Here is a 72,089-nt window from a genome sequence, read left to right as displayed (position 1 = left end):
ATATTACCAAGTGCCATTGTATAAAGAACTGTAGTGGTGTCCAGTGTTCAAGACAGCAACTGGATGATCAAACGGAACGTAAGCTTTGTCCCTGCAGTCCAGCAGTCCGGCTCATTTGCTTTACACGGGCAAGTAAGCATTAAACAAAACCAAATGTTTTTGGGATGTGGCCCAAACTCCATTGAGGAGTCCACTGAGGGGTTTCGGGCCACGTCCCAAAAACATTTGGTTTCGTTTAACACTGTTGCCCAATCCTTACATAGCAACACTATTAATCGCTGAAAAACATGAACTCTGGGGAGGAGAGCTCGCCAACACACACACACACACACACACACACACACAGGCTTTGTGCGTACATGTATCTCTTATTAGCATTGAGTTCAGTTACCTTGTTCAAGCAGAGCACTCAAACGCACACCTGCCATCGCTATAGCAACACACACCTTTTATGACTCCTGCACCTGCCAGATTCACCTGTACAAACACTTTCATTCCCAGCAAAACACTGAGTGAACCTCGAGTCGTGACTTGTGAATCATGACTCTTGACTCATGAATCATTTAAGTGATTCCCATAATAAGAATCCTAAAAAACATATGTTTGGCAATGATGTCATGATGTAGCCAAAAAAAAAAAAGCTAATAAACTCCAATTTAGCACGAGTCAAGCTGCAGGCCTAAAATCAACATGAATCTTGGGAGTCATTCAGACTTATCTGTTTAAAAAAAAAGGAGCTGCAAAATGGAGTCGTACAGCCATGCTGAAGTTCGACACAACGAGCCAAATACAAATACATCACTTCACCTTTGTGTCAAAGTCAAAGAAGTGTGTGATTATTTAGGGGTGCTCCATCTCCCTCACTCGTTCACTTTAAACCTTAAACCTCCCCCAACTTGTCCCACTTCATCTTTTTTTTTCTCTATTCTTTCATCCTTGCCCCCTCCCCTCTTTTTCTGCTCCTTCTCTCTCTCTCTATCTCTCTCGTTCTTATTCATCGCCCACCCAGAGGGCCAAGAACACGAACAAAAAGACCAAAGTCACAGCTGCTGAATACAGAGCCAGGAAACAAGCTTGTCAGTACAAACTGATACAGGATCAGTGTAAGGCTACAAACTTGAACTGGCTGCATCAGAGTTAAACACAAAAACTGATCTGAAGTCAGTGCGTTCAATAAGACTTGCCTTGATTTTAAAATGCCCCTCCCTCTGGAGGCTTCACGTAGGTCTCTACAGGTTGGAATCTCCTGCTTTGTGTGTGTGAGTACACACCACAGAACCTCAGAGAGTTCAGGCTTCGGGTAACCTTTACACACCACATAAATATCCCTCTTTCAATGCACTCCACATTTTTCTTTTCTCCCTCTCCCCCCTCCCCCCCTTCTCATGTTCACATGCTGGGCTTTTATCCAGCTCGATTGTTCAAACTGCCACCCAAAAGCTCATAAAAGACTTTTACACTAAGTTTCAACTCAGTGTTGAAACAGCGTACCGGCCGCAAGTGAAGCAGAAAGGACACGATGTTGTCCGACACCAACATAGGAACTCATCAACTGGACGCCAAGTTCGAAGTTTACACGACATTAAAAAGTGCATGCATGTCTTTGGACCGGGGGAGGAAACCGGAGTACCCGGAGGAAACCCTCGAGGCACGGGGAGAACATGCAAACTCCACACACAAAAACCGGCGGCGATTTCTGACTGATCAAAATCAGGGACCTATAATACAATTCATCTGATTAAATACAAAAATCTGTAGAAAAATATAATACATCTACAGCTCGGAGCCAGCGTGTCGTTCTTGACCCTCGTCTACGATTGAGGGTTTCTGATCCAATAAAACAGACTTTGTTTAACCTTTGTAATGACAGCTAGTTGATTTTAGTGCATTAGCGTTGTTACGTTTCAAGTCGTCTTGGGGAAAATTGGGTTTACGAGCAGGGAAAAGCGAGTCGGAGAAAGAAGGAGGTTCTTTTAATTAAATGCAAAAAAAAATAAAAAAATACAGCAGACACTCGCCACCGACTGGGAAAACCTGCACTTAAAGAAAATCCTAATTACGTTTCTTTGCTGGCGTTCATGTCTGCAAATGAGGAGACTAGCCATCAATGTGTCCTTAAGTTCTCATGCCAGCTTATGGCGTTGCTCCAGACGAACATAAAAACCTGCCTGTGGTGAAATGCAGGTTAGGAGGCGGGACCTTGAGAAGTCTTGCAGTTCTCTGGCGCTCTATGGAAGACATCATCTTGTGACACAAGCTTCAGCTCTAAGGAGTCCCTGAACTCTGCACGAACATGTTTAATAACACGGAACAAAACCTCAGCACTGCAGTCTCGTCCACTGATGCCTTTATAATTGGCGGGTGTTGAAGTGAACACTGCTGACCCATATAGAAAGAAAGAAAGAAAAAAAAAAAAACATCAAACCACGAATGCAAAATACAATACAGACAAGGCCTTTTTTCTTTTTCAGAATCTTAACCCAGAGAGATCTGTAGGGAAGTTTTGTAGTCGTCCGAGTCGATCGATATTTAATTAATCGTTCGTGATGGAGTTTACTCGAGCTCTTTTAACTTCTGCCGTCGTCGGCTGTTTTAGCCGACAGCAGAGCTCCAGAAACTGATTAAGGTGTGTGGTGTTGGAATAAATGCCCATGCCATGCGGTACCACAACCTACCAGTTCAATTCAATGTGTGCCAGTTTAACAAAATGATACAAGACTCCTTCTGAATCTCACATCGGTACACCGATACATCATTCCAGCTGTAATCCCTCTCCTTTTATCTCTGCACAGAAACTCAGCTAATCAAGTCTGGAACAGTTTAAACCGGCGCTAAAAGATAAGTTCCTGAATTATCTGAGCTCAAGCCAATCACGTCTGTCTGTAGTGCAGTTCCTGGGCTGAGCGACTGATCCGTCAAACACATACACACTCTCAGAGTTTCCTAAACCACACCACATACCTGCCAGAAATAGCTACAGTTCACCCGCAGTCTAAAAGCGGCACCGTCTATTTTATTTTAGTGAGTTCTCCAGTTTTAAAAAGGGATGTTTTGAACATTTCTGCCATAAACCTGAAAGCCAGAAAAAAGTTCCCATACAAGCTAAAAATCGCACACACACACAAAATATTAAATTAAAGCAAAGCTAATGCTTCAATATATGAAATGACGCCCAGTGATTCGTTTGCTGAATCATGTGATTCCTCCCAAAATGACTCCGAGAACTCCGTGAATCCTTTTGCAAGTTATCATCAGGACGCTAATTTGGATTCTGGCAAAGATGATTTACATAAAAACAGTTCACCTCGTAGCGAGAACTCAACGTCTCATTTGTGAGTTATGTGCATCCGAGAAGGATTCACAAAATAACAATTCACACAAAATGATTCAGGTGAAAATGCTTGACTTGGTAATGACTCACACAAAAATTTTTCACAACAAGGAGCGGGAAATTGTGCACATATTCACAGATTGGAGTTTCCCGAGTCAATAACTCCTGAGCTAAACGCTGTTACTACACAAAACGCGGTTGTAGCTGCCTCTCTACATTACTACGATAGAAAAGAGGTGTTATTTGTGTAGTAACAGCGTTTAGCTCAGGAGTTATTGAATCAGGAAACTCCAACCTGTGAATATGTGGCCAACTTCCTGCTCCTTCAGTTCTCTCCAGCGCTGGAAAGCTGATCCTATATTAACACGTCCTACTTCTTGCCTTATCGTAAGTCTTTCTTCTCTTTCTTTCTTTGTTTTTATCCTCCATGTCGATGTTAAAACCGCTTTCTGCTAACGTCACACATGCGCACTGAACATTCTCTCCGCCGCATATTGACAAGCCCCGCCCTTTTCTGCTCATTGGCTACACGTTTGTTTTTGATTGTTTTGTTTGGTGGCCCAAATCAGTTATCAGAAGCATTTCTCAAATATCGTAGACCCCTCCTTTAACTTAGCATCACTCTCAGGCTACAGCGACCTAAACTATCTGCTAATTCACTGATTAGCTAGCTACTAAATCGTCTACCCCACAGATATTTCCAAAGAAATAAAAGCAGGAGTTGTGAGAAAAATATCAGCTCTCTTTGTGTTTGAATGTAGCTTTGGTGCTACGAGGCTACAAGGTAAAAAATACAGCTAATCTCGCTAAGCTAGGACATTTGGTTCTTAAATGTTATTAGCAGAACTCGGAGATTCACAATAGCACGCTGTAGTAGGACACGTGATTTAGCCATATTGTGGTATGTGCGTGTTAAACTTTCCAATAACAACACCGGAGACACTTTATGAATGATGCTTATGAGAAAGCAAAAAAAAGTGCCTTTACGGAATTGAGAATTCATCAGTGTGTGTTTTAGTGATTAATCGCACCCCGACTAATAAAATCCACAATGTTAAACACACACCGTTATCACGCAAGGTATAAATCTCTTCTGAAAGCTAGTATACGGCAAATAGCGATGTGGTGATAAGAGCGCTGAAGCTAGCAAACTCTCCTGGCACAGTGAGTACCAAAGCCTCCCTAGGAATTCTGGGTAAAATGCTGGCGTGGGTAATGAGACAAGCTCAGAGTGAATTTAGCAGTCTTCCATCACAGCTGCATTCCACCACACACTCACAACACTCACACACACACACTTTGAACTATAAAAAGTCAAAGGTCATCTCCATCTACAGCAGGGTCTCCAGAGTCTGAGATAGAGAATTCAGTTTCACATGCCGAGATAAACCCCACCACCACCACCCACACACACACACCGCTTTATTAAACATAAAACAGCAGCAGGTTGTTTCTTTAGAGGCACAAATAGAGGGTCAGGGTACAGCTTTGAAAACTGTGTGTATCACACACACACACACACAGAGACACACACACACAGACACACACACACACACACACACAGACACACACACACACAGACACACACACACACACACACACACAGACACACACAGACACACACACACACACACACAGAGAGACACACACACAGAGAGACACACACACAGAGAGACACACACACAGAGAGACACACACACAGACACGAGACACACACTGTTTTGGTGCATTCTGTAAGAGTGAGGTCAGTCATGCAGGCTTTATTAAATTAGACAGGAAAAGTCAGAGAGAGAGAGAGAGAGAGAGAGAGAGAGAGAGAGAGAGAGAGAGAGAGAGAGAGAGAGAGAGAGATGCAACCCTTTATTTTTCCTTGCTTTCCAGTTTAACACACACTTTTCTTCTATATAAAAAAACTGTACTTCGCTCCTCCCTTTAAATACATTTTTCTGAGAATTGTTCATCAAATGCCTGAAATCCAGCTGTTAAGACGTTTTAAAAGAACTTCATCTTCTACGTTTTAAAAACAAATGCTGTAGATCTCCTGCCAGTCCACAAACCCTACAGTCCTGGCTCACTGCTGGAACTATCGGTCTGTAACTATTTCCCCTCGAATAAGCCTCCACTGAACTGCTCGCTTTTCGACAGGAGGTTAAGACAGGGTTCTCCACCTGTCCTTCACCAGGAAGTCTGTCTCCAACAATCCTGGACACCTAGACGGTTTTTTGCCTTAAGAGCGAGTCCGGATGAGTCACTCTGACAGTCATGTATGTTGCTTTCTTGGTTGCAGGTTCTGCGTAACCAAGCTGAGGTTAGGGCAGGACTGAACCTGCAACTTCATCTTCTTGACTCTTTATTTATAAAAGGAGAAACTCTGATTCTTGGGAACTCTATCTTTTTATGTCCGGCAGCTGTCCCTTTTTGGATGTATTTGCTGTAGACACTAGGTAGTACAGTAATCCCTCACCACTTCGCGGTTCAAGTTTTGCGGCCTTAGTGCATCGCTGATTTTTCAAAATTATTCATCGAAAAATTTCCCAGGATGCCAGACAAAGAGAGCAACTCTCTCAGAGGCTTTGTACATACCCACGGCCACTCAGACAAAGGACTGCATCTCGCGTATTGTGTTCGAAATTAACTTATCGTTAAGCCCTTACGATGCCTCCTAAGCGCCGTGCCCCTGCGAAAGATTCCTCTAGTGAGCCCGAGAGGAAGAGGAAGATGATGACCATCAGTGAAAAGGTCAAACTTAGGGCCAATCCTACAGTACTTCGCTGATTTTCACCTATCGCGAGGGGTTCCAGTCCCCATTAACCGCGATAAACGAGGGATCACTGTAAGCTGATGTCATGATGTTAAGACATGATGTCTTCAAACCTGTCAGCTCTTTAAGGGCCTCCATTGGTCTCCAACCCTCTCGTATCCAAGAGGTTTATAACACCAGTTCTCTGCAGGCATATGAGTCTGGACTTCTCTTTGCACTATAAAAACAGTGTTAGCTCAGAAAGACTAACCTTTCCAGATGTCATTAAGAGGAGATGTCTTCTCAAGCCCAAGCTGAGATCATCTGCCTTTTGTAGAATCACTCTTATGATTCGAGTCCAAGACAAGACTTTACTGATTTACTTAACTGCTGAACTATTTGTATACGAAAAGCACAAACCCAAAAGCACCTCACATCCACCAAGCCTTGTCCACCTTCCTGGACATCCAGCGCTCTCCACTGGAAAAGAAGTCCACAATTGTCCTTTGTATCCTGCAGATCAGTTCCTCAGGTGTCTCCATGACTATATTTCTATGTTAGAAGCAGCCAGGTTTCTTACCACCACAACTAACTTGCTGTAATGGATTTTTTTTTTTAGACAACCTTTTCCAGCATTCATTTTCTGCTCATTATTTGCTGAAACTCTTCCACAGTAATCCACCTGGCAGTTTTCAGGGCCCTGTTCCATCCCATTGGCCGATAATAAACCCTTCCCCCCCCCCCTTCCCCCAGTTCCCTCTTATGATTCAAGCACAGCAGAGAGAGACAGACAGATAGAGAGTGAGACGTGTATCAGTGATCTCGCCGATTGACCCAGCGTACAATGGCAGGTTAGGGTCTTTCCAAACGCATGCTTTTACGCTTTAAAAGGTTAACCTCCTCCTCACTCTCGTTTGTATGCTTAGCGCACATTTGAGTTTGGGAGCAGTGCTGCGGCCTGAACGACATCATTAAAGAAGAATTTGACTGTTTTCTGGACACGCATGACATCATAGCATGTGTGAAAGTGTAGAGCGCTGAGAACGGGATGACGGAAAAGAGAAAGAGGAAAAGAGACCAGAGGAGTGGAGGGCGGCCAGAAGAGCAGTGGGAGGGGCTTTACAAAGAGAGAGAGAGAAAGAGAGACAGAGACAGACAGATGGATGTAGAAAGAGAGACAGAAAGAACAGGCGCAGAGAAAGAGAGAGAAAGAAGAGAGATAAAGAGACAGAGAGACAGAGAGAGAAAGAAGAGAGAAAGAGACAGAGAGAGATAGAGAGAGAGAGAGAGATAGAGAGAGAAAGTCACACAAACTTAACTTTGGATTGCTTTAACAATCCTGTGTGGGTGTTTCCTCGCCTTCGTTTCTCCCATCTGCCCAAAGGTCTGTGAATCTGATTCTCTCTCTCTCTCTCTCTCTCTCTCTCTCTCTCTCCCCCCCTCCCTCCCCCCCTCCCTCCCCTACAGTACCATTACCAGACTCACATTACACTCACAACAGCAATGGAACAAATTAATCAGAGACAGAGGTGGTGGGGTCTGTTTAAGGAGGATGTCTGTTAACTTGCATAATCACTTTAAAATTCAACACAAATAAAATTCCTCATCAATCACACTCGAATTTCAGCACGGGGTCAGGATCCAGGCGTCGTGTCCAGGGACTGCGGAACGCTCGATCCTGATTGGTCAGGAGGCTTGTGCGATGTAGGAATTTCGTATGATCATAACACTGTTGGTATTTAACGCAAGTTTTTCAGCACGGTCTGAACAAGAAACCTGCTACAGTCTGCGGTCATGTTCTTTTCATTCAAAATTTACAAACAGCGATTGAGTGGATTGTAAAAAAAAATATAAATCTCAATCCTCTTTATCTGTAATCCGTCTTATAGCCATTGGGATAAATAGGGTTAGTGTAACAAACGCACAAGTCTAACACCGGTTCCAGTTATAGTTGCTATACTACACAACAGGTGCTGCTGTAGAATCACGACAAACTTTGATGTTGGCTTTGTTACGTTTGGAGGCAAGTGGACAAAAAGCTAGGGTGCCAAAACATTTGGAGGCAAGTGGAGACGAGCATGTGACGTCATCCTAATACCTGTGAGGACGTTCCCCTCATTGACGTGTGACATATCAAAACACTCAGAACAATGTTGTAAAAAGTTTTGTGATTTTGCATATTTTGGGGGTGGGGCTTCGGGACAACCGAAAGGCCAGTCGGTACACCAATTTAACACTTTGTTCAGAGTATCACCCTAAAGGAGTTATAACCTCCAAAGTTTATAATGGGAGTCTATGGGAAAAAAGGCCACTTTGAGACCTGGTACCGGAAGTACCGGTACTCTGATTACTTAGAAAAGTAACAGCAACAAACTTCAGACCAGGATCTACAACATATCCGAATTTGATCATTTATAACTCTTGATAAATTTTTGTCTAAGATTAAATAGGAAAACAGAATGTTGGCTTCTACAAAGTGACATGATAATTGATTATTACATAGGCAGCAGCTGAGTCTACTACTACACACATGGTGAGTGAGACACTGTGCAGTGGGAGGTTTTATAGGAAAACGCTGCTTTTCCAACGTCGTAAAATGCCTTGCCAACTAGACTGTTACTCATACGTGAGACGTGAGACTGAGCCTCGCTAAGACTGACAACAGAGAAGCTATACCTCCTTCATATAAAGAGTAAGACACACAGTCCACACCTCCTTCACATATAGTGTAAGACACAGAGGCCACGCCTCCCTTACCTAGTTGCTGAGTGATCGCTCCTCCTTCTGCTAGCACCAGTTGTCTCACCTGCAACACACAAATTACACGCATAAAACACAAAGTGAAAATGCTTCCATTTTTATATATATATATATATATCAATGCTTCTATACTGTCATATATCAATGCTTCTCTTCCTGTGGCAGTCAAAATACAGTCATAGCGCTAAAAGCTAGATATCAGCTTAGCTGTGAGAAACAGGATTTTGCCAAGTCACGATTACTCCTGGTTTGACTCAGTCTGGTGGTCAGGTGACTACACTGCGATCCTTTCATTTGACTCGACAGACTGTTTTTTTTTAATAACTTTCAATACAAGACTGAGTGACAAATATGATCGTGCACACACACACACACACACACCATGAGAAATATTACACACAGTCCTATAGTACGAGTTTGGAGGAAAATAGAAGGATGGATAGTTGGATAAGGACAAGGATGGATGAATGGACAGTTGGAAAGGGGGAAAAGTGGATAAATAAACGGATAGAGGAAAAAAGGATAAACGGATGGGTGGATAAATGGATGGACGGATGGATAACTAGACAGATGTCTAGTTATCCATCCATATGTGAATAAATAGACACATGTTGCAAAAGACAAACAGATGGAAAGACGGCTGGATAAGGGAGGACAGACAGCGGCTACACAGACATAAATGAGCAGGAAACTAGCACAGCTTGGAGGAAAACTATCCACTCATCACCTAAAAACTCTTTACTCTACACACTAGTCTTTGATTACATCTGTGTAAATACATACACAGACACCACAAAGCAAGAGGTCTGCATGGTATATAGTGCAAGTGACACAGGGTCTATAACTAACTAAACCCTGGGGGGTGTAATCTTAACCTGCGCCCATACAGTACCTGCCCTTTCCGGGTTACATTCCAACCAAGTAGAATCCACACCTGCTAGACTTTCTACTGAAAACCAAGATCAACTGATTAAATGAGTGGAATCAAGTGTGGCACGTTTTATCGGAATGAAAACCAGCGCACACGCTGGCCCTGTCCAGGTTAGATTGGACATCTACTTGAACTAAACAAGCTGGAACTCTGTGAAATCACTTAGGGTTTTTTTTTTTTATACCTGGTCACTTCGTGCGTTTTCTGTGATCCGATAGCTATCTAAATACCAGGTCTAAATACCCTCCGAAACGGTTTATAAATCCGACCGTTAGAACCCCTTCAGGAGGTGGTCTGGGACACATTTCAGATGAAACCGGACAGGTGTAAATGAATGTGGTTGTTCAAGCCACATACGTCATCGCTATACTCATCCCAAACGGAAGTACATCACCCGCAGGTGATCTTTCACCCAGGTTTTTTCGTCTTCTTTTTGATTGCGTTCTGAAAACCGCATACACCAAAGCGTGTTCCATTTCAATTACGCCAGAAATGAGGTAAAATATATTTGCATTTCGGGCGGGAGTAGAAAGATCGGTTCGATATCCGATTCGCCGAGACGCGTTTATGTGGCCTGATGTAAATGGAACAGTTTTAACAAATCAGATAGCTATCGGATCAGAGAAAACACATGAAGTGACCAGGTGTAAAAAGGCCCTTAGTTACATAAACTGACGTTCTTCTGGATCTTATTAGATTAGTACATATTGTCAGGACATACTGTAGTTGTTGACAACCATGCATTAACGTGCCTCGATTACAAAAGACCTCATCACACTGGCATACTGGATTCTGGCAACGATCCCACTTATAACTGCAAGACACGAACAAGGTAAAAAATATATAGCCATACTTTAACACAGTTCCTGAATTGTTCAAATTGCTGCATCAGCGATGTCCAAATGAACTACAATAGCTCTGTATAAACTTTAAAAGAAAGGATGGATGCCGTAAACAGAAAAAAAAAGTCTATTTAGCAAATTCTGAAAATGCTGTGGACAGCAGTCTGGGTTGTGTTTTGTGTGTAGATCAAGGACAACCGTGAGGCTTTGCCAGAGCTGACGCTGTGCAGCCAAACGTTAGACAAGTCCCATTACGTTAACGTACAAATTACATCGTGTTGGTGACACTGGTCAATGGTCTAATATCGTAATAGGAGGTCTAGCTGCTATTATTTTAATGCAATACAATTAAAATATTATTAAATTATTAAAATACAAGGGCAATCCTCCATTACCTACAGGGTGCATGCATACTGCTTGATCAGTAGCTAAATCACACACCCACAGAGGTGTGAATGACGGCCAGAGGGGATTTGAGAGTCCTGGCTCGGCTGTCTTAAAAAATAGTGTTATTTTATCAAAGTTATCAGGTTCGAGAGTCAGCACCTCTATTTATGGACCTCTCATCAGAAGGCTAGCATTTTTACTGACAAACTAGCAGTGGTTTATGGAGCTAACTGGTCTCTCTGAGTTCCTGTAGCGGCTATAAGTAATACTTTTACTGTACCTAATCAGGGTTTACAACTAAATACTGCAGACAGGTTTTTTTCTGACAGAGGCACCACTAAAACACACTCTCCCACTCAAGAACTGACGTCCAGGCACCGCATGCTAATATTATTTAGGGCATTAGCATGTAATGGGCGGCAGGCACTTATTTCCAGGGATTTCAGATATTGTGTCATCGGTTGGCGTGGCCCATTTGATCATCTAACCCTAACCATAGTTTTTAATTGCTTATTTGTTTTCTAAAATAAATCTACCTGTATGATTGTTTTGTCCTTCGTAGTATGCTGTTGTTTTTTTGAAAGAGAGCGTTTTTCCTAAGACCTCCGGAAACATGCTCACTTTACGTCATGGTAACGAAACCCCTGGAATTTAGTGGATGCCTGTAATGGGCGTTCACTACATTAACTAGATTGTAACTTCAGCAATCCATGGAATCAATGTTGTGTTGGTTTTGCAACTTCTACGGTGTTTAAAAACACATAGCATCTAAAGAAGAGTACAATGGTGGCAAAAGTCCAGAAATTACAGCAACTTGGAATCTAGCCAGGTAAAGCATGTCCTGACCTCCTGTCATCAAACAGCAGCTCATAAATGATTCAGAGATACACGAGTTGAATTGGAACCAGAGGCAAAACAGTCAAGGAAATTCGTTCAGGCAGAACAAATGAGTGGGAATATTGGCCAGGTATGTGTTCGCCAAACCACTTCAATGTGTTCCTGCTCCTCTCTCTGGAAACCCATCCGTCATCTCAAGGAAGGCAAAGCAATGGCTGTTAGGGGCAAGAATTTTAATGTGGTTGATTTGTTCTCATAAATGTGTTGTGGCCTCTCGAGCATATTCATAAAGCACTTAATAAATATACGCTTACAATACATGGTGGATAGAAGTAGAAATGCAGAGGTTGGAGATGCAAAACTCCTACATATTTGATCAGAGTAATTAAATGAGAGGTTAATACAGGCTTCCTGGACAGCAGCAGGTTTGTGCATTTATTCAATGTGGGATTTTACGAAAGCATTGGATCGGAGTTTTGTCAAATCTGCTTAAAAAGAGCCCCAGCCTGACTAAGAGGATAGTGCGACAACAGCCAGCATGCACTGATCAACCCTGTAAAGGAGTACTACACCATTCAGGGTGTCCCCTGCCCTGTAACTTGGATTCCCTGGGATTGGCTCCAGGTGTAGGATCAGTGGTTCAAAAAATGGATGGATACATGGATGGATGGATGGATGGATGGTGTCCAGTGAACATAAAGGCCAAAACAAAGCCACTACAGAGGCATGCGCCTCGACCAAATGATCAGTGATTGGAATGACCCGACCAAACATTGCACATGAACTAGAGGTCCTCCGTTGTTTCAGGTTGCTGAAATGGTAGGCAAGGGAGAAACCAGCATAAGTTGCAAAAACGAGGACCAGCTGGTATTTTGTCAGATCCTGGATCATGGACCGTATCCATGCCCACACCCTACACTTTGACTTGCTAGTTACTAAGAAGCAATCTGATTGTTAAGAAGCAGAGAAGCCAGATATAACGAAACGATTAGTAACATCAAGTTCCACTATGTTATTCTGGTTGCCATAGTAACGCTAACAACTTCTTGAATGCCTGATTAGAAAAAAATTAGGGAAACCCAAAATGGGAAGCACAGTGCAGTGGAAAGCATTGTAGAAACACTAGCTAGGTCCCATCTTGAGCTTTGGGTGCTGGTTCTTCTTTCTTGTTTATATTCTTGTTGATTTTCCTACAATTTATCCAGGTTCTTTCCACCTCTCAAAATTTCCCTGGCCACGAGGTGTGAAGGAGTACGTACTTGGTCTTGTGTCCAGGGTATATTACATTTACAGCATTGGGCAGATGCCCTTATCCAGTGCAATGGACAAAAGTGTTTAGGTCTCTATCTTTGGATACATTAACTCTGGTTTTAAATACATACATACAACAAACAGGAAGTGTTAGTTGAAGTATTTCATAAATAAGTAGGTCTTCAACCGACGTTTGAAAATCGCCAGTGACTCAGCTGTCCGGACCTCTAGGGGAAGTTCATTAGACCACCTCGGTGCCAGAACAGAAAAGATTCTTGTAGTATACTGGACTCTTTCCCTGAGAGATGGTGGAACGAGTCAAACAGTGCTGTAGATCTGAATGTGTGAGTGAGCTGCAGTGCGAGGAGTGATAAGGGCTTTGAGGTAAGAGGGAGCTGGTCCGTTTTTGGCTTTGTAGGCAAGCATCAGTGTTTTGAATCTGATGCCTGCAGCTACCGGAAGCCAGGGAAGGGATCGCGGCAACGAGGCGGTATGCGAGAACTTTTTGATTCATTTGCAGAGGACGAATTGCATTCATAGGTAGACCTTCCCGCAGTGCATTGCAGTAGTCCAGTCCAGTCTTCAGGTAAACCGATATTCCCACCTCATATCCAGTTTACCCGAAGGACAGGTCATGAATACGGATATTATACAAGCAACCACTTCAGAAACGAAATGCACCATGCAAGCAATTATTGTCAAGTTTTACAAAACATCAGAGCTGTAATGGTGGTGTTTTTCTTTAATTTGTACACATCCAGGAGCCATGTCATGTTGTGTGTCCACTACCTGAAATACAATATCATACAATTCTAGTCCCGATTGTTCATTATCAAACTACAGAATCTCACAACAATAATATAAAAGGTACACAAATTAGGGTTAGCTATATGCCTACGTTACATTTAGACATAACAAACAAACTCGACACAAATAAACAAATCAGGTTTAAATGGTCCACCCCTGAGCAGGAGGCACTGTTTCTGTTATGGAAATGGTGACTGTTTTTCTTCAACAGTTCCCAGCTGTAGTGAATCACACTCGCAGTGGGTCACGGAAAATGACAGCATGCTGTAACGAACTCCTCCGTTTAACATGCGCTGTTTTGTGTCAGAGCTGTGACAGGAGGCAAATTCTCAGAGGAAGTCCTGCAAGGTCAAGGTCTTTACTGTGAACCTCCCTGGACTTGGGTTTCTGATGAACTAGACCCGACATTTCCAAACAAACCCACATCACGTTAGCGAGAGTTTCCTTCTACCTTTTGTCTTTCGAACAATGGACTTAATAATAAAATGTGTTAAAGAGTGTTACTTGAAAGAAAGTCAAGAAATCGATAATGGAAGGATTCACACACACTTGGTTACGCTGCGCTAGTCATACGTAATTGTTAACAATGCTAATAACTTACATGTAAAATAAGGCTAAATGGGGCGGGAAGTCGATCAAGTAAACAGTCCGTGACCTTTGCAATACCCTTTTCTGCCTACTCCCTACCCCAACACACACACACACACTCTCTCACACACACAAAATTGAACCATAATGCGATATTAAACAAATCTAATTTTAACGGACCTTAAATAACAAAATTACATCTACGGTCAAAGCACTAAAACGTTAAGGTCATGGGGAACTAAAACTGAAATGAACTGACCTGAAACACATCAACTCCCCTATTCGCATACACACACACAAACGTTTGATAATGGTCCGTTATCCTCTCATAGCTCTACCCAATCGTGCTTAATTCCCCTTCCACATGATTTCTCTTCTGTTTTGTTGTTTCAAACTGGGACATGAAGTCCAAATGTCTGAATCTGAACACACAAGCAACCAGAGGAGTATTACAATATAACATAAAACATATTCCAAAAGAAGCCTTTTAAAAAACACCTAACACATGGACAACAGAGTGCAGCGGGTTTTTTTTTTGTTGCTAAACCGATCACGCTCCCTCTTTCCCAGGTCTAAAACATAGCAATGTTTAAATAAACGTACGGTACATTTATTTAATACTTTATTTAAAAATTATTATTTTAATAAGAATATCTTCACCAGCATGACTTACACACACTTCTCTTGTACAGCTGGGTGCAAAAGTTTGTACACCCCAGAGTTTTGAAAGGCAGTGGAAGAAAAAAAAAAAAAAATCTCACATCTCTTCCTGCACTTCGTGGCTCTGTGCCAAAGAAAATAAGCCTCAAAGATAAGATACATTAGAAAAAGGTATGAGATGTCTCTTTTCAGTAAGGACTTCTTTCAGAGGACTGGCGTGACGGCTCTCCAGCCTCCAACCCTTTAAGCGCACGCTTCACATCCAGGTGACGTTTCATTCCAGAGTATAACACAGCTCTGGTGTTAAAGACACTGACGCTAAGTAGACTATTTATACCTATTCTGATAGTCTACATGAAAGCCAAAAACAATACATCTCACGCTGTCTTGAGATTTCCTTTCTCTTTGTAACAGCACAAAGGTCATAATAGGATCAAGGGCTCATGCCAGATTCATCCTGAACGCATCAATCAGCCTTTACTAGGTCAACAGATTTACTGCGCCCCCCAGACCATAAGGGACGATTGTACAGCTGAGGGCTTCATTATTTAAGCTGACATTAAGACCTGAAAGAAAATAAAATGACACCACACACACACACAGAGCTCCCTTTCAAAGGCTACTGTCTTCCCTCGAAGCAAAAACAATTCCACTTCCCTTCCATCCGGACTCAGCGGAAGAGGAAACCTGTTTCCCGTTCCTACAGCAGAAGACGACAGTATCTATTGGTTAGCTCACTGATACACACTCACACACACGTTATCGCTTTCCTCAACAAGCACATCCTCAGAGCAAACGCTGATACAGTAAAGTCTGTGTGAAGATAACGATTCGGCGTCAGAACTAATCTGTTGAGCGTCTGGAAGGAAGGCACGAACAAATAGATGAGTGAAGCTGAACTAGATGGATACAGAGTTTTGGACACATTTCTACATCTCACACACAATCTTTCTTACACACACACACGAGTGAACACTGTTGTGCTAATTTGGGATTCAGATTCGATAACTAAATAGTAAACTACTGTAATGTCCTCAGGCACTAAAGCAGGTAGTTACTGCAATACAAGCTGGTGACCTCAACCCTCAACATCTGGCACCTAAAAAATGTGTGTCTAATCTGGTCCAACGCACTCAAATATCTCTCCCAAAACACTGGTACACACGAGTGTCTCATGATAAGACGCAATAGCCAATAAAATCTCACCAGAATGGCCGAGGGCAAAGTATAACGTGGCTCCCACACACCAGAGACGCACTGCTTATACAATAAAACATGACATCTGTACATATTTTCCTTTTGTTTATCAATAGTCTGCATAAATAGGTAGAAAAGAGTTTTAGTTACAATTAAATCAGAGTTGCATGTACCTTTTTTTTAAACACAACTTTTCTCTTTCACTCGCTCAAATAAACAGAGTTCCCAGTTTCTCAATTTTAAAATTTTTCTATAATTCTCTTCACTGGATTGGAGTTTAAAGAATGTCTAAAATCACGGTCTAAAAAATTGGAACCGTGTCAATTTAACATTTAACAATTTAACATTGGAAATGTCAATTTAACATTAAATCTTTCCTTAAACTTTAATATTTAACTTACAATTTTAATTCTATACTTTTATACTGTAACTTTAGCTTAAGCTTTTTTTTTTTTTTTAAATGTATTTAATCTTTATGTAAAGATTAATCTTACTGACATTTAAAATCACCGATCCTAGAGACGCTCGGCCAAGAGATCGGCATACGCACAAAGATTTAAAAAGCAAACAGAGAAACTTGACTAACTTAACTTTATCCTTTACTTTACTTGTGATCAACTTTAACCTTAACTTTAATCTTTACCTTACTTTTACCATAACTTTTTTTTTTTTAACTTTAATTATAAATCTAATTTAACTTATTTCATGTTGGCACAATGTGTAAAGTCATTTGTGTCAGATAAATAGTCAGTTCATTGTTATTAGCTTATACTAATAAATAATCAGCTTATAGCTTATGAACTAAACCTATTGGTTTTTTTTTTGTTTCCTTACCTAAAAAATCCTGACTAGTAAATAGTATTAGCTTAGCTTTAGTCAACATGATTGTTTAGAAACAGATGTTAGATCTGTCTGAAATCAAACCTTCTCTTATTTATCCCTCATTTCCTATGTAGACTCTTCGAAAGGGTTTGAAGTAGAGACCAGACGTTTCCCTGAGACAGAGTTACAAGTTCACCAACATTACCTGAAGTTGCAAAGCTAGCGCTAACTCAGACGTATCGACGCGAGAAGATCGAACAACGTTTATAAACTGACAGACGGAAACCAATAAACAAGTGTTACACGGGATTCAAGTGAATTTGTGGATGTTAAATCAAATTCTATTTCATTTCTACAGCATTTTAAAGTCTAACTTTGTAACAAGCGAGCGAGAAGCTTGATTTATTATGAAGTTTGAACTGAACAATTGAATTCATCATTGCCTGAAAAAAGTGTGTGGAAAGTTAACACACGGTTTAGTTTCCCGCCGATTTAGTGACATTAGCAAGTTGTCGTCCATTCTGATGTGCGTGTGTTGTCATAGTAACAGTTGGTCTCTGGTGACTGGTCCAGTGGTTAGTCGGTGGTTGCGGTTTTGAGCTTGTGAGAAAACCGAAGATAAGGAGATGCAAAGGGAAGGAAATGAAAACCCTAAACCAAGGGAAAGATCAGAGGGACTTCACATCGAGTCAAAACCCTGTCAGTCTAAGATTATTTACATGATGCACTTTAACCCAAACGTGCCAAACCACAGGAGGATTTATGCCGGCAGGTTTAGATACAAAATAAAGTTTACAGAGTCGTTAAAAAAAGGCTTACGGGCAAACAGAAGAAAAAAAAAAAAAGTAAAAAAGAAAGTAAAAAAAGAAAGTGACTTATCTAAACAGAGAAAGATATCTTCTCAATCTGACTGAAACACACACAAGAGAAATTGATCTTGTTCCGAGAGGTGCAAGTGTAACGAAAGTGACAGGAGATGTGTGTGTGTGTGTGTGTGTGCGCGCGCGCATGTGTTCTGCTATTTGTGTGTGTGGGTATGGGTGTGTGCATGCATGCGTGTGTTCTGTAACGCAGTAGCAGGATGGTGCAATTTGGGTTTCTCTACAGGAAAAGCTTTAGGACAGCAGAGTGCAGGCCCACATTTGCATTTTTTTATTTGCATATGCACACATACACACTCGTGCTCTCATACATGTGTAGGAAAACACACGCATGCACGCACGTGTACACACACACACAGACACACGCCACTTCTACATGCACAGCCTGAACCATAGCTCAGCTAACTACGCACTTTTTTTTTAATCAGAGGAATTAAACAGAGAGGAGATAAAGCAGGATGTAAAGATTGTAGCTTCCCCATTAAGCATGTCTCACATTAATAATGAGCTGGATGTCATACACGTCATCTTCAAAACACAAAACTCTACAGACACATGAATCAGTAGCTATGTTTACAGTCTGTTAAAGAATCTGTGAAAGGTTTCACCGGAACGGCCTTTTTTTTTTTTTTTTTTTAAATCATGAGTGGAAAGTGATACAAATTTTAACTTTTAACCTTTAATTCTGTCTTTAACATTAACTTTGATTCTTACTTTAGCATTAACTTTGAATTCAACTTTCACCTTAATTCTACCCGTAACTATAACTATAACTCTAACTTAATTCAGTTTGTAGCCATAACTTTCACTTTAACATTGTCTTCGTTTGTCTTTGTTTAGAATGTTTATACTTTAGCATTCATTTCAATTTTAACCTTATCTTTATTTCAACTTTCTTAATTCCAACTTTTCTTTAACTTTGAACTTAAGTTTTTCTTTGGCCTCAATATCAACTTTAACTTACTTTTTTAACCTTATTACAACTTTACAAGTTTCATCTTTTAACTTTGGTATTAACCTTTAAATGTTTAATTCCCACTTTATAGTCGAGAAAGAACTCAAATATACGCAATATATTCACACACGTGACTGAAAACGGGATTCAAAATGGTAAAAGAATAACGCAGGAATAAATATTACTTCATCTTAAGAAAAAAATGTTTTCCACAAATTGAAGGAGAAATGTTTCTAAATGAGCGGGCGAATCACAGACACAAAGGATTTTCTGGAATTTCAAGATTTAAAAACTTTTCAATCGTTAATAAAGTTAATAATCGTTAATTCAAACAGCATTGAATTGAGACCAAGCACCATCAAATATTTCATGTTAATTTCTCCAAGTACAATATTTGGCTCAGGTGTTCAGATTTGCTCGCTGGCTCTGGTTATCAATCAGCTAATCGACGTCAAACAGAACCAGAGTTATATTAACGTGGCAATCTTGGGTGGCCAAAACAAGTTCTAAAAAAGAAACCCTTCTGTAAACACAGAGCACACAGACCACTTGGCAGCGTATATTTGGATCCAGACCAGAGGCCTGGCATAGCTTAGCACGGTTCAGAGATCTGATTTCAGCTTACAGTAACAAACCTGATCCAGTCATTGCTTTAAAGCATGTCAGGCTCACACGCCTCCACACACACACACGCCTCCACACACACACAAATTGATCTTTCCCAAAGCTGACCTACACTTATGTATATTTGCATACGCAGGCAGACGCTAGGGAATGTCATAGCGCTCGCTGTGCCAAACGTTTACAACTGAAGCAGACTCAACAAAGAGCATTTGGAAATCAAGCTTTGTATTTATCACATGGTCAAAAGGGTCTGAAGAACTTTAGGAAATATGGCCACCAAGCAGGAGACAGCTAATCACAGAGGCTAGTCACTGATCCAGCTAGCTTACAGCCATTAGGTTTACTATATACAGAAAATGTATAGGCAAAGCGGCGTTGCAAACGCAACCAAGTAATCAAGGATATCAACATTTTCCTCAGATGTGTTGGAAAATTGCTCAGAAAAGACTTTTGTCTGATAATATTATACTTATAACCTGCAGTCAGCATCAACTGCAACTGAGAAACTCAATAATTAGTCTTTTAAGTTGAGTGTTTCTTATAATTATTGCGAACACAAACACATTTAAAGATTCGGGGTCTCGGAATGTTCGGCTCACATCCGCGAGTTTTATTCGAGCTCTAGAGAACAACTAGAATCATTAGGAAACTTCTAGAAACATCTATAAGGAAGAAAAAATTCCTATTCGGGTTTAGGACGGACCCCAGTTTTAAAGGTGTGGTTACGTTGGTTCGAATTCCATGTCACTACTAAAACAAGCAGAAAGCCACCAACAGTTTTAGTCCTTGTAGCTCGGTAATTCTTGGCATTTTCTTAAAATATACAACAAATAGGATAAAATCTACTGAAAGAAGACAATATCAGATATTTGACCTTACTGTGACCTTGACCCTGTTTGGATCTCAGTTGAACGTTCCATATCAACGTACCACTAGATGGTGGAGCGTATGTTTTAATGGGAAATATTTCTTCCCTCCAAAAAAAAAGAAGAAGAAGATATCCAAGTTGATTTAGTTGACTCAGCGTGAAAGGACAATAGCGCTAACTGAAGCCCGAAGATGGACTTAGACACACTGAAGACGAAGGTCAAGTGTAGGTCAAATCTCCACTAAGAGGTAAACAAGTGTAGTTTCATCCACATTACAGCTGTTTGTCTGGTGAAACAGGAACTAAAGCAGGGTGGGATTGCTGAGCCGTTTTATATATAGTCTGCTATTTTTAGTGTTTTCATTTTGTGCAAATCACCACGATACAGAACGTTTCCTCACAGGAGGGACACCGCACACGCGTCATTGTTACGGTCAGAAGGTCACACAGGCACACACCCTAATGCAAATTTACAGAGCCGCGTATGGAAACAGACATCGAGCAATAAAATGGCTGATAAACTTTTAAATGCTCTCACACACAAACCTGGTACTTTCTGTAACGTCAAAGAAACCTTCTGAGAAACCTTGTGTGTTACTGTCAAAGAAGAAGGAAAAACACCCGGCAGAATACACACAAACACACACACACAAACAGACACACACCCTTAGGGAGTCGTACACGGGGAGAAACAAGATCTCCAGGTTTGTTTAAGATGAAATGAAATCATCACAGGTCTGGAATATCAAACTGTGAAAACGTTCCAAGAGCCCGATGCACGGAATTGGAAAATGGAAAGCCATTGAGGCCAGAAATCACTCAAATTTGACAACAGTCCAAAGTGAGGCTGATGGTGAATCCCTGAAACTTTCCAACTGAAGAAAAAAAAAATTGGTGTACACCAAAGAGCATAAATGTGTCAGGGTTTTTTTTGGTCTCTTTTTAAAATCACAATATGGACACGATTTGCATTACATCAGTACTGTGACTGGATGATGGCTAGCGTTCTAACATTAAGGACATTGTCCAACATGCCTAGCAATATATTAACAGAACATTGACAAAAAAAATAATCTAGAGACAGTCTGATTGGTCAGAAATGTGATACACACTATACAGTTCTGCCGTCTTCACACAAGTGACTCTCCAATTTGCAACATGTAGCTAGATGGAGCTGTATTTTATGTCATAAAGTGATGGAGATCGATTATATCAACAGGATCTGTTATATCTTCCCCCTGTGGCGTCTCCCTGCTACTACACCAGACGATATTAAATGCTGGTCTAATAAGCTACAATGTGAAATGGCTAGAAAAAGCAAGTTCCTCGTTTAAATGTAAATGTAAATCATAAACGTCTCAAAGACATCCGGACAACATTCAGTCAAGGTTTTAGGTCCTCCCTAAGAGCTAGGTTTCCATCAATGTTCATCAGCCATCTTTGAATGTTTCTCTTTACACCTCTCTAACTGCTGCAACTAATTAATCCACTAATTTACTCTTGAACTCTTCCAAAAACGTGTCTTTATAATCATATATGTTGTGGGTCTAAAGACCTCTGAAACTGACCAAATCACGAACGTCTCGCCAGACAGTGGTGACTTCTGGCAATGTCGTGCTAGAAGGGACTTTTATTAAAGCTAGCATGGCGTCTGTTTTGTAAAGGATGTTTGTGAGCAATAAGGTGTTTAATATCATGTCGGTTCAAATATGATTAGAGAGCCGAGCAGAAAACAGAACGCAGGAAGTATAAATTAAACCCAGATGGAGCCGTGAGGAAGAGAGAAAGCTGAAATAATAAAAACACAACACACACACACATATAAAAGAAAACTTTCCATTCCAGGGCTCCATGTGTGTGTGTGTGTGTGTGTGCGCGCGCGCGCGCGTGTAATTCCGATAAGCCCAACACACCCGGGGATGGAGTCATGCTGTCCTCTTGGACAGGTTCAGATAAAGAGTTGATGCTTTCCTAATGGCTTCATACTTTTCTTTTTTTTTTTTTCCTCTACTAAAAACACAAACACACACACACACACACACTCCTGGTGTGGTAAAGAGCTATTAAGCAGTCACTGTGTGTGTGTGTGTGTGTGTGCGTGTGTGCGCATGTGTGTGTGACTCTTACATCATGCAAAGCACCAAATATCTCAGTCAGTAGTGCAGGAAAGATGTTCGAATGACCAAATCCCACTCTTGGAACATTTTTAAGCAGAGAGTAACTGGAGCATTTCCTGCACTTACATATGTTTGTACTTCTAATGAAAATAATTGGCTAAAAATAAAAACATATATATAAAGAAATTACTAATGTAATCCACAGAAATCATGACCAAGAGAAAAGAAGGCTAAAAAAGGAGCAAATGCTACTTCTGCTAGAAAGAGAATACAAACAGTCTGGATTTTTTGTTATGTCCCGTGGGATCACAGTCCAGATGCATGGAGCTCCATGTAATGACCATGTGCAAGACAGAAAGAAACACATAAGAAAAAGATTGCAATGAAAAACAGGGAGAGACTCCAGAAAAGAGGGAGAGGGGGGTGGAGGGAGAGAGTCCAAGACGGGGAAAAAGAGAGATTTGACAGACTAAAGAAGAGACTCAGAGAGAAAGTGACTCCAGAGGGACTGAGATAGTGAGAGAGAGATTGAGAGAGAGACTGAGAGATAGAGAGACTGAGATATTGAGTGTGAGAGAGAGAGAGAGAGAGAGAGAGAGAGAGAGACTGAGAGAGAAACAGATAGTGAGAGAGAGACTGAGAGACAGAGAGAGACTGAGAGACAGAGAGAGACTGAGCTAGTGAGAGAGAGAGAGAGAGAGAGAGAGAGAGAGAGAGAGAGAGAGACTGAGCTAGTGAGAGAGACTGAGCTAGTGAGAGAGACTGAGCTAGTGAGAGAGACTGAGCTAGTGAGAGAGAGAGAGAGAGAGACTGAGCTAGTGAGAGAGAGAGAGAGACTGAGCTAGTGAGAGAGAGAGAGAGACTGAGCTAGTGAGAGAGAGAGAGACTGAGCTAGTGAGAGAGAGAGAGACTGAGCTAGTGAGAGAGAGAGAGAGAGACTGAGCTAGTGAGAGAGAGAGACAGAGAGACTGAGATAGTGAGAGAGAGAGACAGAGAGACTGAGATAGTGAGAGAGAGAGACAGAGTGAGAGAGAGACAGAGTGAGAGAGACTGAGATAGTGAGAGAGAGAGAGAGAGAGAGAGAGAGAGAGAGAGAGAGAGAGAGAGAGACTGAGATAGTGAGAGAGAGAGGGGGGGGGAGAGAGACTGAGATAGTGTGAGAGAGAGAGACTGAGATAGTGTGAGAGAGAGAGAGAGACTGAGATAGTGTGTGAGAGAGAGAGACTGAGATAGTGTGAGAGAGAGAGAGAGACTGAGATAGTGAGAGAGAGAGAGACTGAGATAGTGAGAGAGAGAGAGACTGAGATAGTGAGAGAGAGAGAGAGAGAGAGAGAGAGAGAGAGACCGAGATAGTGAGCACTCTCAGGAGTAGAGATTCGGGGAAGGAATATGAGTGAAAATACGAGAGAGAGACTCAGATCCAGAAAGTGACTCAGGTTGACTTTAAAGCAGTGTTTCACTTTCAAGCAAAATTATTCTCTCACTGTGGCTCTTGTCCAACTATGATTCATGGTTTATTCTGCAGAAAGTCATGAGAACGAGAGAACATGACCAGAAGATTCCCTCACCTCAACACACACATCTAAAATAAACACCACCACTAATTAGCACGTAATTACATCATCATTTCAGTTATTCCATCTGAACACTTAATAATAATAATAATAATAATAATAAATAATAATAATGATGATGTGTGATTTCAGCAAAACTACACCAGAGAATCCGATCAAATAAAAACACATCAAATGAATCAAAAACACCGCACGAGTCGCTAATATTCTAAACGATTCGGTTTATAGACGCCGAATCGGATTAAGGTCTAATCCCAGTTTATACGGATGAATATAAGAACACGTAAAAACGCCTAATCTGGCAACTCTGTATACACAATTGTTTGTAAACAATTGCAAATCTGGCAGAAATTCATCAACAGCGCAGAATCCGTGTCGGAATAAATCGTAACAACACTGAAAATTGTGAAAACAAACAAAAAAAAAAGTGCGCAGCAAAATTAATCACACAAACGCTGCGATTTTCACCCGTAGCCATGGCGACCGCGCGAGCGTTTGGTTCCACGCACGAGCGCATAAAGAAACAGAAAGCGACTTTCGAGCAAAGTTACAATTTCGGTTGTAACGCGTGGATTCGAATCAGCACGCGCGCATTTACGCGCTTTACACGCCACAGTAAAAAAGGAACAGCACCGTTACCTGGACTTTGCGAGCCTCGCGCACACTTTTAAAACCAGTCTGCTGCTCACATTCAAGCTCGCGCGCACAGACCCGACGAGTGAACCGTGCTGCGCGAGACCGTCCTCCAAATCCCAAACCTGCTGCGCAGAAATCACGCAGAATATCGCGAGCGGTGAAGATCACTATGTGGCAGGAAGCACATAACCATACAGCACCAAACAGCATGCAGGATAGGATATGATGAGATAAGATAAGATGAGATAGGACATGATAAGATGAGATAAGATAAACATGTTTATTATTATTTATATAAACACAGTCATTATTTTATTCAGTCACCTCGAGGAAAACATCCTGATGAATGTGTGTGTGGATCTCAAATGTGGGAAAACACACACACATACTGTACACACTCACATACACACTCTCTCACACACATACTCTCACACTTACATACACACACATACACTCACTCACTCATTCACTCACTCACTCACACTAACACATTCAAACACACACATACTCACATACACACTCTCACACACATATACATACACACATAAACTCACACAGTCACACTAACACATATTAAAACACACACACACATAAACTCACATACTGTACACTCACACCAACACATATTCACACACACACATACTCACTCAAACACACTCTCTCTCTCTCTCTCTCTCTCTCTCACACACACACACACACACACACACACACACACACACACACACACACACACACACACACACATACTCACTCACTCACTCACTCACACACACACTCGCACACACATACACACACTCTCTCTCTCACACACACACACACACATACAGTACTCACTCACTCACACACACTCACTCATACACATATACTCTCTCTCACTCACTCACTCACACACATACTCTCTCTCTCTCTCTCTCTCTCTCTCTCTCTCTCTCTCTCTCTCTCTCTCTCTCTCTCTCTCTCTCACACACACACACACACACACACACACTTTGGTTTAGAATCACTGATCAGTTTACCTGCATGTTTTAGGGAGCTGGAGGAAACCTGAGAACCCAGAGGAAACCCATGGGAGTTGTTATGATGGAGCAAATCAGTCTTTTAGCTGGTAACAGATTGCCCCATTTTGCTTATAACAGAGGTGATAATAATAATAACTGGTGTTTCTCACAAACATTAAACATTAAATATAACCACATGTGATTAGAAAAGAAAACTGTTATAAGAAATAAATGAAAGATGTGGCGTTATGTGAAGATACAACATTACAACAGTAACTCCTTCATCACACCACCATTTCCTTGAATACTGTTCCCTAACAGCAAGACACCAACATCTTCACTAAGTAGTTTATTTAATGGATTAAACACGAGGCTGATGAAAGTACCACTGCAGAAAGAAACTATCCTACAGTGTTTATTGTTCATTTCCACAGTCAAGACGACTCGGACACACCTCTTCTGTTGGCTGTCTTGTAAACCAGTAATAACAGTCAGGCCAAAAGCCCCAAGAGAAGCAGCCAGCTCATTTGTTAACAATCCTGTGAGCTAAATAAAAACCAACTACAGTGATCCATGTGAGTGAAGCGATTCATTACACCCAGTACACGTGTATGTTTGGGCTGTAAAATAACACATCAATGCACAGACTCACGTGCATGCTGAGCTTATTAGGATGCTGCTGTTTTTAGGATGCAACAAAACAAAATAGCAAAAGTAATTTTATTCTATTTAATTTGTATTGGATTTTTAAAAAATCGTAATCAATTGCATTTATCTACTTGTTTATTTATTTAAAATGTGTTTCAAAATAAAAAAGTAAATTAGAGATTAGAAATTTGTGTTAATCGTATAGTGCTTTGTAGTCTAACTGGTATAAAATTGGGTTTTAAGTGTTCGAGTGCTGTCTTGCGTACAGTTCAGGAATTACATGTCATCTTATTTATGTCCGCTAGAGGGCGCCCGCGCCTTTATAAAATAATTTTTGACCTTACAGTTAGACTTCTTTTGAGAGTTTTTTCTTTGTTATTCATTCATTCATTCGTTTATTTATTTATTTATTTATTCATTCATTCATTCATTCAAAACAATTTGAAGATACACTTATATTGCCAAAATGTTAATGACATCTCATTTTTAATCGGTAGGGTTTAATATGAAGCTAGCCCACCCTTTGCAGATATAACAGCTTCAACTCTTCTGGCCAGGCTTTCTACAAGGTGTAGGAGTTTAGGGATGTGCATCTTACACTACTGCATCTGACGCTTTGCATCGCACTTGGTGATGCAATGTTTGGATGCAGCTGCTTGGCCATGAAAACCCATTGCCTATAGCTGTCTATGCACTGTTCCTGAGCTAATCAGAAAGCCACACAAAGTTTGGAGGTCTGTAGCTATTGACTCTGCAGAAAGTTGGTGATTTTACATGGATTAGATTAGAATAGTTTCAACTTTATTGTCATTACACATGTACAAGTACAGGGCAACAACGTGACCCACCACTTCATGGTTTCCAATTGCTTTCAGTTGACCGTTGAATATTTGGTATTGATGAAATTTCAAGAATGAACTTATTGCACAGGTGGCAACCTATCACGGTACAACCCTTAAATTTACTGAGCTCCTCAGAGCGACCCATTCTTTCACAAGCATTTTTTGAAGAAGTTTGCATGCCTAGGTGTTTGATTTTATACACCTGAATTCAAACTTTTTGGCAGGGCAAGTTATTCAGAGGGGTCACGGTGGCTTAGTGGTTAGCACATTCGCCTCACACCTCCAGGGTCGGGGGTTTGATTCCTGCCTCCACCTTGTGTGTGGAGTTTGCGTGCCTCGGGGATTTCCTCCGGGTACTCTGGTTTCCTCCCCCGGTCCAAAGACATGCATGGTAGGTTGATTGGCATCTCTGGAAAATTGTCCGTAGTGTGTGAGTAAATGAGAGTGTGAATGAATGAATGAATGAATGAAAAGTTATTCAGAGTAGAGCCCTGCGCGGGACTGTTTTTATAAATCCGCACCCGCCCGCTCCCGCTGAATTTCTGACCAGGACCACCCGCGCCCGCAAGCTGCAGGTTCCACTCCCGCCCGCACCCAGGGCAAAGATGAAACCGACCGCTCCCGCGAGATTTGCGTTGGGTCCCGCGGGTCCCGCGGTAGCCCAATATCAATGCAGCTCTCTAATTCAGAGCTCACATCATTAGGAATAAGTCTGCTTACCTGCACTGCACTGTTGCTCGTTGCTCGACAGAAACAGCAAATACGGCTTTACACCCTTGCTTTCTGCCATTTTATGTTGCTGTGTGTCGTGCTTTCATTATTAAAAAAATGTTTATTCATCTTCAGTAAGCACTTTATTCTGGTCAGGGTGGAGGTGTTGGAGTCTATCAATGGAACCCTGGGTGTGAATACTGGGTGTGAGGCTGGAATAAACTCCAGTCCAGGATTTTTGGGATGTGTAGGGAAACCAGACAAACATGAAGCTCTACACATAAAAAGAGCTCAGGACTAAACTGGGGAATTGTTTGATTCTTTAGATAACATAAGCCATGTAAAATTCTCCCTGTCTCTAATGTGTTACTTCACCTTCTACGTGTCAAGATAGATGACCGTTGAAAACTGAACAAACCGGTCTGAAATGGGACATAAATCCGATTTATCCTGCTGTGTGAACGAAATCATCACAGTACACATGGTAAGTTAACACTGTGGAGGTCATGGTGCATTGTGTAACAAGTTTAGAAGCATCAACTGTCGAGTTACTTTATCACTTTTCTTTCTCTATCTGTTGGCCTCTCCTTATTTCTTTGTCTGTCTCTCTCCTTTGTCTGTCTATCCTGTTTGTCTCAACATCCAAGCCTCTGCTTTTATCTGTTGCTTCCTCTTTCTCTCCCCATGTCTTTCTGCCAATCTTACTTTCTCTGTTAATCTCCATCTGTGTCTGTCTGTCTCTCTCTCTCTCTCTCTCTCTCTCTCTCTCTCTCTCTCTCTCTCTCTCTCTCTCTCTCTCTCTCTCTCTCTCTCTCTCTCAGGTGGTGCTTGCCTCCTGTGACTGTAATCAGAGACTGAAATAGCTCTCCTAGAGAGCCCGTGACCGAAGAGCTGAAGTGGCGCCTCTTTCCAAAAATAGAGCTGATGAAGTGGTACGCTTTAATTAACTTTTTATTAAAATAAATAAATAAATTAATTAAAAAAGAAAGAAAGAAGAATTTGAGTTATTTTTGTGTTGTTGTATTAAATATCACCACTGAGTGGTAAAGTTAATCATTCCTGGATAAAGAATGAGAAAAGTGGACACCATATGATATGTGTGTGTTTGGTACTAATAGGGTGGAGACCAAATGTCCTATGTGACACATCTATGGGAGTTATTGGTGGTTTGTGTGTGTGTGTGTGTATTACCTAGGTCCTGCCCCCATCTCTGCTTCTCCACCTCATTTTTCTATAAGAAACAGAGGAAATTATGTGTGAGAACACAAACACACACTCATCGGGGCGTCCCTGCTGAAACCACATTAGCTGTACTCATCTTTCTCTCTCTTACCGTCGTTTTCACACATACGCCTAGCCTCACAATTACACACACACACACACACACCCACACAGACAGCTGCCAACATGTGCCTTTCAGCAGCTTTCCTCCTGCTGACTCTGTGCGGTGAGTTTGCTGGGATTATGTCTTGTTTTTCTGTTCTGTCGTCTATTAGACATATACTTTATCAGGTACAGGAGTGTTCCTTGATTCTGCATGCAAAATTGATAACTGGGATGTGTGTGTGTGTGTGTGTGTGTGTGTTCAAATGAATAAACGTATTTGCTTGCTTTAGACACTAGATAAGATTGTGGTTTTTTTTCTTCTTCGGCTGTAACGGTTTAGCAACATGGACTTTGCACATGTTTTCATTGTTGGATAAATAATTTGTAAAAGTTGTTAAATGAGATTCCAGTTTTAGGAGGAAAGTGATGTATTTGGCTAGAATCGACAGCGGCCATAACGTACCTTTAAAGCTTATTAAGGTTTAGTTACAGTATGTTCCTTATACTATAGGTTGGAAGATGCATTTTTAAAGTAAAAGGCAAAAGTATAATTAGTTAGACTTTGCAAAAGAAAGCCCATAAAACTTATAATACACTCAGAAAGAAATGGTACTAAAGTGTACCTTCTCTTATTGATACAGCAGTACCCTGAAGCATGAACTTCTGTACGTTAAGTGCACGTGCTCTAGAAAGCATGACTGTACACTGTATGTACATTACACTGAGAATGACAGAGTTTATTTTTATTATTTACATTACTTTTTAATGTTTAATGTTAGCATTAAAAGAACCCTAGGGTTAGGGTTAGGGTTAGGGTTATTTAGGTCATTTCATCAGAATGGTAAAAGAAAGAGTCAGCAGTAAAAAGGCCAGTGCTTTTGAATATTTAACAAGTGTTGCTTATGAGTAATCGCTGGTGTTGGTGATGTTTTCAGTGTAAAAGATATGTAACCTGGTTACCCATGAAGTACAAATCTCTCCCTGTGGCACTTCTGCACCTGGTCTTTCATGCATGACTGGATATAGATCCACTTTATACTGCATTTATCAGGGCATTTAAAAAAGTAGAATGTGTCTGTATTTGTGCACACTATATTTTTCTCTTATTTCCCTGTGGGTTGTACAGTAGGCGGGAGGGATGAGAGAGGGTCTTTGGTGTGGCATCAACAGAATCTTTCAAAATACCATAATAACCATGTTCTAAGACTTTACCCGGTAAAACGTACAATTTGCATGCTTAACATGCTCGCTTTTAGTAAACTGGTGTTTTATATATAGGCAGTTGGGACTTCTTTCTACGACTCCTTTTATAGGCACCCCCCCTCCCCCGAAATCAGGAACTATATGTCGACCTTCGTGAGAAGATAAACAACAAGTGTAATACTAGGGTGTTTAGTAAACACCAAATAATGTTGTTAGTAAAAACACTGAGAACGCATCATCATCTTTCCTTACACCTTCCTCATGTATCTTCATTTTCCGTCTCCACTTTCAGGTCCTTCTTTTGGTCAGTATCTGTCCAGGTTCAACATGGCGGGAGTCACTGGTGTGGTCTGGTTTGACTCCGTACAACAGACAGCCACCATAAACCTCAATGGCACAGGCATAGAAACTTGTGGCTCCTTTAATCTGACGCTCACAGAGTTTCCAGTAATGTATGGTCATGTAGCCCAGCCCTGTCTGAAAGCGCACATAGGAAAGCGTGTGTTCACGTTGTCCGTTAACAATTCCATTTCTATGGTTAACATTTCCCAAATGCTCCAGCAAATCCCCAATCTGGAAGCACGTTCTTTATTGGTAGAATCATGTAACGGCATTAACGCTTGTGCAGGTGTCATAGCAGAGTTAATGGTCACCACTTGGCAGGCCCGGTTCTTTAGTGCCGTGGCTGGAAATATCTACCTCCGGCAAACATCAGGGCAGTCGAGCGGCACACTTCTTTCTAACTTGGTCAGTCTGAATCAGAATAACTCCTCTTTTGATAATGTGAACGTTTTTCTATCTCAGAGCTCTGCTGCTAGTTGTGAAGCATTGCTGGGCAGCCTGAACCCAAACAGTTTGATAAAGTTGGGCCAGCTGATGGTAGGCAATCCTCTTGAACCTGTCAAATCCCGATTAGAGATCTCATCTCTCAATGCTCAATCTCGCTTTGCCCTCTTCAACCTCAGCTCAGAGTATACGTGTGCTGAGATCCGACTCTTAAAACCGAAGCACATCAGTGCCCTGCTAGACATGCGAGGGGTGAAAGGTTATATCAACTTTCACCAGCCATCTCCCTTTGACCTTACAACTCTTTCTCTGAACCTTACCAACCTGAACAGAAGGGTTGGGCCATACCATGTTCATCTGTTTCCCACCCCACAAATGAGGTCACTCCCTGAGAGCACCTGCAGCAATGATAATGTTGGGGGCCACTGGAATCCTTTTGATGTGGACACTCAGCCAACTGTGTATCCCCCACCCCCTGGCTCAACCCATGACCGGTACGAAATTGGTGACCTCAGTTCCAAACATGGATTGTTAAGTAATGCAAACAACATCCAGGCAAGCTTCACCGACTGGAATCTTCCACTCTTTGGACAAAACAGCATCGTCGGCCGTTCTGTGGTTCTGCACCAGCCTAATGGTACAAGGTTTATCTGCTCAAGCATTGGCTATCCTGGGGAAGTGACCACAGCCAAGGCGATCTTCCAGAGCCCAGTGGTGGGGACTATCTTTTTCACCCAGTTAAAAGAAAACCCTTACTCGGATGTCTCAGTGTTCCTTGACTTGTCTTATGGAAGACCAAATACTAATGCAACTCAGAAACACCACTGGCATATTCATAAATACCCAATCAGCACAGAGACAGACAATGATGAGAGTTGCTGTTGGTCCACTGGTGGACACTGGAACCCCTACAACATCAGCACCAGCATAAGTAGCTATAACGTAAACTGTAGACCGGAATGTCCATTTGCTTGTGAGATCGGAGACCTATCCAACAAACACATGATGCTTAATTTATCTGCAAATGTAGGGACACTAACTAGCAAGAACTTTTTCACAGACACTACAGCATGGGTGTCTGGACTGAGCAGCATGATTGGACGATCTGTAGTGATCCATGGCCCCGATGAGGCTGGCCGTCGCATTGCCTGTGCTAACATCACACTCTTGCGGTTCCCCTCAGCACGGACTGGATCCTGGCATGGGTCAGGGACATCCGGGGGAAATGTCCAATTCTTTCAGCTCTCTCTCCATGGTCCGACAAACATCAATGTCTCTCTGACTAATTTGGAGTCCAAAGCTGGTGGATACCATGTCCATCTGCTCCCAGTAACGAGTGGACCAGAGGCCTGCTCTGACGAGAATGTCATGGGCCACTTCAACCCATATGGCATAAATATCTCGATGTCTCCATCGCCAGGGAACGGCACAGTGGATCAGTATGAGATTGGAGATATCAGCGGGAAGTTTGGGAGTCTAGCTGATCAGAACATATTCGAGAACTATTACAAGGACAGTAACATGCCACTGAGTGGACCCAACAGCATCGTAGGACGGTCACTGGTTATCCACTACAGGAACGGATCAAGGTCAGTTCGGTTTTAATGCTATTACTCATTGAAGACAACCTTTTTTTAGAATGGGTGAAGACAGCACCGTTTTTATGACTCAGGTATTCTCTGAAACCTTAAAAGCAGAACAAATATATAGTGCAGGAAAAATGCTGGCGGGTGGATTGGCCACTTCAAATTGCCCTTGATGGTGTGCAACCATCCTATCCAAAGTATATACTCACCTCGGATAGACCCCATTTCTACGATTGTCCAGGGTAACAAGCTTCCTGGAAATTAAATAATAAATGAGCATATGAATAATTCTAAAGTGCTATTGCAGAACTGAATCTTACATCTGTGGTTTCATTTCCAGTTCACTGGTCTTTGGGCAGATTGACCTTTTAAATCTCTTTTTAATTCCTATTCATGTCTATCCTAGTCTCTACTTGTCTTGGGCTATTGCTACACTGTATACTTGGCTTCAGCCTACTAAAAAAGAAGACAAGTTCATTATTACATTTTTTGGTGAAACATACACACTCATATCACCTTACTTGAATGAAGTTTGAGAGTCATTATGAGGTCAGGTATCTAAATAGGACGCTGAAACTTACCAGCAGTGTAAGAAAGAAAATAAAAGAATGAAGTGAGCTTGGGTTCGGTGGTTATATAAATATTCTAAATATGTAAGTAACAGGTCCGCATTGCATTATTTTCTGTGATACATGATACACTACTCACTTCCCGATGTTAAATAATAAAACAGGAACGAGAGACAGAACATGAAAGTCATTTTTTAACCCAAGTGACAGGAAGTGAACATTGCAACCAATTATAGTACACTGTATGGAACAAGTCCTAAAATAAATAACAGGACAATTTATGCTTTTGGGCTGTGAACAGAAATATGTTACCTCCTTTATGTTTTACTATCGTGCAGGATGCAGTGTGCTGACATCACAGCTATGAACTCCTCCGATGGGCACTGGATCATCGCCAAGGCTATATTCAACAGCACTGTGAAAGGCAAAGTAATCTTGGTAATGTCCTTCTCTATTGAAACTAAAAACCAGACAAGGTTGTGACACCTTACCTTTATGTCTCTACAAAAATTAGTTAACATCATGTCTGGTCACTCACAAACAGCAATCTAGCGGCTAGTCGATTAAGGACAGGTTAGCTGTTTATTGAATAAATGCGACTCAGCTCAACATCTCTGAATATGTACCTCACTCGAATAGAGAATCCAGCTGGCACACGTGGCCCTTTCACCCTCAACCAGATAAAGAGGATAAAGTGGGGGTGTCTCTTTAAATCTGCCACAAAAAGATGACACGGTCTGCTTTCTTTCCATTCTGTGGAGTGCAGTAGTGGAGAGGAGAAGGAGTGGAGATGAGAGGAGATGTAAATGTCAGACGACGTGTGATTTAATAAATGAATTCATTACTTCTACAGTATTTAATGAACATTAACATTGAATACACGGTTTCCTTACAGTGTTTGGACAACACGGGCCATGTGTACTGTATGGTTAGGTGTGTTAAGCTCTTCCTGAGATGAATTTTAACATTATTAAGCATGTATGTGTTTGTTTGTGTAAGATACAAGCGGATGAGCTTCATGATTGCCTATTAGTTAGACATTAATATTGGGTTGTTTTTCACAAAATTCCTGGACCATCAAATATTTATATTAGCATTACATTATTAGTTAACATTCTGTACATCTATTCCCTGTAACAAGTCATGTAGTGTTTTCTAAGTTGTCTATGAATAACAGCCCCACTATGTAGTACATGTTGCTATACATTCCATTATTCATTTAAAATATTTACTAAAAGAGCAACACCGTACATGTACTCTATATCTATCTATCTATCTATCTATCTATCTATCTATCTATCTATCTATCTATCTATCTATCTATCTATCTATCTATCTATCTACATATATATATATATATATATTTATATATATATATATATATATATATATATATATATATATATATATATATATATATACACACATACATATATACATACGTATATATATATACACACATACATATATACATACGTATATATATGTATATATATATACGTATGTATATATGTATGTATATATATATGTGTATATATATGTATATATATGTGTATATATATACATATATGTATATATATGTATATATATACACACAGTACAGACCAAAAGTATGAAAATTGTAGATTCACACTGAAGGCATCAAAACTATGAATTAACACGTGTGGAAGTATATACGTACATAACAAAAAAGTGTGAAACAACTGAAAATATGTCATATTCTAGTTTCTTCAAAGTAGCCACCTTTTGCTTTGATTACTGCTTTGCACACTCTTGGCGTTCTCTTGCTGAGGTTCAAGAGGTAGTCACCTGAAATGGTCTTCCAACAGTCTTGAAGGAGTTCCCAGAGATGCTTAGCACTTGTTGGCCCTTTTGCCTTCACTCTGCGGTCCAGCTCACCCCAAAACATCTTGATTGGGTTCAGGTCCAGTGAATGTGGAGGCCAGGTCATCTGGTGCAGCACCGCATCACTCTCCTTCATGGTCACATAGCCCTTACACAGCCTGGAGGTGTGTTTGGGGTCATTGTCCTGTTGAAAAGGTGGTGTGTCCAAACTTTTGGTCTGTACTGTGTATATATATATATATATATATATATATATATATATATATATATATCTATATATATATATATATATATATATATATAAATATTTAATAAAAGAGCAACACCTTACATATATATATATATATATATATATATATATATATATATATATATATATATATATATATATATATATATATATATATGTAAGGTGTTGCTCTTTTATTAAATATGTTTAAATGAATAATGAAATGTACTGCAACATGTACTACATAGTGGGGCTATTTAGATGCAGCCACTTCTGCATTTTCCATTGCACAGTTCAAAATTATGCAATTTTCATCTTTGTAGAACTTATTTGCCATCTCTCTTTCATCTTCTTGCATCATTTCCAATTTAACGCACCACAAGCATTTTGACACCGAATATTGCGTAGGTTGACTTGTAACCCCTTGCTTTACAAAATTAAAATTCCAATACATTTCATTCCTAGAGTAACATGTATATCACTGACACGTACTTTAATGATCATCTCTTTACAAAGAACGCATGATACCGACTCGAAAAGTTACCTCAGGTTACACAGCTTCACATATTTACGGTGTGTAGATCATACCCACAAGTTTTCAATAGCATTTAAATATCCAAACTTAAAAACCTGAAAAAATAAATATAAAAATATTACTGACTAAAGCTGAAACTATTTTTTCCAACCGCCATTATTCAGCAGCTTCTGAATAAATAGCACTTGATCCAGCACATCCTATTGTTTTACTATTTGTTTAAAACTGCATTCTCTAAACGCTACTTAATAAAGCAACAAAATACTGAACAGTCAAATTAATAAAATGAATGTTAATGTGATTTCGATGTGGATTTTTTTTTTCACGTTGTGTTCAATTTCAAACTCCTAAATGTTTTCTGTACATGTCATCAGACTCAACAGTGTTTTCCTGATGGGAGCTTCAGTGATGTGACCCTGCTTGTGGACCTCAGAGAGTCTAACACTGCTAACGTGAGTAGAGCATTTCGTAATAAATAGCTACACGAGTTAGAGTAGTAATCGTGATCAATATTTTATTCTATTGACTGTATGATTGTGCATTCAAATTCCAGAATCATTCCATTACTACCTACTGTTTGGCCTTTGATTAAGATCGGACTATAAGCTTGGAATGTGTTGTTCTTTATTTTTAAATCATTTTAATGAAAATTAACTCATTCTTCTGACTATTTGTTACATCAACAATTAAAAAGACCACTGTTTTTTTTTGAATAGCTCACTAGATAAATTATTTTTGTAATAACTACATTTACATGTGCATACTTCAAAATCAAGCCCTAAGTATTTTTTGTTTCGTTAAAGACTTTCCCCTAGATCATCTTGCATCACTTTTGGCTTTAACCTTCAAAATTCTACTGTTAATCAAGATTACAAACCATCAACTTCTCAGTGTATGAATTGGATTCTGTTTCACTTTTAAGTCCAGTCCTTTAGCTCAGCTTTTAAGCTTATTTAATTAATGGTACACACATAAGCATGAATCCATTTCAATGGCCAAAGCTTAGCACTTGAGTGTTCTGGATCTTTCTCGAGTGTCCAACAATGACTCTTTGGCCACATAAACAGAAAATAATGAAATGACTGTCGCTATATGACTTTCATTTCTTTATTTTGTTATCATTTCTCATCCTTGGTTCAGGTCACAAAGGCTTCCTGGTACATTACTGAAAGTCCTGCCTATGGACTGGTGTCTGGGTGTCCAGGAAATGGAGTGATTTATAACCCTTTCAACATGTCAGCTCAGGTGAGAGTGGATTTTTAAATATCAGTAAACAAATATGTTATATCATACCACTGATTTGGTCTCCTTTGGAGAGGGTGGTGGAGATATCTCTCAACAGGAAATCTCCTATTGGTTTTCACAAATATGTGTGAAATACATATTTATCCTCATTAAACCGTTCATTGAGCCATCACAATGCCCTTTTATAAACGGACAAGGTCATTCTGGAATAAACCACACCCATATCCATTCCGAAACAACTACACAACCTCAAACAATATTGCATGGGTCCTAAACTAAACCGTTGAAAGGAACATCAAGTATATTTCCCCTTCTTAGAAATAACAAAAACAATTTGTAGCTGTGACGTCACTTCAATTTCAACGGCACAAACCGGCACCAATCAAGCACAAACGAGTGATGCCAGTTTTGTGTGATTTAGACGAACTGCGGTGGAGAGTGACAATTTTTTTGGTTATATCTCAGGAAGGAAAACAGATACAGTGTTTGTTTTAACGGCACAAATCGAGCACAACAAACTAAGCTGGTTTTGAGTTATTTGGGCGATGTGGGGTGGAAAGTGACGTCTCATGGTCAAAAACATAATGTTTAATATCTCAAACACCAAACCAGCACAAACATTCGTTTTTGCGGCACAAATCAGCACAAACGAATGGCATAGTTTTGGTGATTATTTCTTTTTATGGGGTGCCAACTTCACGGAGGTTATAAATAGTCATCCCACCATTCTTGTGCTATCTTATCCTGGTAGTAAGTATCTGTCAAATGCTGCAGCATATCCATTTTATTCTTTTTTATTATTTTCCACTCCCTCCCTCCCTCCCTTAACCCAGAGCACTAACTGTTCCCCACTTACCTACTTGGCCTGCGAGGTTGGAGATCTGACCAGCAAACACGGATCTGTCAGTTTCACACAAAGGCAACTCTTCACTGATGCACATCTTCAGCTGGCTGGAGATTACACAGGTACGTCTTCGCTTTTGTGCTTATACCTCAATGTGATTTCAGCTGCTGGACAAGTGTGTAATGTAGCCTTTCCTACTAAATATATAGGAATAAAACAGTTATGGGAAAATAATCAACAATGGCATGGTGTGGTGAAGCCAAATTACTGATTCCATCTCGAGTCTTTTTATCTCAATAACAACACACCAATTAAAAAAGTGACGAATGACGCCATGCTTGTTATCCATTTATCACTTGTGATACAGTAGCTGTATACAGCCATCAGCCTTGATCCTTTGACTCTTGTTACAACCAAGATATTGCAATAACTCTTCCCTCCTTAGACTTTCCCGTGTGCGCAAAACTGTGTCAGGAAACCTAAAGTAAAAACTTACTGTGTTCTCCAGTGTTGACACTGGAGACTCCTACCAGAAATCCGTATGTCATAAGAGTCTATAAGTACCCAGAGATTACAGACAGGATAACGTAGATAGACAGATAGATAGACAGACAGACAGATACTTTATTTTTTTGCAAGGGCACTTCATGATATCTCACAATGCATTATGTGTAAACGACGTATCCGTCTTAGACACCCTCACACACTACCAGATCGCTCTATCTCTATTTTTAGGAATGGTTTGTTCTTGGGAGACTTTATTTTCTGTTGTTTCTTAAATGCATGAAAAGCAGCTGAGATGTTGGGACATGACCTCAAGGCACTGAGCTGTGTACTGTATATAGTGTTGTGCAAACAAATAGGATTTAACGAATGTGTTAATGCAGCATCTGCTTGCTTAATTTTGTGGTTAGGTTGTTGTTAATCAACGCTGAATCTTCAGAGCGATGTATGATAAAATAAAAAAAGGATGGTTTCATAATTTACTGCGTACTATATCCAGAATCTAGTTCTAAAGAGGAGTAAGTCATATCACTTGCTTTAAATGATATCAACTCTTTTAGCTCCCAAACATCTTGTCATTTTATGTTCTTGCCCAGATCATGTTTGTTCGCCTCTGCCACACCAAAGCTGAAATTGTACTCTGCCATCAAATTGTTGTCCTCTGTTGTCAATTCTTTTGTTAAGAAGATTCTTTTACTTTTATCCTGATACACGATCTGATCACATTCATTAATGAAGATGCTAAAAACAAACGAATCAGATGGGAGTTGACTCTCCAAAAAGACCTAAAAACAGAGCTGACTCATAGATTTGACTCGTTTGTGAATGACACATTTCTTGTGGGAATGTATATATATAAAATGATAAAATAAAAAAAGAAAAACATAACGGTCTAAATACTTCAATACTTCAAATTTATGACATTATTATTAACGCCACCATCATTTTTTTTCTTCTGCACATTTGTACCTTTTTTTTTTTTAAAAACCATCAGTCATATACAGATCGTTAGTCCTGAGGGATGGAAACAAGACCATCGATTGTGCAGACATCGTCCCTGTGTCACCGTCCGCACAGCAGATATTCCCAAGCATGACAACATTCAGCAGGTATGTCTGAAACAGCACCTGTCTAGCTAGAGTTAGTTTCTTGTCTCCAACCCAGTATCATTAAAGATCACCGGAGCTAGCAGAAACTAGCAAACAAGTGTCACAATCATACAAAATACAGAATGCCAGGCTGTCAAGTGTCACGCATTGAGAGTGACAGTCACGCATTTTGGTCTTTTCTCACGTTCTCCCGCCACACATCGTACAGTATTTCTCACGCAGAAAAAACTTTGTGACTATTTATCATATATTTAATATGCCACAGCGCCCAAAACGTATCAGTCCGCACCGCTGTCTCTATGGAACTGGGGCAGGAATCGAGCGCGTCTCCCCTGGTGTTCTTAGTCAAGCCTGACACTTAAAAGCCAATCAACAAAAAAAAAAAGAGGCTACACAATAGCCAATCAGAAAATAGCACTATCTGGGTAAGATTTAACGCAACAACCGATGAAAAAAAAACATTAGAGAGGATATTTTCGGTTTTCATCATAGTTTGATGTGGGAACAGTCTGGGCTTGAAGAAAGTGCAGAAATACAGACATTGTCATATGAGTTGACTTTACACTGGCTAACTGACCTAATGAGTTTAGAAAGTTCCTTCATTTATTCATTCATATGTTGCTGAGAAAATAATGGCATGAACTAGGACTTTTGTCTTCACACACATTATTTTTATGCTAGTTTTCTAGCTGGCTGGCTAACAGCTAGTAAAAAAAAAAGAGTTTGTCTACTGTTTATGTTAACCTGTCAAAATGGATTATTGGTATAATAATTAAATAGGCATAGAACTATTTTATTTCCATTTTAGATTAGTTATGTTAGCTTAGTGTGAAGCTGGAATGAACACTGCTTTTAAAAGGCATTCAGTGTAAAATAGATTTGCATTTGGTCAGATATGATTTCCGGAAAAGAGCTGCGGACGTTCTGGCGATTCCGATGTCCCGGGTGTCCCTCTTACCCGGCTCCTTCTCTACCATGGCGAGAGGGAGATGCCAGCAAGTCACGTTTCTCGTGTCAGGTAGGAAAATGTTCACTTTAATCATTTAATGCTCATCCAACAGGGAGGAAATCAACATGGTGCCTTGCACAGTTTTTCACCCCGTTGGCACTTTCCTGCATTTTGGAACGCTACAAACTGTAACTTAAAAAATGTTTTTGTGATCATATGAATATACCACATAATATAAAGTCCAAGGGAGTATTGCATAAGTATTCAAACCTGTGCTCTGAAACCCCTAAATTACAGTTACTGTAGTTCGTTGCTTAGATTCTATGCAGTGAGCAACTTCTCTGATTAACCCCTCACTTAACCGGTCACTGGCTTTTGTTTGCACCTTCTCCGAGTTGAGTTAAACGGGAACTGCGCCATATTCTTTCTTCTTTTTTTTAATTAATGGATTTAATGACTTTCCGTAAGACTTTTTTTGTATATATTTTTTTACTATAACCCTTAAACCCTGATTCATACTTGTCCTTGACTTGTTTTGATCCCTTTTAATCCTCTGTTTGTTTAGGTGTGTTCTTTCCACCTGTAACTGGATGAACCCAGAATTTGTTATTTATATTGAGATCGTTTTACACTTGAGTGTGCAGTTAGTTATGATAATTATTCTTATGGATGGCAACAAAACTAGCTTAGCTAAGGGGGAAAACACTTACGCTGTGTCAACTGTCACTTTACTTATCTTTACTTTAACTTTTATTTATGAATTCATTTGCACACTATATTCATATTTAATATTATGGGCTATGTATCTTATTTATTTATTCTCTATTTTGGGATGATTTGTAAAATATAATAATAATGGGGGTTGCCAGTGTGTGGATTTCACACCAAAAATGGGAGACCTTTGGAAGAAGGGTGGAGGAAGGAGGTGTGAGATGGCTGAGGACCTTTTTGGTGCTTGTTACAAAATAGGTTTTGGCACCCAGGATTTTGCTTTGAAGCAAAAAATCTATTCAATTTCCACAAAGTAGGCTGCTTGGAACAAAGGTAAAGAGAAAGTGCAGACGTATTTGAGATTTAAGATTGTTTTGGAAACTAAACACTAGCTCTTCTTGCAATGAAAGACTGTACATTGTGTTATATTTCAATAAAACAAGGTCATGAGGGAAAGAGGGAGGTTTGTTCATTTACTTATATAAGTTTTTTCAGCCAGTGAATAACCAAACTTAATCAACACAGCTACAGATGTTTGTCAGATGTGATGTCAGATTGTGTGTTTTTTTTAATGTAGCTGAGTGTTGAAATGTTTTAGCAAGAAGTCTATTTTGGTTCCAAGTTGTAACACTATAAAATGTTGAAAGGTACAAAGAGCAGAATATTTCTGCATGCTACTGAAACTATTCCTTTACAAAAGCCAATGTCCTTCAGCGAGTCGTTATGTTAAACACGATGCGGTTCAATAGGGTTATGATCGAGCGACTGCCTGAGAGCCTCTATAACAACTCACCCTCAGGCAAAGACTTCATATCTTTAAAACACAACAGAAACCAACAAGGATCAGTCGCATGACTCTGCATTTTTTTTACCTTTATCATAATATTTTTGGAACTGTCAGGATCGTGAACTGTAAAGGGTATACTCAGGACCCCCTGGAGTAATGATACAAACATCTTTATCTTGACATATTTAGATGTGTTTTTTGGGATTCCTCTGAGACTCTCTTGTCTATACAATGAACAATTCAGTCCTTTCAAAGAGCACACACAGAAAAGGAAAATTAGAATGTAACCTGAAGCTTGGCTCGAGTGTGTGAGAACGTCCAGCCTGTGTGATCCAAAGTCAGTTCCTGATGTAAATGTTGTACGGAGCTGACTTCTCTTTTCCATTAGATGAATAACCAAGGACGTTATAATTGTTACTCAGTAAACACGGGATAACTCAAAATAATCTCCGGTTTTGGAACTTTGTTATTTGAAACTTCCTCATGAGAGTGAAGCAACTCAACATCGTTTTAAACAATACACACTTTACGCGGCTGAAGGTTTCATTTGCTTCCGAGTTCAGCCCTCTAGTAAGTAATCTGCAATGGCGATGAAAATATTAGGGAATATATGTAGATATATGTTATATCCATCTCTTCAGATCAAAGTACACAAAGGTCTTTTAAACGTACCTCGTTAATTTCAAGTCGTCTTTCATGTTAAAAACCAGCCTGATTCTGAGTGTGGGGGCGTGGCTGTTTTACCAAGGGGTGGGGCTAATTCCTAGACAATAATAAAAACTGAAATTTTGAAACTAAGAATTACAAACTGTGCTTTTAATTTTTCTACACACACAAAAGAAAAAGTCATTTGTATCATCAATGTCATCATTTATTACTTGCCAGTTATTAGGCTTGCTTGTTAGCTAGCTACATTTTTCAATGTTGTGGGATATTTAACGACAGCTCCTTCCTATAAATTTGCTACGTTGTGGTGAAAATTTGAAGCAACATTTCTGTACCCCTACCCACAGGTGACATGAGTCTGCAGAAGCTGTCTGCTGTGAAGGACAGCGAGATGATGGGAATGTACAGGCAGACTGAATGGTGTACGAAAAGTAAGTCTCACCTCACTGTCCATATAAGTAATTATCCATCTCCGTTTCATAATTATGGGATTTATGGGAATTAAACACAAAATAAAAAAAACACACAACAGAATGAGTGATGCAGAGATTCTGTTACCAATGAACAGCATTGTATCGTGTAGCATTACACAACAATGCTAACATCCTTGTGGTTAAATTCAGTTAAGTGATATTCATGAAATGTCAGCAGCAGAATAGCTAACCTACATATCGTGATGTTCTTGAGATAAACGTTAGCAAACTACAAGACACGCAATTCTAAACTTCAAGCAAGGATTAGTTGGCCAGTTAGATGTGTTAGCTTTTTCTTTAATACAAGATTCTTGGATATCTATTTCCATTTACACAGCTAATTAATTAAATTTCTCAGCTTTTACAAGCACAAAGTGAACAATATCACTTCGAGAATGTTTTCTATGTATGTGTGCAATGAAACATGGCTAACGATGTAGGTACAGATAAACAGAAAATGTGCAGTGTTTTGCACACAACATTGCAGTTGCAACATTCAAGATCAACAGTTAGATCATATGTTTTGCAAGTACAGTGAAGCTACAGAGCAGTCTTTTTTTCTTAAGGGTTTGAGAAATTTCCACAACTGGATTAGTGTAAAATATGTTGTGTAGGACTACATTGCTCAAAGACATTGCTCAAAGAAATTTGCTTTAAAAATTTTAATTGTACGATGTGCCTCGTCCTAGCCCCTCAGGGTAACACCTAACAATTTACAAAAATTCATATTTGGAAGCAAGATTGGTAATTATGTGCACATATGGAAATTTGTGCACAATTAATGACTCCTCTGTGCTTCTAGGTGGCGTTGCAGGTTTTCTCACCTCACAAGGTGGAATCTTTCAAGTCTTCTCCCTGTCCGTGGTTTACCTCCTGTACTCTCTGATTGTGTGCTGGACGTCGCAGTGACTTCACAACAGTGCTGAATTTCCTTCTAGAGATCTTCTGCAGCTGCACAAAGCCTGCTTAACTCTAACATTTAGTGTGAATAAACTGTCTTGAGGTGGAAGAGCTCAAATCACTCAATCGACCGCTGTAAAATAATACTTCAATCAAAAAAGGTTATTTTTAATGATTCTTTGTTTCGCTTTTACTATTTGAACAATTCTTAGAATTTCAATGATACGTTTGTTTATATTGTTTCCTGATTTGCTGCCATATGATTCATGCCTTTCTATTTTTAGCACTCACCATTGTATATGTCACATTCCCCAAATCCTAAAGGCCCTACTATAAGCTTTGTTGCACTAATCTGTGATTCGAATGAAATTGTTTTGGAAAACATCACCATTGTGCATGAATATGCCCTCTAGGCTGACCTATCCAAGAAGAACATGTGATGAAATGCTCTCTATGATACTGCTGTGTGGAAGAAAATGTGATGAAATGTACCCTTCATTAACAAACTGTAAAAGTTACTTTAAAACCTCATAGCAAAAAAAAATATATTTTATGTTTATAGCTATTACAGCTACAAAAAAAACAACAAACAAGAAGTTTCTCTCTAATAAGAGAAAGAAAAAAAAGAAGCCGGGGCTAATTATGTGTAAAACACGCATAAGTTAACTACCTGTATCAGTGAAGGACTGAGACAATAATTCAGGCCGGAAATTTGACTCCATCCCCGGTGAACATTTCTGTGATTGTGCAGCATCTCGCCGAGTCTGCAGCCAGGGCTTATCTTTTTTTAATCCGGTCTCTCTCATCTCATTTGTTTTTGCTATCCATTATATTTTTATGTGGTGGCACCGTGATTACCTGATTCATAGATTTTTCACAGGTTTGTCATTCATTCATCAGCCTATCACATGTCAAGTTGAGCTGACTTCACAGCAGGCAGGCCTGAACGACCACCAGGCGCAATGTCTTGGTGCCCCGAATGTGGCCAGTCCGACCACGGTTATACACACTTCACACACACCCAAGCCCTGCTGTCCCTATTTTCATTGTTGAAAACAAATATCTTGCTAATTCCTGCCCTCCACTGCCCTCTGGGCCCAGGATCCAAACCCTGGTCCTGGAGTAAAAGACAGGACCTACACATTTTATTATGTTTTCTCTTCTCTCTACACATCTGCTTCAACTCCTCAACTAATTAAGAGCCCTTACTGAGCTGAAGTGGGTGTATTCGAGCAGAAAAAAATGTTGAAATGTACAGGACAAAAGGGTACTCCAGGACCAGCGTTGGTACCTTGTGCTCTAGTGCATGTAGTTTGTACTCCTGAGGCGACACATAAGACGAACGACGCTCGCTTCTTGCGTAGCAGCTACATTTCAACATGTACGCATAGTGAACTTTAAGCTTTTACCTTAACCACAAAATCACAGAGATAATTTAGTTTTCAGCAGATTTGCCTGACCGCCTGTTTTCTTATTCCTGTTCATGGTATTATTCATGATATATTAGAATTAAAGGCAGATCAGTAAGAAATAAAACACTGTGCTGTATTAGAATAAAGTGCATCGCAGAATGCCATTTGGGGACAAAATGACCACTCAGGTGTGAAACATTAATAATGATATAATTATGACTGTTGGATATCACTTGTTAGGTCTTAATAAAATAATAAAAATCTTTAAAAAGTATCATAAACTTTCAAATGTAGATTTTTTTGTGTGTATAAACATGTATTTACAATCATTTTCGAAATTATTGACAGCCTGAAGAATTAGCTTAAAGTTTTAGCTAGATCTGAATATTCTTGCGTTGTAAACAACCAAAAAAATAAATAAATTATTCATTAATTTTACTATTTTTCACGTTATTAGCTAAACTAAGTAGAAACAAGCTAAATATTCGCTTAAAGTGTCTGGTTTATTGATTCGGTTCCGGTTGTTGCCGCCATTTCGGCTCTGTTTGTTGTTTTTGTTTTTAGCTTATTAGCATGAAAGAAGGCGAGTCTCGTGCGCTGAGACGCTACTGGAAGCGCGAGGACACCACGTGACCGCACACGTCGACGTTGTACATGGCGGCCTCCTTGATCCTAAATGAACACAAGGCACTTGTAGAGTTTTGAGGAGCGCTTTCTGATACCGAGACGGTCTTTCTTCCGTAAGGTAACTGCACACACAGCGGAATACGGGGAAAGTTAACGGGTTCGGATTCGAGTCGGTGCTGTTGTCGCGCGTGTGGTGCGATGCGCGTGCATGCTTTCCTTTCTCTTCAGCTAAAGTAAAAGACAAACAAACATCTGAATAAGAAATATTCTTAAATCGGTGTCACTTTCGAGATTCTGTAAACGTTTTTATTTCCTAAAGACGACTATTTATACACTAACACAAGTGCTATTTGAAATCACGACGGGCGGGATTTCTTCAGTAAATTAAACTAAATCCGTTAACTTAGCTAAACGTAACAATCGTTAATCGTTGCGCAGTTTGTCGTAGTTTGTGCTTCATGACATCGCGTGGTGTAATAGCCGATGTTTATCTAATTAGTTTAGCATTTATACAGCTTGTTTTTGTTTTTCCTGGTTATGCAGCGTCACACACAAATCCAGCCAATGAGAGACCGCCGTGGTGTTTTCACTAATGTGATTGGACGACGCAGATCGCTAACTCTCATTCACTGACTATTCGCTCCCTATATAAGGGCACTACACACAGCCTGTGACGTCATGACCCTCTGCACCCTTCTAAGTGCAACTAGACTTGAAAAGAAAGACATTTGGGATGTAGCTTAAAAAAAATAGAATTTTTGCTGTACTGATTTTACATATAGGACAAATCAGAATCAGGTTTATTGGCCAAGTGTGTTCACACACACAGAATTTTTTTCCAGCTGTTTGTGACTCTCAAAAGTACAGACATAAATAACACTAGACTATACAAGACAAGACAAATACAGACTATACAAGACAAGACAAATACAGACTATACAAGACAAGACAAATACAGACTATACAAGACAAGACAAATACAGACTATACAAGACAAGACAAATACAGACTATAAAAGACAACAAATATAGACTATAAAAGACAAAACAAATATAGACTATACAAGACAAATACAGACTATACAAGACAAAACAATACAGACTATAAAAGACAAAATATAAACAGACTATACAAGACATAAACACTATAGAAGACAAGACAGTACAGACAATGTGAGACAATATAGACAGTACGAGTGAATAAATATAAATATGAATACAGAATATGACAGATCAGTTATGTTCACAAAGTGTGAGCAGTGCATGGTAGTGCAAATAACAGTATTGTGCAATATTGTGCTTTTGTACAATGTACAGCAGCAGTAGTGTGTGTAACATATACAGATGATGTGATGACTGACAGTTCTCATAATGCAGCACTTATACATATGAAGCTGGGAATATAATTGTGGTGAGTTGTTAATACAAATGCAGGATAAAGCTGTTTTTCCATTGATGTTCTTTTTTGTATTAATTACAGTATTTTGTATGAATAATAATGCTATTTTGCACATTATGAAAACATTGTATTCTCTCACTGGCATTTATGGTATTACAGTAAGTCAATGTTTAACTAGAGAGTTGGAAATTTTATGAGTCTTTAAGACCAAAGATCTGACTACAGTCAGACTCTGAACTCGTCACACACTGACAGATCTCGAACCTCAGAGAAAAACAGGGTAAAAAAAAAAAACAACCGACCATGAGCACAGGTAATATTTTAAAAACTGTATAGTTAAGGTTTCTAGTCATCAGTGCGACCTTTATAGTTAAGGAGTTAACATATTTCTGAAGATCAGTGGATAAGTTAGATGTTCAGATTGTCACGAGGGCTACGGATTTGCACTTAATAATTATCACAGTTTTCTTTTTTTATTATTCGAAGTGTAAGTGCTAAAGAAGTGTGTATTGTGTGTAGACGCCACCATGTCCCCGAAGATCACGGTGGAGCTGCTGAGGAACCTGAGGCAGGTGATGAAGAACGGAAAATATTACACCGAGCCCATCCAGGCGTACATCATCCCTTCAGGAGACGCACATCAGGTCAGAACACCATCGTTAGCTGATTGTTGCATAACAAAATCCAAGAATTATTAGCTGTTAGAGGATTAAAACACGCGGGACACTGCAATACGCAGTAACGTCGTGTCGTCGACGTTGTGTAATTATTATTTTTTTTCTCGATTGTGTCGAAGTGAACGGGACGACATCACAGATAAAATTGCTTCTGATTCAAGAAACTGTCATAAGCAGCTTAAACTTTATAAATCAGCTTCAGTGGCTTGGAATAAAGCTCCGCCCACACTTGCACATCATTTGCATGTAATATGCATAAGACACACCCACAATTTACCCCCATTCAAATCTAAAAAATTAAAAGATTTTGCTTAAGATCTGAGAATTTTTATTTTTTAGGATGAAATTATTTCATTATTATTATTATTATTATTATTATTATTATTATTATTATTATTCCTCCATGAATGTTTTATATATACGTTGGACTGTCTTTATATATACGTGTCACATCTCAGGCTGTGCGATTGTGAAATCACCTGATTATCTGATCTGATTATACTGTCCTCTGAGAGCACAGTAACACACACACACACACACACACACACACACACACAAACACAAACACACACACACACACACTTCACAGTTGAGATTAGCCCTAATTAGATCTGATTACTCATGAAGCCCGAGTCGTGGCTCACTTCACCCTTCACCTGTCACACATCTGACATTTCTGTTTAATTGGCCTACAAGTGATTCATTATTTCTTTATTTTATCATATACTTACTTATTAGATGATATTTATTTTTGTTGAGGAATTGATGCTTTCACACACACAGAGTTTTTTTTTTTTGCTGATATGATACACAGCATTATTCATCATTACACTGGAATATTTGAGGATAATATATCGCTTATCACATCTTTTTTGGGGGGGCACGGTGGCTTTGTGGTTAGCACGTTCGCCTCACACCTCCAGGGTCGGGGTTTGATTCCCACCTCCGCCTTGTGTGTGTGGAGTTTGCATGTTCTCCCCGTGCCTCGGGGGTTTCCTCCGGGTACTCCGGTTTCCTCCCCCGGTCCAAAGACATGCATGGTAGGTTGATTGGCATCTCTGGAAAATTGTCCTGAGTGTGTGAGTGAATGAGAGTGTGTGTGTGCCCTGTGATGGGTTGGCACTCCGTCCAGGGTGTATCCTGCCTCGATGCCCAATGACGCCTGAGGTAGTTCGGATAAGTGGTAGAAAAGGAATGAATGAACATCTTTTTTGTATGTATTCGCTAAAAAAAAAGTAAGACTGCATTTTATTTTCACTGCCACCACGTCAAGCTGTTTGTCTTTTACAGAGTGAATACATCGCACCGTGTGACTGCAGACGTGAGTTTATCTGCGGGTTTAACGGATCGGCAGGTATGTGTGTGTGCGCGAGAGACTGAGACTCAATCTGAGTCACTTTTTAGTGTATTTATTACTTTTTTATGATGAAAACTATATTTTTTATGGTGTGTGTGTGTCTCAGGCACTGCTATCGTGACGGAGCAGCACGCCGCCATGTGGACAGATGGACGCTACTTCCTGCAGGCCAGCCAACAGATGGACAACAACTGGACTCTGATGAAGATGGGTACGATAAATTGTGGTTCCTTTAAAAAAAATAAAATAAATAAAAATCATCCTCTGTTAGTAAATGAATGAATTTAGCTTTTAAGTGTAAAGCAGTTAGGATCCGCGTGGTTGCCCTGTAAAATTTGATCGTCTTATTCACCATGTGACTCCAACCACCCGGACTCGAACGTCCTCTTCCTTGTCTCCAGGTCTGAAGGAGACGCCATCGCAGGAGGACTGGCTCATCAGCATCCTGCCGGAAAACTCCAACGTTGGAGTCGACCCCTGGATCTTCGCCGCTGGTTAGGAGTTCTTCTGAAAAATAAGTGCAGTAAAGCTACAGATTTTGTAGACAACCATGGCAAGAATATTGATGTGCGTGTGTGTGTGTGTTTTAGATCAGTGGAAAAGCATGGCGAAAACTCTGAAAAGTGCTGGACACAGTTTGGTTGCCGTTCAAGAAAATCTCATCGACGCAGTTTGGGAGGACCGACCTGCTCGACCCAGCAATCCGCTCAGCGTCCTGGGGCTTAGCTATACCGGTTAACACACACACACACACACACACACACACACACACGTGTGTATAAATATGTGTATAAATAGAATATGGATCTTTCTAATGAGCTTGTGTTCCTGTGATCAGGTCTGAGCTGGCAGGAGAAGATCGTGCAGCTGAGGGGGAAGATGGCGGAGAGGAAGATCTCCTGGTTCGTGGTGACGGCTCTGGACGAGATCGCATGTGTGTATCTGTACACCTCGGTGTGTCTGTGTGTGAGTGTGTGTGAAGTAACAAGATCATGACACAGCTCTCAGGCTCCTCTCACTTAAACACAATTAAAAGTGGGTGCTGATGTCGTTTATTTACATGTTTAATTGCGAGCAAGCTAAGTTTGTGTGTGTGTGTGTGTGATAGAGAGAGAGAGAGAGCGAGCGCATTAGTCATTCCTGAGCCGAGGCAGACACTCAGAGAAAAACAAAAGATAATAAGAAGGATACAACGTTGTTGCATTCCCGCGAGTGCAAAAGTTTACACCCCCTCATGCCCAATCCACCACTTTTCGTCTGTTAAACTTGCAAAAACAAAACAACCTTAATCAATAAAACAACAGTTTAGAAGATCTGCTAAAGAAAAGGCTTAAGGGAGAGTGTTGCGAATAGAACAGTAACTGTTACCATGGAGCTGACTAGTGTGTGTGTGTGGGGTCGGGGACACGGGCACGGTGGCTTAGTGGTTAGCACGTTCGCCTCACACCTCCAGGGTTGGGGGTTCGATTCCTGCCTCCGCCTTGTGTGTGTGGAGTTTGCATGTTCTCCCCGTGCCTCGGGGGTTTCCTCCGGGTACTCCGGTGTCCTCCCCCGGTCCAAAGACATGCATGGTAGGTTGATTGGCATCTCTGGAAAATTGTCTGTATAGTGTGAGTGAATGAGAGTGTGTGTGCCCTGTGATGGGTTGGCACTCCGTCCAGGGTGTATCCTCCCTCGATGCCCGATGACGCCTGAGATGCCCGATGACGCCGAGAAGTTCGGATAATCGGTAGAAAATGAGTGAATGGATGAATGAATGAGCTCTGCATCACACTTTAAGTCATTTACTGTACAAGAACTTTTACTTTCCACAAAACAGGTCAGTAATAAACAGACTTGTCTTATTCCCAGGGCTTTTTAACCTGCGTGGCTCAGATATCGAGTACAACCCGGTGTTCTTCGCCTACGCCATCATCGGGATCAGCAGTATACGGTAACCAAAAGCTGACGGAGCAGCGAAATATCACAAATAAACCCGGATGCTCCAATGCACTAACCGCAATCCTGTTGTCAGGCTGTTCATAGACACGACGCGGGTGGAGGACCCGGTGGTGAGACAGCACTTGGAGCTGGACTCGGCCGCCAAGCCTGAGCTGAGCGTTCAGTGTTTACCGTACGAGAGCGTGTACGCAGAGCTGAAGGCCGTATGCTCTACTCTCTGCCCTAAAGACAAGGTGTGGATCAGCGACAAGGCCAGCTGTGCTCTCACCCAGGCCATCCCGAAGGTCCGTCCCACACACACACACACACACACACACACACACACACACACACACACACACACACACACACACACACACACGCAAACATGCATGTAAACCATTCTTGTACCTATGTGTCGTCTCTTTCCAGATCCACAGATCTCCAATCCCATACACACCCCTGTGTCTGGCCAAAGCAGTGAAGAACCCCACAGAAATCCAGGGCATGAAGAACGCGCATGTGTGTACACTTTTTAAATCATGGCGATTAAACGTCGCAAGATGTCCGCTGAGGTCGGATACGTCATCAGCACCTGCTTTTATCTCTTTCAGATTAGAGATGCCGTGGCATTGTGTGAGCTTTTTGCCTGGCTGGAGAAAGAGGTATCTATAGAATAATAAATAAATAAATAAATTTACTTTTTTAAAAAAAAATTTAATTATTATTTAGTAAATTTTTAAAATAACATTTATTATTTTTTTTAATTTGTATTATTTTATCATGTACAGTATCTGACAGAAGTAAGTACACCCCTCACATACATGTAAATATTTTATTATAACTTTTCCTGTGACAACACTGATGAAATGACACTATAGTGTAAAGTAGTTAGTGTTCAGCTTGTATAACGGTGTAAATTTGCTGTCCTCTCAAAATAACTCAACACACAGACATTAATGTCTAATCCGCTGGACATAAAAGTAAGTACACCCCTAAGTGAAAATGTACAAATTGGACCGAAAGTGTCAACATTTTGTGTAGCCACCATTATTTTACAGCACTGCCTGAGTTCACCAGTACATCAACATCATGAAGACATCATGGAGCTGGTGGATGTTAAAGACCTTGCACTCCTCCACCTTACGTTTGAGTATGCCCCACAGATGCTTAATAGCGTTTAGGTCTGGAGACATGCTAAGTCCATCACCTTTACCTTCAGCTTCTTTAGCAAATCAGTGGTCGTCTTGGTGTTTGGGGTCGTTATGTTAGACTTCTGTCCTGCGGCCCAGTCTATGAAGGGAGGGGATCATTCTCTGCTTCAGTATGTCACAGTACATGTTGGTATTCATGGTTACCTCAATGAACTCTAGCTCTCAAGTGCCTGCAGCACTCACGCAGCCCCAGCCCACGACACTCCAACCACCATGCTTGACTGTAGGCAAGACACACTTGTTTTTGTTCTCCTCACCTGGTTGCCTCCACACACACTTGACACCATCTGAACCAAATAAGTTTATCTTGGTCTCATCAGGCCACAGGACATGATTCCAGTGATCCATGTCCTTAGTCTGCTTGTCTTCAGCAAACTGTTTGGGACGACAGCCATGCAGACCAATTTGATGCAGTGTGTAGCATCAGTGGTCTGAGCACTGACAGGGTGACCCCCACCCCCACCCCCACCCCTTCAACCTCTGCAGCAATGCTACCACGTGCACTCAGCTTCTTTGTTGGACCATGGTGAGGTCTGTTCTGAGTGGAACCTGTCCTGTTAAACCGCTGTATGGTCTTGGCCACCGTGCTGCAGCTCAGTTTCAGGGTCTCGGCTTATAATCTCCTTATAACCTATGCCGTCTTTATGCAGAGCCACAATTCTTTTTATTTTTTTTTTTCAGATCCTCAGAGAGATCTTTGCCATGAGGTGTCATGTTGAACATCCAGTGACCAGTATGAGAGAGTGAGAGAGCGATAAGACCAAATTTAACACACCTGAGACCTTGTAACACTAATGAAGTCACATGACACCAGGGAGAGAAAATGCCTAATCGGGTCCAATTTAAACATCGTCACTTAGGGGTGTACTCACTTTCATGTCCAGCGGTTTATACATTAATATCTGTGTGTTGAGTTATTTTGAGAGGACGGCAAATTGACATCGTTATACAAGCTGAACACTCACTACTTTACACTGTAGTGTCAGTTCATCAGTGTTGTCACATGAAAAGATATAATAAAATATTTACATGAATGTGAGGGGTGTACTTACTTCTGTCAGATACTGTACATGCAGTCACTAGTTACAACCTAAAGCTGACTCTAAAATTATTCCCTTCTTTAGATGTGGGGAAACAAGTCGATCTACTTCACTACATGCACCACACACACACACACCCACCCACCATGACATTGGTGGCATTACAAGAGTGTTTACCACATGAGTGTGTGTTTGCTTGTTTATGCTCTTGTTTTTTTCTGTCTTTCTTTCTGTCTTTCTTCCTTTCTATCTGAATTTCTTTCTTTCTTTCTGAAATTCTTTCTTTCTGAATTTCTTTCTCTCTTTTTTCTTTCTTTCCATCTTTCTTTCTTTCTTGCTTTGTTTGTTTCTTTCTTTCTGAAAAAGATCCCTAAAGGTACAGTGACTGAGATATCGGCTGCGGATAAAGCCGAAGAACTGCGCAGGTGAGTTTCATTTACCAAAAAAAAATAAAAGGTACCTTTTGATTTGATGTCACTTTTGCATCAAATTCTTCATATGTTTTCTGCACTTTCCAGTCAACAGAAGGATTTTGTCGGCCTCAGTTTTCCCACCATCTCCAGCGTGGGACCAAACGGTGCCATCATTCACTACCGGTGTGTCACACGTCCTCATTTAAAACACACACACACACACACACACACACACACACACACACACACACACACACACACACACACATCCTGGACTGAGCCACGCCGCCTTTCCGTTTGATCAGAACCGGATTAATATTTGATATATTAATACACGACAAGGCTCACTGATGGCATTTCTTTCGCGTGACCAGGCCACTTCCTGAGACTAACAGGACCCTGTCTCTGAATGAAGTTTACCTGATTGACTCTGGAGCGCAGTACAAGTACGCACAAACATCCTCACACACTCAGGACACACGTTTAGGAAGATCGTACTAGACGGCTGAAGATGTACAAATCTGAGAAACGTGCACATGATTAACGTAGCGTTTTCAACTGCCTCACATGTACAGGGATGGAACAACGGACGTGACGCGTACGGTTCACTTCGGGACTCCAAACGACTACGAGAAGGTGACCGCGCTTGTTCCGTATCACATGATCTATCATAATATCAAGTCATGTTAGATTAGAGGACTAACCTCAGCCATAGGCACTCAGTGTCCTTTGGCTCCATCTGCTGGATGTGACGTGTACAGCACTATTTATTCAGCACCTGCTCTTCTTTTACTTTTGTTGTTTTTCAGGAATGCTTTACGTACGTCCTGAAGGGCCACATCGCCGTCAGCGCTGCCGTTTTCCCCAACGGAACTAAAGGTACCTGGATATCCGATGTTAGGTGATCAGAGTAAATAAATGACATCCTTTATTCCCACACATGCTCCAGAGTTACATATTAAACATGCGAATGTGTGTCATTGCTACAGTTCACCCATATAGCAGTGTAAAAACAAGTTCTTACGAAATATTCTGTACATTTGCGTGTGTTTTTAACTCACTGTGAATTCACATTTCTGACTTCTTCATATATTCTTTAACCTCCATGAGCACCCGTATCTCATAGCTAGCTAGAATAATCGAATGAGGTGTCAGTGACTGCATGGAAATAAAAACGGCATCTGGAAGAGCAGGAGATATGTTATTAAAGTAAGTGTGTGTGTGTGTGTGTGTGTGTGTGTGTGTGTGTGTGTGTGTGTGTGTGTGTGTGTGTGTAGGTCACCTGCTGGATTCATTTGCGCGTGCCGCCCTGTGGGAGTCCGGACTGGATTACTTGCACGGCACCGGCCACGGAGTCGGTTGCTTCCTCAACGTCCATGAAGGACCCTGTGGCATCAGCTACAAAACTTTTGCAGATGAACCACTGGAGTCCGGAATGATCCTCAGTGATGGTATACACACACACACACACACACACACACACACACACACACACACACACACACACACATACACACACACACAGAGTTTGGGCTGCATTTCATTCTTTTCTATATCTCCGTATATAACTAATAATGATGACGATGATCATCTTCATCATCACCATCATTACACTGTTACACCTCTGCACGTTTACGCAAAAATAAAAATGCGAAATTATTTTTAAGAGCCTGGATATTATGAGGACGGCTCCTTCGGCATCCGACTGGAAAACGTCGTGGTGGTCGTTCCTGCGAAGCCTAAAGTAAGCTCTCGAGTCATCATGTTTACGCCTTAAATTCACACCCACACACATCTCTAACCACAATGAAGCATTTGCAGCTTGAAATATTCAGACATCAGTTTAAAGGTTTGATTGTTTTACTGCATGTTATTTTGGAAACATGGAAATGCTTTATGATATTTCTCTCTCTCTCTCTCTCTCTCTCTCTCTCAGTATAACTACAGGAACAGAGGCAGTCTGACGTTCGAGCCCCTGACTCTTGTCCCCATTCAGATGAAGATGATTGACATGGAGCTGCTGACGCAGAAGGAGGTGCAAACACACAATGACATTCATTATTTATAGAGTTTTAATTAACGCACGACATGACAGAGTTTTCTGCTGGTGTAATGTGAGCTATAAAAAGTTAATGAAGAACTCGGTAGTAGTTAGATCCCTTAACTACTCTGTAGATCCCCTCTGACTCTCACAAAAAAAAAATACATTTTCAATTTCATTAGATGCAAATGACAGTTTAAAATTAATTCGAAAATGATAAATTTTTCTGAGAGCTGATGGGAGGGGGCAGGCGGGTGGTGTCCGAGCTGATGGGAGGGGGCAGACGGGTGGTGTCAGAGCTGATGGGAGGGGGCAGACGGGTGGTGTCAGAGCTGATGGGAGGGGGCAGACGGGTGGTGTCAGAGCTGATGGGAGGGGGAAGGCGGGTGGTGTCAGAGCTAATGGGTGGTGTCAGAGCTCATGGGCGGGGCCAGGCGGGTGGTGTCAGAGAGCCGATGAGTGGGGCCAGGCGGGTGGTGTCAGAGAGCTGAGGGGCGGGGCCAGGAGGTTGGTGTCAGAGAGCTGAGGGGTAGGGCCAGACTGGTGGTGTTAAAGCTGATGGGTGGGGCCAGGCGGGTGGTTGCAGAGCTGATGGGTGGTGTCAGAGCTCATGAGTGGGGCCAGGTGGGTGGTTTCAGAGAACCGATAGGCGGGGCCAGACGGGTTGTGTCAGAGAGACGATGGGCGGGGCCAGGCGGGTCGTGTTAGAGAGCTAATGGGCGGGGCCAGGCGGGTTGTCTCAGAGAGCCGATGGGTGGGGCCACCTGGGTGGTGTCAATGCTGAGGGGTGGGGCCAGGTGGGTGGTTTCAGAGAGTTGATGGGCGGGGCCAGGTTTATGGTGTCACAGAGATAAGTGTTTGTAGAGTTAGGAGGTATGATGTTGTGTTCTTTAAACATACCATAAATGCTGGAAGTTTATTTTATAAATAAAGATGCTTCTCCTCCCACAGCGCGACTGGCTGAATGATTACCACCAGCAGTGCCGGGAGACGGTTGGAGCCGAACTGCAGCGACAGGGCAGGAAGGAGGGGCTGGACTGGTTGATCAGGGAGACTCAGCCAATCACATAAAGTCCACTCATTTATATTTAACCTTGTCATAACCGATCTGATCAGAAATGTCTTTTTGAACTAAATTCTCTTCATTCTGACACACACACACACACACACACACACACACACACACACACACACACACACACACACACACTTCACTTCTTTTACAATACAATAAAACTGCAAGTGCTCCACTGGTGCTACATTTTGACATTTTTTATTATCATGACATGAGTTTTGTTTATACATGTCAGACAGTCCTGTAGCTTCATATCGAGTCCCATTTGTACTTGTAACACTCAAACATACACAAAAGTTTACACTGCAGTGTGAAATCTCCACCAAGCCTTACAAATGCATGTAATTCATCCCCTACTCGAATACTCAGGCGGAACAAGGTGTATATAAAAAGTGGTAGGGTCCAGAAAACTATCTCTGGGGTCAGTCGGTGTCAGTGTGGTGTGTGTGTGGGATAAACATCATCATCATCATTATCATTGTTGTCATAGCATCAGACAGGAACGGTATAGATGTAGTAAATGTTGGACTCGTCCTTCCTGAATGATTTTAGTCGGCAAAACCGTGGCTTACGCAAACTCTGTGCACGTCCTTTAGCTTCACCGGCTCCTCGTCCAGGTCACATACTGTACCAGATGGCGTTAGTATTCACATGCTCACATCACAATATTATCAACACCATTGCACCAATCAGCATGATGAATTCTACAGCGTCGTGGTGGAATCGTTGCGACAACCTAAATGCGTGAGACGTTTCACCTTCGGCGGTTGACATGGGAAATGGCCGTTCCGGTGAGGACGCCGCACGCAGACAGCAAGAGCATGGAGATATGGAACACTTTCATCTCTACACAGTGACAGAGGGAATGTTTCATCACCACATCACCTTAGGAACGTTAGCTACCTGCTGACAATGAACGTTTTTCATTGATGCACCATTAACGTTATTCATAAAAGGTGATTGTTTCGGGTTAATAAAACTAGACCCCATACTGTACGTTTAGTCTGAGCCGATTTTTTTTAAAGGGGTGTACGATTGTCTAATTATGGTGAAAACAAAATGTAGCCAGGTATCTCATTGTAGAGGAAGTTTCTGCTGTCGTTCTGTTAAAAACGAAGTGCAGCGCTCATAAAGGATTTGTACCATATGACTTCAGAGGGTTTCCGGTGTTTTTTCGGGTTTTTGTGGGATGTGGTAGCTCAGTGGCTAAGGTGTTGGGCTACTGATCGGAATGTCATGGGTTCGAACCCCAGGTCCACCAAGCTGCCACTGCTGGGCCCCTGAGCAAGGCCCTTAAACCTCAGTTGTAAGTCACTCTGGATAAGGGTGTCTGCTAAATGCCGTAAATGTAAATGTACATGTGTGTTAGAGTGGGACAAATCACTTGTCACCTAGTAAGTGTGCTTTTGTGGGAATGTGGTAGCTCAGTGGTTACGCTGTTGGGCTACTGATCAGAAGGTCATGGGTTCGAACCCCAGGTCCACCAAGCTGCCACTGCTGGGCCCCTGAGCAAGGCCCTTAACCCTCAGTTGCTCAGTTGTAAGTCACTCTGGATAAGGGTGTCTGTTAAATTCCATAAATGTAAATGTTTCCATGGTGACACCTCCTTTGAACACTGTGTGTCCCATTCGTTTCTGCCAGTCTTGTTAGTGGGGACCGGTGAAGAAAAAAAGGGGGGGAGGGATGATCGATGAGCAGATTGTCAGTTTGATGTGCTGAAAACAATGTATGTCTAAGTATGATGGCGTGATTAGATGAAACAGTGGGAAAGAAGGAAAGATCTTCAACAACACAATTCACAAGTCAAACATGTCTTTACTTACTCACTTTCTCACCCTGAGTGTTTTTTCCCCCATGTCCAGCCTTAGATATACACGATGCAGCCACCCAGCTACGATGGCATTAGAGGTGAAGGTCGCAGCGTGGTCGCTCAGGCGTTCCATCCTAAATCACTCTGATGCTCGATTTTACTGCACCCTTGTGGAACATTTAGACATGGACTGTTGGTCCTGGAGCTCATGGAGCTGATGGGTTCAACAACTAGATGGCAGCGTTCACATGAACTTGACTTAAATAAATAAATAAATAAATGTTTTTTTTTTTTACATTTGTAAGGCAGAAGAAAATATCTGTATATTCTTATTTTCTGTGTTTATTTTAAATGTATTTTTTTTAAAAAATTTGTTCCTGCTTTTTATTTCCTTGCACGTTTTTACTCTCTTATTCGTTCAATTCCTGATGATTATTTACTCATTTGTTCATTTCTGTTTTCATTTAAAATATATTTAAAAAAATTATTTTAAATACCTTTTGTTTTTAAATTCTTCTATTTTCATATTTTTTTCTGCAATTTTTTTCATGTATTTGATCATTTATTTATTAAATTCTCTATCATATAAATGTTATTTATTTATTTATCTATCTATCTATCTATCTATCTATCTATCTATCTATCTATCTATCTATCTATCTATCTATCTTATATTTGCTTAACGTATTAAGACATTGATATTTTAAAAAGTGTCCCAAGGTCGACATTGTCAAGGTCGACGAGATTTGTGTAGTTTTTGCTAAGACACTAAAAAGAAAACACCACAACAAAATTAAAGACAATATTTCGACTAATTTGTGCATGATGATGACTTAGAGAAGCCAAATCACCTCGCTAGCTTTATTTATGATTGCTAATGCAATCATTGCCTAAAAAATAAAATAAAATCAATTTTATTGCTTGATGATTTTCCATCCATAGTGAAGTGAGGAGGCCTTTCTTCAGCATGTGCAGTTGGGTGTTTATTATGTCTCATAAGCTCAGTGTGAGTGTTTATTATGTCTCATAAGCTCAGTGTGAGTGTTTATTATGTCTAATAAGCTCAGGTGTTAATAAACACCCAGGTGTTATGCTCTGGTGCCTTTTATTCATCGTGACATGAAACATCAATTCAGGTAAAAAGTGTTTATGAGGACTACATTTTCAGTGGATTTCTACCGAACTGTCAAAGTAATCTGTTTGATCTGTTGGGAATCTGGAAAACGTGTTCGAGAGCTGATCCTGGATCCTTGTTCCCTTTTTCACATAAGAGTTATGTGGACATAAAAGGGTCAGTTAACGGGCCGATATTTCCACCCTGAGGGTCACACATGGGGCAGATTAGCACTTTTGTTTGCTCTCCATACACCAAGTGGTGTTTATTACGAGCAGGAAAAAAAACAGCTCAGCGTAATTATTTGTGTATGTGTTCTCTAATTGATGGCGTTCCAGACTAAATACGTTAGACACCGAGGAATATGAGGCATCCAGAAAGTTCATTCTTAGTGAAGTCAATTTCAAGGAGCTAAAAATGTTTTTCACTATCGTCATTTATTATGGGTTTTATAAAAAATAAACATTACTGGGTTGTTTTTTTTCCCACCCAAGTTTATTTTATGTTACATGGTCAGAAAAAAACACAATGACAAGGAATCAAGTCAAGTCAAGTCAAGTCAAGTCAAGAAGCTTTTCTTGTCATTACAACCATATATAGCTGTTGCAGTACACAGTGAAATGAGACAACGTTTCTCCAGGATTATGGTGCTACATAAAACAAAGACAGGGCTAAGAAAATGTAAGTAGTCCTAGCCACATAAAGTGCAGCTGTGCAACCTGGTGCAAACAGTGCAGGACAAGACAGACAGGACAGTGCAGGATAAAAGACAGTGTAGACAAAAGGTTACAAGACAATACACAAAAAAGACAGTACACAAAAGACAGTAAACAAAAAACAGCGCCGACTGACCAGCGTCATTAGTGTATGTAAATACTGTAAGATCAGAGACTCATGTGGAATAAGTCTGTGAGGAAACATCTGTGTGCTAATATTTCTAAAAATTCATTCACCGTAATACAGAAAATATTTAAAAATGTCTGCAAAAACGATACACTGCACATCATCATCACTGTATATCGTATCGTAACTCTTTATTAGCTGTAAGGCAGTTGAATTCTGATTGGTATTTGTTGTCTTACACAGAGTTTCTTGAAAAATTCCAACTACCAGTTAAACCAAGAGATTTTGCTATTGTTTTGATGCAATTCCAAAGAGTGTTGTATTTCTTTTAAATAATTCGAGTTCTTTGCAAATTAATATAGATGACTTCTGTGGTAGTTTATACACCGGCAATGTTAATATCTTGAAACAAAAGTGTAGCAATAATATTATAAGAAATACCCTCTGTTGTGTTTCTTTCCCTGCAGCAAGGGTTTTTTTTGGTCTTCCTTATTTGGTCATATACACTGGGACAAAACATGGAAAACACTGAACAAGTTTTGTGTCAACAATAAAATTAAGGAGGTGTCTTACAAAATTCTACATAGGATTTATCCTGTTAAACATGTTTTGGAAAGATTTAAGCTTAATATGCTTGCGAATTTTGTGGTCAGGAAAAGGAAACAATTTTGCATCTGTTTTATCATCATATCTATTCAAGACTTTTTTTGGAAGGATATGGAAAATTATATTAGTAGAACATTGGGTTGTGTGGTAGAAATTGGTGTATGTGATGTGTTTTTTATTTTGAGGGAGATAATTTGGAAAATAATGAGCAATATATTATACATTTCTATTTATATACTATTCCTTGTATTAGGAAAGTACCATATAAACAAAACAAAGTGGGCCCTTTGTAAACCAAATCTGTCCCATTTTATTAATGATTTCAAGTTATACAGTAATCTTCTGGAGAAATTAAAAAACAAAAAAGCTCAGAAAACATTTGATATTTTAAAAGAATTCAAGTTTTTGTAACTTTTTCCCTTTCTTTTCTTTTCTGGTAGCCAATGTGACTGATACCTCTTGCTGATAACTCTTTATTAGCTAACATCTGGCTCTGTATGATACTACACCTCTAGCGGAATTAGCCAAACTATTTCATATTCAAAATATTGTCTTTATGTTACACTTCTATAATTCTGTTTCTTACTGCATGAGTGAATATTTTTCACGGTGTGTAATCAATGTACTGTGTGAAGCCAACTTAGATATACTGTATATTGTTAAAAACAGACATATTGACAATTTTTCTTGACCATTTTTATAGGAATACGGCGTGGTCATGTGACATGCTGGGGCTGATGGGTAACAAAATTCAGTGCAGATTTCAGCATAACCGGGACACATGTTAGCGGTACGTCAGGCACCAATAACATCAATATTTTGAAAAAAATAATATATGTGCCAGCAAGATGTTTAAAATGATTTAATTTAATAACTAATTATTTTTTTAACTAAATTAATTAACACTATTTGTTCCTCCACTACATAAAGCCATACACGTTTTTTCATCGTTCTTTAAAACACAGCTCCGTATGGCTTTCCATCCAAAAAGTATTCCTGACGATCAGTTCCAGATGAAGGAACAAGGAACGCTTCTCCAGGTGAAGGTGTTTCCAGGCTTCTGATTGGTTCTCAGTGTCCGAATATGAGCTTGTAAACGAGTTCTGCTGCAGGTCTCGCGTCTAAGAAACCGTTCAACATACGGCTCATCGTATTTGTCTCCCGGGCATCCAGTTCTGGACGTGATTTGTAAATACAGAGGAATGAAACCTACAGCTAGTTTCCTGTTGAGCTCCTGCGTTCTCTCGCATGCTCCATCAGCGAGAGGGTTTTACAGCAGCAAATAAAGGCCATTCGGAGAGAAAGGCTACACGGCCGATTTAGAGATCTGTCATCACTGTGAATGTCAGACTCCTGTTTTTTTTTAAGATAGTTGGGGTTACAGATGGAGAGCGACCCGTAAACCAGTGAGCGCTCCGTGACCCACAGTAACCTCTACGCATGTTACGCGAGAGCGACTTTATTACATATTCTCACGTAAATGTACAGAGGTTCAGCTTTTCTTCTATGTCAAAAAACAATCCATAAAACTTTATTTTAATCAGAAATGGTAAACCTGGACTAACTTGGGGTGTCTCAATCAACTCCCTAGGTTGCGAGCAAGTTAGCGAACTGCTAAAGACTTTGACTCACTACACACTGGGACATCATCATAATGATCTCTTCCGTCACTATAAAAACCATATCAAATTTCATGCCATATCTCCCAGATTGTTTTCATGATACTTCAAGCAGGACCGTAAGCTAGATTCATTCATTCATTCATTCATTCATTTTCTACAACTTATCCGAACTTCTCGGGTCACGGGGAGCCTGTGCCTATCTCAGGCGTCATCGGGCATCGAGGCAGGATACACCCTGAACGGAGTGCCAACCCATCACAGGGCACACACACACTCTCATTCACTCACACACTCACACACTACGGACAATTATCCAGAGATGTCAATCAACCTACCATGCATGTCTTTGGACCGGGGGAGGAAACCGGAGTACCCGGAGGAAACCCCCGAGGCACTGGGAGAACATGCAAACTCCACACACACAAGGCGGAGGCGGAAATCGACCCCCCAACCCTGGAGGTGTGAGGCAAACCACTAAGCCACAGTGCCCCCATAGTGGACTTTAATGTTTTTAAAACTTATTAAACTTTAAAATCATTAGACTCAAACAAACTGCATATAGAACATCAACATCATCGCTTGAGATCGATGACAACTCAACACTATGGCACTCAACACCATGTTTTTGCAGTGCATTGTGAGATTTTTTTTTTTTTTACAGAGCAAACCTTCCAGTGCAGAAAATTAAGATGCAGCCGCACTCCACAAGTCCAAACTAGACTTCGTTGAGAGTGCCAGCTTATATGTCTGTTTCCTGCCAGGTTGTGCAAGTAAAACCAGATCTTCAGTGAATCCAATCAGTTATCCTGAACTAAAAAAGCCTGAGTCTCTCACTCTCTCCCTACTGTTTAATAACTCTTTATGAAGCGGCAGATTTCATTAAGGTAAAGGAGATCCACAGGATTATCACCCTGACCTTTGACCTCTCCTGGGATTAGCGAGAGCTAAATCACAGGCTCTAGTGGAAAAGCAATATTTCTTCTAGTGGAGACTTTTCTTACATCCTAAACCCTGTATTGAAGGTTAGAAGAGGTTTTTTTAAAAAAAAAAAAAAAAAAAAAAGACAGAGAGAACAGACTATTCATGAAAGGGGAAAAGAATGCAGGATGCCACAGTCATCTGCTCTCTGTTACTTTCTCTTAAGAAATTTCACTTTAAGAACTTCAGCCGTCGCGTCATCCGATTTTGTAAACCTTGTTTGTTGTGAGCCAAATCTAGACAAAGTGGGTGGAACCTTTGTAAAGTAAACAACAACAAAATAAACCCCCTAAAAAAATCATTATTGAGCTTGATTGACTAACCCTAACAGGATTAGTTAAATCTACATAAAAAAAACATTAGCATGACGTTAATCAGAATTGTATGCTTAGCAATGTTGATGAATGATGTCGATCCAGTTAATAAATCATCTAACATCCGATTTTTTTCCTTAGGGCCTTTTTACACCTGGTCACTTCGTGTGTCGTCTCTGATCCGATAGCTATCTGATTTGTTAAAACTGTTGCATTTACTTCAGGTCACATAAACGCGTCTCGGCGAATCGAATATCGATCCGATCTTTCTGCTCCCACCCAATATACTAATATATTTTACCTCATTTTGTGGGTTAATTGAATTGGAACACGCTTTGGTGTGTGCGGTTTTCAGAACGCAATCAAAAAGAAGTGAAAAAACTTGTTACGACGGTTATGCTACAAAAAACAGCGTTTACATGTATTTGTTTCTGGTGCGATGCACGACTCGTGAGTCACCTGTGAGTGACGTACTTCCGTTTGGGAGGAGTATAGCGCTGACGTATGTGGCTTGAACAACCACATTCATTTACACCTGTCCAGTTTCAACTGAAACGCGTCCCAGACCACCTCCTGAAGTGGTTTGATGCATCGGATTTATATCCGTCTCGAAAACGTTTCGGAGGGAATTTAGACCTGGTCTTTTTACCATTGGATAGCTATCTGATCACAGAAAACGCACAAAGTGACCAGGTGTAAAAAGCCCCTCCTGTGCTCCAGAAGTTTGGTTCACTGTGTATTTTCTGAATGAATATTTTTCCCCCAAAGACTTTAGAAGAGATTAACAAGACCAGAGATAAAAAAAAACAGGATTTTTTTTTTTTGGTTTAAATATATAGATAGCTAATTGTATATCGTAGATGATTAGCTAAACTAGATAAGAACAAGCAAACTCAAGTAAGCTAGTTATGAGATATGTTTGCACTAGCGAATCGTGTAATTGTTCGGCGATCAGGTGGGTTTTTAAAGTAAAATAATTGGATGCTGCAGTGCAATGTTTCAGATATGCTCTACATCACAAATAATTGTGTAAAGGAATATAAAAATATGGCTTGGGTCATTGGAGCGTTCAGTTGACAGAACATTATTCTGGTTAATTGCATTCAGGTCGATCCTGCCTGTTAGCCCCGAGCTCGTACCAACAATCCTCCATTTCTTTTGAAAGGGAGATATTAATTTTGGCTGATGACCCGTGAATAGCTTATCGGGCTGGGTGAACATCGAGGGCACAAGATTAGATTAAACCCCCTGAACCATCAAGAAATATTTCTAGAATAAAAAAATAAAAAAAACTTTTCTGTGCATTCATTATTAAAAAACAAAAACAAAAACTAATTAGATTTGTTTTGATCTGGAACTACAGCGTGAACAAAAACATAAATGAGACAAACAGTCATTCCTTTAACAACAGCCTGTCTTTATTCTCAGACACGATCTCCTGAGAAACTGCAAAGCCTGTAAACATCTGCAAAGCGTAAACTTTTCCTGAAACTGGAGACTCCTTCCTAAAATGGGACACTTGTTGAGCCTGAGTATATAATGATAACATTTCTAGTCCCGTACGTTCGGAACCGATCAGCTTCATGAACTCAATGGCGCTGTAGCAGAAAACTCTATAATTACTTCCAGGCACCCGTTTTTTTTTATCGGTGTAAGAAACGCTAACAGTGACAGATCTGATCAAGCTGAACACCAGCGAGTTGTAACACCATCGGTATGTTTACCAGCTGTGAAGATCCCACATGGCTCCTAGAGCAGAGATGATCTGTCTACACAAGGTCTTCAAGTACAGTAGCCGTGGACACATCTGACATTTTCATCCAGCACAGCTGTGTGTGTGTCTAGAGTGCAGACGGATAAATGTACAGAACAATTCATACATACACACACACAATAGACAAACCCTCAAAACGATAATGCCTTAAAAAATAACACCTGTTGTTTTTGGGGTGAAAAGCACACCGTGTGATGCTAAAAAACACCCGATGGATCAACAAGAGTCAAGAACCAATTCTCAGTTTAAAGTCCTGCCTCTGCTGCACTCGTTTCGGAGCCAGCTTCACGTTCAGACGGCGTCACAACAGAACAATACACGTGTTGTGTCTTTGACGCCACGTCTGGACGTGAGCTGCGGACCCTCATGCCCACGTCTCTGTCACCTCCATCGGGAATGTTTACACAAGAGAGTCATTTTGCTGCATCGGATAACTGATGCTATCTTCAAACCCTAGTTTTAGGAGCGTGAAGGAAAAGCACACAAATGAAAATGTGCTCAAGTGAATTTGGCTTTGATACAGAACACGGATGAACAAAAGACAAGTATGAGACGTGTCCACTGTGGAGATATGTGCTTTTAGTGCTCTGGGGAATGTAAGCAAGCGAGTACACACACATACACACACACACACACACACACACACACACACACACACACACACACACACACACACACACACACACACACACACACTCTCGATATCAGTCTCATCTCTTACATTACCTATCAGCATGGGATGAAATGTAAAGCCTGTTATTCCAGATCCTGTACACAAAAGAACCTCTGGACAGAGGGCTATTAGACATAAACTGCAAGAAACTCACACTCTGTAGCGTATCCTCGGCATAACTCGTGCCCAACGTCCATAAAGGTGAAAACAGAGTCGAACAAATGTGGAGACGGAGAAATTTCCGTCTGGAGGGCAATGAAACGGTAAACTTAACTTGCACCAGAGAATCCTTCTATAGACATTAAGTAAACCGCTTCTTACAGAATGCTTGTAAGGTTTGTAGATTTACTTAACTTGCACCAGAGAAACTTAATTTGCACCAGAGAATCCTTCTATAGACATTAAATAAACTGCTTCTTACAGAATGCTTGTAAGGTTTGTAGAGAACTTCACCTCCTTCCCCGGTCTCCTCGATTCCAGAGCATGAGACGGAGCCCGTTTTTTGATTGAGCGCTAACGTAGGGTGGGGTGCTAATACTTTATTCCTAGGGAGGAAGACGGAAGAGCGAGCTTTATCATCGTGTTTATCGGTGCGCATTTTTGTGGCTGGATTTTAAACAGAGGTTTATCAGACGTGGCACAAAATACAGATTCGCTTGACTTGACGGACCCTAAGTAGGGAGCGAATGTACTGAATCTGAAAATATTTAAAAAATGTAAAATGAAGTTACAAATCTCATTCATCATTCATTCATTCATTCATTCATTTACTACCGCTTATCCGAACTTCTCGGGTCACGGGGAGCCTGTGCCTATCTCAGGCGTCATCGGGCATCGAGGCAGGATACACCCTGGTCGGAGTGCCAACCCATCACAGGGCACACACACACACACACACACATTCACTCACACACTACGGACAATTATCCAGAGATGTCAATCAACCTACCATTCATGTCTTTGGACCGGGGGAGGAAACCGGAGTACCTGGAGGAAACCCCCGAGGCACGGGGAGAACATGCAAACTCCACACACACAAGGCGGAGGCGGGAATCGAACCCCCAACCCTGGAGGTGTGAGGCCCCTCCAGGGAGGTGAGAGGTGCCCCCCCTCTCAGACTATTTTGAAAATAAAAATAACTATTTTGCACAGAATATTGAAAGCATTGGCTGTGTTGGGGCCTGTAGGCATTATATTCTAATGCTTGAGTAGATCTTTCTTTCTCGTCTAACTTCCCTGGGTACGAGTTATGAGATGGGAAAGCTGCTCGGCCAGGATAGATGTACTGTAAGCCACGGTGAGCCGCACAGTTCTTTAGTTTATAGTCCTGATTATTAGTGGAGTGAAGAGAATGAGAAAGGGGTGCAGTCATATATTACTGTCATTTGGCGCAACCGTGAAGTTAGTGTGTATATTAGTAAGCTATATGGTCCACTTTGTCGGTGAAGTGTTGGGGATTTATGGGCTGCTCGGGCAACTGCACAGCTGAGTGTTTCTACACCTGATGAACGAGAGAACTTTGTGTGTGTGTGTGTGTGTGTGTGTGTGTGTGTGTGTGTGTGTGTGTGTGTGTGTGTGTGTGTGTGTGTGTGTGTGTGAGGGAATTAATTTTGGGGAAAAAAAGAAGTCTTACACATGCAGTTTCTCTGGGAAACACACAGGCACTCTGGGGGAAAGCAGTATGAGGGGGCACGAGAAGGCCAAAAATAAACTGAAGATTTCACTAAAATCGGAAAATGTGGCTTCTTCCCGAACAGTGTTCACAGCACCGGAGCCAAAAACAACAGGCAAGACATCTCCATTAAGCTGTTCACTGTGTCCTGATTATTCTAACAAAACCATCGACATATCTGACTGCATACATGCATGGGGAGGATTGATCACGTGATAATGATTAACAATTTTAACAATAACCGATTAACATCTATTACATATTCTGCTTATAGACGTTTCATATTTTTTCAGCTTATTTTTACATTTTCGAGCAGACGTGTCCTGTACTTGGTACAGCTGCTGTGACCAGTCACTGATTACTGCTGATCCGGACAATACATTGTTTTTTTTGTAACAATGGTGATTAGTAGAGGTAGTTCGGATAAGCGGTAGAAAATGAGTGAATGAATGGTTATTAGTGATCCGTCATTCGGAACAATCACTGATCGATATCGTTCCAAATGACCTGTCGTCGAGCTTTATAGTAAACGACAGTTTTTTGATCAGTAGTGTTCAAACGATCAATCGCTAATTACAAAGTTTCCAAACTATCATTCCTTATCGTTCCTAACAACTAAATACTTATCTCATCTGTTCCAAATGAACAATCACTAATCACCACTGTTCCCAACAACCAAATGACCGTTCCCAAAGATCAATCACTGATCAATATTGTTCAATATAAACCAATCTCTGAGCAATAATGATCAATCTGGAATCCCCAGTTCCCAATGACCAAATACTGATCCATATTTTTTTTAACAACCAATCACAGATCACCACTGTTGGTCCAGCTGTGTATTCTGGGGCTTTCTGAAAAAAAAAAAATCCTCCTTCTTTATTATGCCAACAAGCACGACGACGACGAATATATAAATATGTAATTTAACATCGAATGACATCATATTCTCTATTAACGTTTTGAATGCGCGTTAGTTTAATGATCAAAAAAAGTCTGCCGAGGCTTCTTCGGTGACTAAGAGTGTCACAGTGTCAGTTTATCTCCACTTTTAGTGCGGGTTATATTTCGGCACGTCTGGCAACAATCAGAGGAAAGCGGTGAGAGAGATAAAAGATCTCATCACCAGCAACAAGAGAGAAACTCCAAAGGTTTTTCTTTTTCAGGAAAGAATAATCCTGCTAAAATAAATAAATAAATAAACAAATAAACAAACAAACAAATAAATAAATAAATAAATGAGCACAGTACACTGCTGCAGCGTTTTCTTCATTTTCCTGTCCACTTAGGAGGCCCATTCTTGGAGGTTTTGACAGGTTTTTACTGTTCGCTGCCAACTAAAACACCCACGGTGTCGTTCATGGTACACGGCTCACACTCACCCAGCCGTAAAGGAGCGGTGAAACCCGGCATGCTTGCACGTCCTCCTGCCTCACCACGAGGCATCGTGTCTCTCTCTGTCAGTGTTTGGACAGATCTGGGTTTATTATCCGGTGACCTCGCTGTTTTAACTGGCACCGTGTGGAGAAGAAAAAGCTCCCTGCCGGACTCACGGTCCCACAAGCTGCCATGATCACATACATACCAAACTGTTGAACCTTTAAAATTCTCATCTTTAAAGGTGGAACTCATGGGACGATGGTCGCTCCGTACGTTTCCCTGTCCGATAACTCGTCCCCGGTCTCGTTGCTAGTGAAAACACTACGATATTTAGACCCCATTATATAAAGTTCACTACTTTAAAAGAAAACAGGTGGATAGTATCAAACTCTGGATGAATCCCGTAGAGGGCCGTGATTCCTGCAAACTCAGGAACTGCTTTATGGATTTGGGATTTATGTGCAGCTGAGGTCCAGCGCTCATGAGTGAACTGCTACTGACAAGAACAGCAAAGACTCAGTTAGCAGCTGTCATGACAATCATACATCCTGCACACGCTCGCAAATTTACACACTTTATATTAAAGACGTTTATCACTAAAACAGGGCCGAGGCATTGTAGTGCGACAGCTGGAACAGCTTCATTGAACCTTGTGTAGAAAAATAACGTGAATTTTACAAGGGATGTGTTATATTTTAGGAGGAGACTCCAGCGTCAGCACTGTGTAACTGTACGTACCATCTACAGAATATTTTATCGAATTCATTTAAGTGATTTTTAAAGTCTAAACGATTTTATGGCATTTCTTATTAAATTTGTTTTTTTTTTCGTCCTGTGAAATCCCGAGGCACAGTCACAAGCCATCACATAAAAGAAAGAAAACATTGAATAATAAAAAGCGAAAACTCCATCTACAGTTCTGAAGTCCAAACTTGTTTAAGACACAAATTTAGTAAATAATGCATCTTAAACAAGTTTGGACTTCAGAACTGTAGATGGAGTTTTCGCTTTTTATTATTCAATGTTTTCTTTCTTTTATGTGATGGCTTGTGAGTGTTTTCATAGTACAATTTCGTTTTGATTTGTTAAAAATTTTGTTTATTAAGAAATGATGTCGAAATGAAAAAAAAAAACGTCTTAATTCTGAACAGTTCGATTCAATTTTTTTTTTCAAATTTTACGGTTTCAGAAGCGATTTTCATTACAGATCCTTATTTTTATTTAAATAGTAAAATAAATAAACAGAAATAAACACACTGTGTCATTGTGCTCTATGTTGGTACTCGGTGAAGTCATAACCTGTTTCCCAAGTTTGTCTCAGGTTGACTAAATAAAAACAAAGTTTATCTATTAGAAAATCCCAGGCTTGGAGCCCGTACCTTTCCATCCTGGTGCGTCCTCCAGACCCCGGCTCTGGTTTCTGATTCGCATCTGTTGACATACTGGTGTTCCTCAGCCTCTGATTGAAAGACCCTGTTCATCCATCTCATGTTCAGGCGCCAACTTCTAGGGAAGGAATAATTAAAAAAAAACAACAACAGAGATTATCTAAAGGATCTCGGTCGCCTTCAATCGTCACAGATATTTAGTCATGAGATGTTTAATTGTATTCAAAGATCAAACACAGAGTTATCTCCGACAAAAACCCTCCAAGAACAGCTCAGAGAACTGAGATATCACTTTCAGACACAATGTTTATGATTTACAGCTGATTAAAAAAAATTGTGATTATACTGTACAATTTGTGTAGTAAAATTCATGACTGCATGCTTCTATGGTATTATTGTAATAAATAAATGTTATTTAAATATGTATTATTTATTAATATTATTGTGAATCCGTCTTTTGCTGTTTG

At 40.5% G+C, this 72,089-nt stretch overlaps 3 protein-coding genes across 9 annotated transcripts in view; 2 read left to right on the top strand and 1 right to left on the bottom strand.

The window, feature by feature from the left end:
- add3a (adducin 3 (gamma) a) overlaps nucleotides 1–24,924 on the bottom strand; it is a 70,507-nt gene extending 45,583 nt beyond the window's left edge. Inside the window, exons 1-2 of one of the 5 annotated variants that reach the window (XM_047820266.1) lie at nucleotides 24,812–24,924; nucleotides 8,829–8,877 (exon numbers count right to left, since the gene is read on the bottom strand). The gene's annotated coding sequence lies outside the window, so the exon portion shown is untranslated. Of the gene's footprint in view, nucleotides 1–8,828; nucleotides 8,878–20,487; nucleotides 20,506–20,543; nucleotides 20,770–24,811 lie in introns of those variants that run through there. The other 4 variants (XM_047820261.1, XM_047820245.1, XM_047820250.1 and 1 more) reach the window with 4 other exon arrangements.
- Nucleotides 24,925–29,240: 4,316 nt separating this feature from the next.
- Nucleotides 29,241–45,960, top strand: cusr (Copper-only SOD repeat protein). Its single transcript, XM_027168658.2, has 10 exons — nucleotides 29,241–29,454; nucleotides 30,829–32,911; nucleotides 33,816–33,915; nucleotides 36,461–36,538; nucleotides 37,227–37,331; nucleotides 38,165–38,297; nucleotides 39,674–39,788; nucleotides 40,682–40,806; nucleotides 43,249–43,332; nucleotides 44,177–45,960. Exons 1-10 carry the CDS (start codon nucleotides 29,415–29,417, stop codon nucleotides 44,281–44,283), a joined length of 2,970 nt encoding a protein of 989 aa, XP_027024459.2. The 5' UTR covers nucleotides 29,241–29,414; the 3' UTR covers nucleotides 44,284–45,960.
- A 312-nt stretch (nucleotides 45,961–46,272) lies between these two features.
- Nucleotides 46,273–57,583, top strand: xpnpep1 (X-prolyl aminopeptidase (aminopeptidase P) 1, soluble). 3 transcript variants are annotated; one of them, XM_027168662.2, is made up of 20 exons: nucleotides 46,273–46,431; nucleotides 48,231–48,355; nucleotides 49,679–49,742; nucleotides 49,852–49,956; nucleotides 50,147–50,239; nucleotides 50,336–50,479; nucleotides 50,584–50,679; nucleotides 51,597–51,678; nucleotides 51,760–51,970; nucleotides 52,098–52,187; nucleotides 52,280–52,330; nucleotides 54,286–54,344; nucleotides 54,438–54,515; nucleotides 54,707–54,778; nucleotides 54,908–54,968; nucleotides 55,142–55,211; nucleotides 55,610–55,783; nucleotides 56,000–56,076; nucleotides 56,269–56,367; nucleotides 57,325–57,583. In XM_027168662.2, the coding sequence occupies exons 2-20, from the start codon at nucleotides 48,239–48,241 to the stop codon at nucleotides 57,442–57,444; spliced, it is 1,863 nt and encodes a 620-aa protein (XP_027024463.1). In that variant the 5' UTR covers nucleotides 46,273–46,431; nucleotides 48,231–48,238; the 3' UTR covers nucleotides 57,445–57,583. The 3 variants fall into 3 exon arrangements, with proteins under 3 accessions (XP_027024463.1, XP_027024464.1, XP_027024462.1); XM_027168663.2 differs by having other exon boundaries at nucleotides 46,279–46,426; XM_027168661.2 differs by lacking the exon at nucleotides 46,273–46,431 and adding an exon at nucleotides 47,881–48,024.
- The last annotated feature ends 14,506 nt before the right edge of the window (nucleotides 57,584–72,089 follow it).

The sequence above is a fragment of the Tachysurus fulvidraco genome, chromosome 1 (assembly GCF_022655615.1).
Source record: "Tachysurus fulvidraco isolate hzauxx_2018 chromosome 1, HZAU_PFXX_2.0, whole genome shotgun sequence".
Lineage (NCBI taxonomy): Eukaryota > Metazoa > Chordata > Actinopteri > Siluriformes > Bagridae > Tachysurus > Tachysurus fulvidraco.
The sequence above is the reverse complement of the archived record's forward strand: the minus strand, read 5'-3'. Positions and strand labels throughout refer to the sequence as shown.

Coding starts and splice junctions, on each gene's coding strand:
- cusr (XM_027168658.2), top strand. CDS start 29,415: ATGTGCCTTTCAGCAGCTTTCCTCCTGCTGACTCTGTGCG. Junction 32,912..33,815: donor CACTACAGGAACGGATCAAG/GTCAGTTCGGTT, acceptor ACTATCGTGCAG/GATGCAGTGTGCTGACATCA. Junction 37,332..38,164: donor CTTTCAACATGTCAGCTCAG/GTGAGAGTGGAT, acceptor CCCTTAACCCAG/AGCACTAACTGTTCCCCACT.
- xpnpep1 (XM_027168661.2), top strand. Junction 49,957..50,146: donor CTGGACTCTGATGAAGATGG/GTACGATAAATT, acceptor CCTTGTCTCCAG/GTCTGAAGGAGACGCCATCG. Junction 54,516..54,706: donor GGTGCCATCATTCACTACCG/GTGTGTCACACG, acceptor TCGCGTGACCAG/GCCACTTCCTGAGACTAACA.